This window comes from Capsicum annuum, chromosome 8 (assembly GCF_002878395.1).
Source record: "Capsicum annuum cultivar UCD-10X-F1 chromosome 8, UCD10Xv1.1, whole genome shotgun sequence".
Classification (NCBI taxonomy): domain Eukaryota; kingdom Viridiplantae; phylum Streptophyta; class Magnoliopsida; order Solanales; family Solanaceae; genus Capsicum; species Capsicum annuum.
In genome coordinates this window covers 166,256,003-166,328,091 of record NC_061118.1, presented here as the reverse complement: position 1 = coordinate 166,328,091, position 72,089 = coordinate 166,256,003, and the positions used below count along the sequence as shown (strand labels likewise).

The 72,089-nt window shown below is 34.0% G+C and overlaps 1 protein-coding gene, 4 long non-coding RNA genes and 1 pseudogene across 9 annotated transcripts; 2 read left to right on the top strand and 4 right to left on the bottom strand.

Moving 5' to 3' along the window:
• Window positions 1-4,813: 4,813 nt before the first annotated feature.
• LOC124886478 lies at window positions 4,814-6,737 on the top strand. Its single transcript, XR_007043755.1, has 2 exons — window positions 4,814-5,635; window positions 5,936-6,737. It is a non-coding gene; the product is annotated as an uncharacterized LOC124886478 (long non-coding RNA).
• Window positions 6,738-7,108: 371 nt separating this feature from the next.
• On the bottom strand, window positions 7,109-20,064 carry LOC107879503 (annotated as a pseudogene).
• A 20,952-nt stretch (window positions 20,065-41,016) lies between these two features.
• On the bottom strand, window positions 41,017-44,242 carry LOC107879502 (transcription factor bHLH95-like). The gene is made up of 3 exons (XM_016726535.2): window positions 43,856-44,242; window positions 42,178-42,654; window positions 41,017-41,124 (listed from the first exon to the last, which is right to left on the bottom strand). Exons 1-3 carry the CDS (start codon window positions 44,237-44,239, stop codon window positions 41,017-41,019), a joined length of 969 nt encoding a protein of 322 aa, XP_016582021.2. The 5' UTR covers window positions 44,240-44,242.
• A 2,855-nt stretch (window positions 44,243-47,097) lies between these two features.
• On the bottom strand, window positions 47,098-51,129 carry LOC107840260. 4 transcript variants are annotated; one of them, XR_001665215.2, is made up of 5 exons: window positions 50,546-51,129; window positions 50,244-50,446; window positions 49,379-49,496; window positions 48,903-49,012; window positions 47,098-47,647 (listed from the first exon to the last, which is right to left on the bottom strand). It is a non-coding gene; the product is annotated as an uncharacterized LOC107840260 (long non-coding RNA). The 4 variants fall into 4 exon arrangements; XR_001665211.2 differs by having other exon boundaries at window positions 50,220-50,446; window positions 50,546-51,127; XR_001665212.2 differs by having other exon boundaries at window positions 49,379-49,491; window positions 50,220-50,446; window positions 50,546-51,124.
• An 8,885-nt stretch (window positions 51,130-60,014) lies between these two features.
• LOC124886477 lies at window positions 60,015-63,766 on the top strand. The gene is made up of 2 exons (XR_007043754.1): window positions 60,015-60,511; window positions 61,579-63,766. It is a non-coding gene; the product is annotated as an uncharacterized LOC124886477 (long non-coding RNA).
• Window positions 63,767-65,501: 1,735 nt separating this feature from the next.
• On the bottom strand, window positions 65,502-68,994 carry LOC124886476. 2 transcript variants are annotated; one of them, XR_007043752.1, is made up of 2 exons: window positions 67,448-68,994; window positions 65,502-66,995 (listed from the first exon to the last, which is right to left on the bottom strand). It is a non-coding gene; the product is annotated as an uncharacterized LOC124886476 (long non-coding RNA). The 2 variants fall into 2 exon arrangements; XR_007043753.1 differs by having other exon boundaries at window positions 65,502-66,875.
• Between the last annotated feature and the right edge of the window lie 3,095 nt (window positions 68,995-72,089).

Here is a 72,089-nt window from a genome sequence, read left to right as displayed (position 1 = left end):
CATTCGAGTTAACTCGCCCCATTTCGAAAACCCAACATACCTCATCGTTTCTTTCTGATTTTTAAGCGATACCGTCGGAAATAAGTGAACAGTAGTAGCACCATCAATATTTTTTTTTAAAATCGATTCTAAACAATTTAACGCTGGTGCTGTATTTGGATTTGGGTTTTGTTTATCTTGGTGGGTTCGTTGTGGTCTGTCTTGGGTCACAGTTTTCTCGATACCAAGCTGAGATTTGCTCATTGGCCTTCGTGGGTTTTGTTTTGGGATCGGGTTTTGAAGATTGTCGTGTTGGAGTTGGTTCGTAGTTGAGTTGTGGTATTCTTCAAGGCTGATTCGGGGTTCTTCATCACGCAGATTCATCTTTTTGATTGACTGATATTTAAAAAAAACTCATCATTGAGGTCCATTTCTACTCCTTTCCTCTTTTTATTTCATTATTGATGGAATATGGTGCATTGGATGGAATCTCGTGTGTTGTTTGATCTTGATTGGTGATGAATTGCTAGTTTGATATTGACTTGTTTCTTAATTTTAGTTGAAAAGTGATTGTGGATTGTTGAAATGGAAATCGTGAATTGTGAAAATTAGTGTTGAGAAGAGAATTTGGGGTGGAATTGCGAGATTGATAAAAAAGGTAAATTTGGTTTAATTTTGGTTCGTTGTTGTTTTGCTTAATTCGGAATCAAGTTTGTGAATTCTATAGTATCATGATAGGTCACATTGGATAGGCAAAATATTTAGGTTCGGGTAGACAAAATTTAGGAGTGGTGTATTAATTGAATGCGTTGAATGTTTGTTGATCTGTGCATGTTTTCATGGGTTCATCTTCCTTTTGTCTTTAAAATGCCGAAGTTTGAGAAGTATGATGGACATGACAATCCTGTTGCACACTTGATACGTTATTGCAACCAACTAAGGGGTGTTGGGGAGAAGGAAGAACTACTCATGGCTTATTTTGGGGAGAGTCTTTCAGGCCTAGCTTCGGAATGGTTTGTTGACCAAGACATTGACAAATGGATTAGTTGGGATGACTTATCTAATGAATTTGTACAACAATTTCAATACAAAGTGGAGTTGATCCCTGACGAAAAATCCCTAAATAGTATAAAAAAGAAGAATACTGAGAGTTTCAAGGAGTATGCGAACAAACTGCTAGAGTAAAACCGCCAATGGAAAAAAGCAAAATAGTGGAGGTGTTTATTAAAGCGCAGGATGGAACATATTATCAACACTTGTTACCTGCATTGGGCAAGTCATTTATTGAGGTCCTTAAAATGGGGGAGATGATAGAAGAGGGAATCAAGATGCGTAGCATTGTGAGTTTTGCAACATTGAAAGTGACAACTCAAGCAATTCAAAAGGGTTCAGGAAGTATTGGGGAGACAAAGAATGAGGAAGTTGCATCCTCTATTGTAGTTGGACAGCGGGCACGGTCAAGAAGACTCAATTATCGTCACTCTCAGGCTCAAACCCAAGTTCATGCCCAAGCTCCACATAATCACTCCCAAAATCCATTATATTATGCTCCTCCACCTCTATATCCAGTATATAACGCACAACCACATGTTCAACCCCCATCTTACCCACAGTGGAACACACTAACTCTTCAGAGTAGTCCTCTAACTCCACAAACATACCAAAACCCTCCTAAGCTTAATTTTTGATCCAAGCCAAACGATGAAATGAGGTAGAAGTTGAGATATAGTTTCACACCAATTGAAAAGTCGTATGCCAGTTTATTTCAGAGATTGGTACAATGGGGTATGATCAGTCCCCTCCTTGGGTGCACTCTTATTTCAGAGATTGGTACAATAGAAAAAGAGGTGATACACATGCTTGGGGTAAGTTAGTGTTGTAAAACATGTCATAAGTGATGTTGATCGTGCACTTTCACATTGCATGCTATGTACTAGTATTTTCAAGGATTGATATGATGAAGACATTTTATTCTGCTATCCAAATATTGCGTCATCCTTTGTTTACCCCATTTGAGCCTTAGTGTTATTTTCTTTCATACCCCTCTTTTGAAATCAAGATAAAGCCAGCAAAGCTCAAAAGAAAAGTATCGAGCAAGAGAATAGAGTCAGAAAGTTTCAAAAAAAAAGGGAAAGAGAGAAAAATGTATCCATGAAGGAAGAAAAGAGTGTCAAGAAATTAGAGTCAAAAAAATCACACAGAAAAAAAAAGTAAAAAAAAAAGAAAAACAACTCAGAATCAAGCAAAAAAAGAATAAGCTGACAGAACTATACATGACCTGATTCTCCTCGCTCGAGGGTGAGATACGTAGGCTGCCCTACTCAGGGCTCGGTCTAACCAAATAAAAAATTTAGAATTGCCCAGTCAAAAGAAACTAGGGCATGAGTTATTCCTCCTTGTTTGAGTCAATTCCAAAAGTTGTAAGTCCTACACCACTTCAAGTGTCATTTAGGCCTTATGCCATCCCTTCTTTCTAACCTTATCCAAAATTTAAGTTACAACCAAAGAAAGACTTTCAGATCAATCTTTAAGAATGTTAAGGCTAAGTATGTAATGGATATGATGATGCATTGTGGGTACTACTTGTCTTCCTCAGCATAAGAAATTAGGAGAGAAATAAAAATGAAAGAGTCTTATTGGTGAAAAGCCTCACGGGCACCGTAAGGTGATGGAAAGTTAAGAGAAATAAAAATGAGAGGGTCTTATTGGTGAAAACCCTCACGGGAGCCATAAGGCAATAGTGAGCTGAGAGAAAGAAACAGGTTTGTTGGTGAAAACCCTTCAAGACGCCACTAGCCGAATGAGGTTTCCGAATGAATTTGGCCTAAGGAAGCAACTCAATTTCAAGTCCATTAACTCAACAACAATTTGTAGAAGTTTGGATGGAAAGATCAGGCAGCTTAATCCAAAATGCATGACATAATCATTAGAGTTGACTATCTTTTCTAGATAAATTTTCATTTCTTTGTTTCAAATTGGGACATCCATTGTATTTTCTTTCTTCTCTTTATTTTTATTTTATTTTCTTGAGTCAGTTAATCAAATAAAAATTCATTGTCATTTTTTCTCTTGTCTTTGAGTCAAGTCCGTATAAAAAATAAGTGAGAAAGGATTTCAAAATTGGCTACCAGCTTCTTTAATTACACAAAGCTAGACAATATCCAGCACATGAAAGAGACATGATTGTGAGCCAAAAAAGGACATGCAGAAAGTTTTATCAACAGAAAAGTCTAGGAACCCATGGAAATACCAAATTGCAAAGGGGTTATCTGAGAAACATGGCAAAGAGGAAATACTGTGTTTGTTTCAGAGTCACTCTTAATAACCTGAGTTTGGGTCAATGACGCAGCAAGTCAATGATCCATGCTAATGGTTGGAAGCAAGGTTATATGTGATGAGGGAAAGAGTGATCGCCGCGAAAGATAAAGCCACAAACCAGTCACCGTGTTTTAAACTCACAAGTTTTCTTTGATGAAACAGGAAATATATTACCTTCAAAGCAGGGACTTCAGAGCATAAACATCAAGGACTGCAATGCTTCACTTTTATAAATGCAGGAAGCAATATTGTTGCACAAGTTTGATAATAAAATCATGGTAAAAATTCATCATCCCATATCCCTCGGAGATACACTTGTCCAGGGATTTCAGTTTTCATTTGCTAGGTGATACACTTCTTAAATTGAATTTTTCACCCCTAGGAGACGTACCTTATAGTTGAGTCATTCCCCTTGACTCTTAGAAGATGTACCTAGTTGATAATAAAATCATGGTAAAAATTTATAATCCCATATCCCTCGGAGACATACTTGTCCAGGGATTTCAGTTTTCATTTGCTAGGTGATACACTTCTTAAATTAAACCTTCACTCCTAGGAGACATACCTTCTAGTCGAGTCATTCCCCTTGACTCTTAGAAGACATACCCTTTAGTCGAGTCATTCCCCCTTGATTCCTATAATACGTACCTTTTAGTCGAGCCATCCCCCTTGATTCTTATAAGATGTACCTTTTAGTCGAGTCACCTCCCTTGATTCCTATAAGATGTACCTTTTAGTCAAGTTATTTCCCTTGATTCCTATAAGACGTACCTTTTAGTCGAGTCATCTCCCTTGATTCCTATAAGACGTACCTTTTAGTCAAGTTATTTCCCTTGATTCCTATAAGACGTACCTTTTAGTTGAGTCATCCCCCTTGATTCCTATAAGACGTACCTTTTAGTCGAGTCATTCTCCTTGATTCGTACAAGACGTACCTTTTAGTCGAGTTATTCCCTTTGATTCCTATAAGATGTACCATTTAGTTGAGTCATTCCCTTGATTCCTATAAGACGTACCTTTTAGTTGAGTCATTCCTTTTGATTCCTATAAGACGTACCTTTTAGTCGAATCATTCCAATTAACTCATAGAAAATGCATTTCTTTGTTTGGGATAATTTTCTTTTTAGTTTTGATATGATTTCAGGAGACCTCCTGAAGAACATGGAGAATAAATGAAAATTCAAGCAACATGGTGAAGAAGTTGAAGGTCAAGAAACAAGATGAAGAAACTGAAAGTCAATAGATTGAAAAAATAGCAAGTCAGGAGCCTGCCTGGAAAATAGGGTGATGAAGTTGAAAATCAAGCAGCAAGTTGAAGAAATTGCAAGTCAGGAGCCTGCTTGAAGAATAGGGTGATGAAACTCAAGTCAAGAGTCCAACAGAAGCTGTATAGATAGGATTTTTGTAATTTCATTTATGTTTTAACTTGTAATTTTTCATTTTGATGTAATGACAGAGCCGCGAACCGGAACCTCGACAGCGACCTCACTCGACTCTCCAACTTGGTATAGTTCCTCTCCTTCTAACCATTTGAGATACCTGTGATTTAAATCTATCATAACTTGGGTAGGTAGGATGTCAAAGACCCGGTTGCCCTTCTTCCTTCTATTTCTTTCTTTGAATAATGGTCGGGTCAAAATTTGGTCTTGTTGTCTGCTTTTTTTTATTTGAAAACACTTTGTGTTTACACCCAAAAAGGGGCATGATGTAGACACCTAATTTTGTCCCTCCCAAAACCCAATTTATCCATTTTTTACCTCTTGTTATTATATACCCTCATCCGTATGATTATATCCCACAAAAATACAAAAAATAACAACCCTTAACAAAATCTCTAACAAATTAAATCCCTAACCTTATCCTAACAAACTTTATCCTAACAAATCTTATTCTCAACACCCCTACCCTCTCCCACGTAACCATACCCCCTCCTTCTATATTTTTTTACACGGTGTTAGCTTGGATAAAAAGAAAAATCTCTCACACCAAAAGAGATATATACACACATACAGGCCCCATCACTAAGGGGACACCACCAACGTCATCTTCTCCACATTATACCATCACAGCAAGACACTCCATTCTTCCACTCACGAAAAAAGGAAAACACCATCATCATCTTCCATTTCTTCTGGCTCACGGATACACTCACTAACCTCAAGATATCTGGGGATACATACACTGATATAGGGAATCGAGGAGTGAGGTGACCGGAGAAAATAAAGATAGGAGTGGGAGAGATCGATTGAGAGAGAAATTGAGAAAATGGGGAGAGTGAGAGAGAGAACTGGTCGGAGAGTGAGAAAACCAGAGAGAAAGGGATTCTCAAGTTTTCCTGGTGAGATTCTCACCGAAATAAGCGCAGTCATTTTAGTTAACTCACCCCATGCCGAAAACCCAACATACCTTATCGTTTCTTTCTGATTTTCAGGCGATACCGTCATAAATAAGTGAACAGTAGTAGCACCATCAATATTTTTTTTTAAATCGATTCTAAACAATTTAACGCTTGTGATGTATTTAGATTTGGGTTTTGTTTATCTCGGTGGGTTCGTCGTGGTCTGTCTTGGGTCACAGTTTTCTCGATACCAAGATGAGATTTGCTCACTGGCCTTCGTGGGTTTTGTTTTGGGATCAGGTTTCGAAGATTGTCGTGTTGGAGTTGGTTCATAGTCGAGTTATGGTATTCTTCGAGGCTGAATCGGGGCTCTTCGTCACGCGGAGTCGTCTTCTTGATTGACTGATATTTGAAATAAAATCATCATTGAGGTCCATTTCTACTCCTTTCCTCTTTTTATTTCATTATTGATGGAATATGGTGCATTGGATGGAATCTCGTGTGTTGTTTGATCTTGATTGGTGATGAATTGCTACTTTGATATTGACTTTTTGCCTAATTTTCGTTGAAAAGTGATTGTGGATTGTTGAAATAGAAATCATGAATTGTGAAAATTTAGTGTTGAGAAGAGAATTTGGGGTGGAATTGTGAAACTGATAAAAAGGGTAAATTTGGTTTAATTTTGGTTTGTTGTTGTTTTGCTTAATTCGGAATAAAGTTTGTGAATTCTATAGTATCATGATAGGTCGCATTGGATAGGCAAAATGTTTAGGTTCGGGTAGGCAAAATTTAGGAGTGGTGTGTTGATTGAACGCGTTGAATGTTTAAATGAGTGTTTGGAATGTTTGTGAAATGGTTTGTCTTTCTCGCATTTGGAGCTGGGCAATGCTCGAGACACATTGTATTTATTCACCGGGGAATGTACCGACGTATTATGTTGGCGGAAGACGTTTTGATGAAGGCCCGAGGCATCGGGTAAGCATTGGAGCATAGTTTAGGATTAGTCTAGAATAGGATTTATATTTTTGTATTCTTCTATCCTTGGGATTGTATAATTCGGACTGGATATTATTTTAGTTTTGAATTTTGTTTGATTTGTTTACTTGGTTGTTTCGTTTGTTTTGTGTGGTTTATACATTTTGTAGTGTCAAATTAGCCGATATGCTCCATCAAGCGATCGTGGTCGAACCACGGGATCGAGGGGTGCCTAACACCTTTCCCTCGGTCAACAGAATTCCTTAGCCGAAATCTCTGTTCGCAAACCAATTTAAAGAATCAAATCGTTTTGAAAAGGATTTTCCAAAGGTGACTTGGCACACTGGATTATGTCAAGTGGTGACTCTGAACAGAAATGTAAATAATCCTTTTTCGAAACAAATGTTCATCTTTTGTCACCTAATAATAAAAACTCTTTCAAACCTTAAATGAATTTTTTTTGGGAGTTGAAAAAAGGGGTGTGACAGGGTTTACCCTTTATATAAATTCATCTGCAGCTTGCTTGTACATGTCTTCCACTGATAATGCTCCATAGATCAACTGCTCTAAGCCACTTGCACCTCTTGCCTGAATATACATCAACATGTTTTCAGAATGAAGCAACAACATTGGTAATAATAATATATTCAGTAAAGTTTTACAAGTGCGTCTGAAGAGGGTGATGCAGTAAAGTTTTACAAGTGCGTCTGAAGAGGGTGATGTATATACAACCTAATAATTATTTTGTTAAAAGTAAAGAGATTGATTTTTATAAACACTACGCTCAAGAAAAACAACCTAAATTATTTCTAACATAATCTGTATATGACTAAACTATATTGTGGTATATGCGACAAACAGAGAGAATTAGGTGCATGAGATGAGGTATTTCTAGAAAAAAATTTCAACTATATATTAAAATGTGTTGTATTTTTTGGAGAAGTTAAAAAGGAAAGAGTATCATAATAAATTAAATGATTAGTAAAAACTCTTGTGGGTGTCGCATTTCATGTGTTTCAATTTATGTATTTTAGTATCTATTAAAAAAGAAAAGGAATAATAATCTTTCTAGGCAGTAAGATTTTCATTCAAAAACGTTAATTTCATCTAGTCCTAATTAATAATTAATAAATCTAAGAGGAATGACATAGCAGGTTTAACACCACTAGATCCAAGGAATACTTTGTTATGGTACACCCCATAATTTCATACTCCAAAATTCAAAAGTTTCTCTGCAAAGACACGTAAATGAACCGAAGACTACTTATTTATTCTGCTAACTAAAAACCCTAATTCACAATCTTCAAAGTGACCAACATAGATTTGTAAATTGAGCACGTATTAATACGTAAGAATTAAATGAATTTCTGAATACCAATAAAAAGACAGCCCGATGCATTAAAAGAGATAATTTCTTGACCAAAAATAAATGAAAATTAAAAGAGAAAGGACTTACATGGGTTTGGATCATGAACAGATTTCTGAATTGATCAGATGAAACGTTAGCAGATACAATGTCAATCTTATTTTTCTCGAGAACATGACAAATAAAGGTAAAAAGCCCAGGCTTCTTAGGACAACACACACTAATATGTGCCTCTTCTCCACAAACATTTAGCACAACATTATGTGAACTCCATGTCACAAAATCTATTGAAACATTAGTGTTTAAAAGGGGAATGCCAGTCACATTGTTGGTGTTCTTTGGTGTTATAGCAGCTGAGTTACAAGCAGATCCTTTGTCAGCCAAAAATTGTTCCCAGCTAGTGTAAACACTCAACTTATGTGGAGTCATTATGGGATTATTCATTGTGGACAGCTTTGCTATCCCACGTTGAATCCTTTCTAGCTTTTGTTCTTTAAGATTGTTAACAGTATTTTGATGTATCTCACAGCTTCATCAACAATTGAGGATTTGTCAGCCTGCATATATACATAAAAAAAAAATAAAAAAATTACCGGCATATACATAAAAGAAAATGAATTCAATTTCTACATACTGGCGATATAAATTGATTTTGGATTTTATTAATATATACTTACAATAATGTAAGAAATCTACACTATCAGGTCATTTTTATCATGATTTGCAAGTTATGAATCTCAAAGGCGAAGGTCGAATAGAAAGGTTGAATCAGGCAAAACTCTGATATATGACTTTGATTTCAAGCCATGTATATATTAGCTAAAAGGTATTCATTTGATAATATACAAATTACTCAAAAAGACTACATTTTTGAATCCACAATTTTCGAAGAGTGATCATAAGAAATTGCCAAAAAGAACCAAACAAAGTAAAGAAGTAAATTTAAAATCATTTTACAAGTTTCAATTTGATCTAAAGTTCTTTTTATGTTCAATTTTTGAATAAGTATTGGACGAGTTGATTAGGATTATTTATTATGATTGTGAAAGACAATAGAAAGAAAAATAAGGAAAAAAATTAAGATAATCATAAATTTTTTAGTTTCTTTTGCTCGATCGATAGGATATTGAATAAAAAAAGGTATGTCATTGAAGGGGAAAAAATTACCTTAGGTTGAAGATGAGGAAGCAAAGTTTGAAGATTCTCAAACATGTTTCGCATCCTCTTCCTTCTTTCTCTTTCCGTCCATATGTGTAGCACATGACTTGATTCTCTACCTCCATCTTCATCTACACCAGACTTTGGTTCACCCTTTCATTACCGCCCTTCTTTTTGTTGGATGAACATCTTTTTTTGCCACCAAGACTCACTTTGCCTACCTCTTTAACAGTTGTTAGTGGCTGACAAGTATCAAACCTATTCTAATCTGGCAACTTGTCACCCATAAATTTTACTCCGCCTCTAACTAGTTGGCCATTGTCGGAGTTCAAAAATGACCACACTTCATTATTTCCCATATCAAACAATCATTCTCGTTGCCTTCATTCATCCCTTTTTCTTTCTCCAGATAGTATGATAGTCTATCCTAAGTTACGTCTTTATATAGAGGTTTTTCTCCGAGGAGGGATAGTGTAAAAAGGAGAAATAAGGGGATTGAATAGGATATGAATATTAAATATGAAGAAAATATAGAGAAGGTGGAAAAAAAGAGATATAAAAAATATGTTTCACTTAGTAATGTAAGTAATAAAACAAAATACAATTATAAGCCAAAATGTCATTACTGGCTTCAAACAAAAAACGGTAGGTAAAACACTTTTGTTACAAATTTTGTTCTCACTCAATTGGGTCCTAGTTCACACTTAGCTCTATTAAAATTAATTAATTAATTTATTATTCTACTTACCAATATTAAAGTACAAAAATTTAATCAATATATTTGGTCAAATAATCAAGATTTTCTTCTCATCTATACTAACGGTCTAAGTTTTTTTTTCAAAAAAAAAAACTTTTAAAATTTATCTATATAAATATAATGACTATAACAACTAAAAATATTAGTTCTTAGTGTAGACACCTAATTTTGTCCATCCCAAAATTGAATTTTATTCATTTTTAGCTCACACTTTACTACGCACCCTCACCCGTATGATAATCTCTCCACAAAATATCAAAAAAATAACCTCTAACTAATTTTATCTTATCCTAACAACCTATCCAATCAAAATAAACCACTTCACCCCCACTCACGTGACACCCCTCCCTTTTTTCCTCACATTTCTTGATCACAAAGGAAAAGAAAAAGGGGACCCATTTTTTGGATCATCATCTTCATCAGACTGACCATATATTCACATCACAACAACACATACCCACATACAATTCCCACAAACAGATAACCAATACCTCACAAAGGGAACCAGGGATCCTCCTCCATTCGAGAACCATACGCACACACTCTACACAAAGAGATCTTTACAAAAATAAAATACAGAGAAGGGAGCTATCAGAAGGGGGGAACGGATTTCCATTTTTTAGAGGGGGATTCACCATCTTCCATTGACACAAAAATATACACACACGTGAGAGATACAGTGAAATAACAAGATAAAGAAGCAAAAATGGCGTGAGAAAAAAAAGAGAGAATATCGAATTTTCGGCTACTGTCCCAGCAACGCCTTCGCCGAAAATGCGTCAAACTCATCGAATTTGTCCAAAATCACTGAAAAAGAGGTCGTTGGTCGGTGTCTGACTTCGAATCCACTAGCACCACTAAGATCTGCGTCAAATTGGTTCATTAGCCGACCTTTTTCTATGCATCTAGCCAAAAAAATATTTTCTCGGTCATATTCTCTTCTATTTCATTGAAATATAGTTAAACGGGTGAAGTTCCAAAGGCAGGTCTCATTCATTTTTTTTTGGAATCATATTAGTGTTATGTCAGTCTGTTGAGAGTGTATTTCGGTGATTTTTGGGTGGATTTAGGTGAAACTTGTGTATGAAATTTTGGTTTTGTTCATATTTATTATTTTGGGTATTCATCTGGTTCATTGCAAACTTTGGTCGAATCGGAATTCGAGCTATCGCGCGACTAGTTTGTTTTCTCTACGGATTGGGAGAATCGAATTTGGGGTTATCGCGTTTTGGACTATTTTTCAACTGATTTGGAATGCTGAGATTTTGTTAGACTTCTCCGAGGTTCTGGAACGTTTCTTATTCTCTTCTTAAGTCAAGCGAAAGTTCTTAAGGTCCAATTCGATCTTTTGTCCTTTTAATCTTCACATAATTATGGATGATTTGTGTGTTTGGTATGCTTGAATCTTCATTGTGGTTTTTTTGTTTGTTGGGATGTGGATGTAAAATTTGATTGGTGGGTTGCATATCGAATTGATTTAATTAGGCTGAGATAGATGGGGCAGAATTGAGAAATTAAGAAAAAATGATTAATTTTGATTTATTGTTGTCTAATTCAGAATAAGCATGAATCTTGTTGAATTGAATAGGCGAAGTTTAGGTTCGGATAGGCAAATTTAAGAATGATGTTTGGCTGAATATGTGGAATGTTGAATGTGTTGAATGTTTTCTAGTTTATCGTATGAAATTGGCATGGTATTCATTTGTCGGGAATGCCCCAAAGGAATTGTATTTATTCACCGTGGAATGCCCCAAAGTATCATGTACTTGAAGATGGCGCACAATCAAGGCCCGGAACGTCGGGTGGAGTAAATCCATGGAGCGTAGTTTAGGATTAGTTTAGAATAGAGTAGGTTTACATTTCCGCACTTTTTCTATTTCGGATTGTATAATCGGACTGGACAGTAAACTTTGAATTTTTTTTGTTTTGTTCGATTCATTATTTTGCATGTTTTGTGCGGTTTATACGTTCTTAGTGTCAAATTAGCCGATACGCTCTACCAAGCGACCGTGGTTGAACCACGGGATCGAGGGGTGCCTAACACCTTCCCCTCGGTCAACAGAATTCTTTAGTCGGAATCTCTGTTCGCAAACTAGTTTAAAGAGTCAAAAATCATTTTGAAAAGGATTTCCAAAGTTGACTTGGCACACCGGATTATGCCAAGTGGCGACTCTAATTTTTATTGTTAAAGGTCCTTTTCGGAACAATCTTCATTTTGTCACTTAATAATTAAAACCCTTTCGAACCTACAATGATTTTTTTTGGTTGTAAAAAAGGAGGTGTGACAGCTCTGGCGACTCTGCTGGGGATTTTTCAGAATTCGGGCTTATTTTTGGAGTTGTATTGACTTAGTTTGACATTATGGGTGTATAAACATTGTTTGTGTTATCGTTTATTGTTTATTTTATCATTGTTGAGTGCTACGTGTTTACAGTTTTTCTCTTGTGTGTTTCCGCTTTATATTTGACATCATGTGCATAGATGCAACAAGTCCCAGAGTGAACGTCATGCGCACGAACTCTAGTTGAGTCATCTTTATTTTAGGAGGGGGAGCCATTGGATGAATGGAGTAGGTGGAAAGAAAAGCAGTCACTATCGACCATATGCTCTCCTGAACGGTCTTGTTAGTAAACCCCAACGTACGTTAGCCTTTAGATCATGCTTATGTGCATCATATTGAGACCTAGCGGGGTCCACTTGGTTCTTTATAGGATACTCTCCTCTAAACCATCCCTACGTGCTAATTGTTGTATTTCTTAGGGTAATAGGGTTATTTGACGGACTGATTTGGAAAAAACATGTGCTAGAATTAATGAAAGTTGTGTTAGGCATGAAAGAAAAAAAAAAGGGGAAAAGAGAAAAGGTGAATCAAAAAAGAGTTTCGTAGTTTTTAGGTTCTTTATGACTTTTGTTTTCTACAATTCAAAAATTTAAAAAAAAAAGATTTTTTTTTTTACTTTTTGCACTCATTTTTCAAAAAAATCAAAAAACATCAAAAAGATTTTCCTTTTGTTTCATTTAGCAAGCATTCACAATTCGAAAACTCCGAAAAGTTTTTTTTAGGAGCTTTTTATAAAAGAAAAATTCAAAAAAAGGTGGTAGAAGTTTTGTACATTTCATATAACGAAAATACCAAAAAGATTTTCTTTTATAGCTGTTGGTGTCATTTTTTATGTGAAGTGTCAAATGGAAAACTCGAAAAAAAAAAGATTTTGTTATGTTGTTTATCGTGTGTCTTTGGGCGTTTCTCAAGTTAGGGTGCAATCTGTTTTTTAATCATTAATTATCCAATCTGGATGAACTACGCACCCCTGATTCTCCTCTCTCGAGAGTGAGATACATAGGCAGCCTATTGTGGGTTCGGGGATCTTATTTTAAAAAAATTCAAAATATTTTCTTCAGTAATCATAGATTTTATTTTGTACAGGAATTTGAAAAATTCAAAAGATTTTCTTCACTCTTCATTTAGAGTAGGTGTCTCATGTACATCTTTAAAAGAAAACAACAAAAAAAAATATTTTCCTTTAATAGGTTCAAGTTTCATTTTCATATGAAATTCAAAATCGAAAATCCAAAAATATTTTCTTCGGTAATCATAGATTTCATTTTGTACAGGAATTTGAAACATTCAAAAAGATTCTCTTCACTATTCATCTAGAGTAGGTGTCATATACGTCTCTAAAAGAAAAATACAAAAAGGTTTTTCTTTAATAGTTTCAAGCTTCATTTTCCTATGAAATTCAAAATCGAAAACCCCAAAAGATTTTTCTTTGGTAATCATAGGTTTCATTTTGTATAGGGAGTTTAAACCTGAAAAATGCAAAAAGATTTTCGTCAATTCTTTTGACAAATTGTTATTTTCTTTTTTTCTTAAGGTTTCAAGAAAAAAAAAAAAGAAAGGAAAAAGAATCAATTGGCCATTTTGGCAAGACTTCGTGAACTATGCACACCTGATTCTCCCCTTTTGGGGATGAGATACGTAGGCACCCTTCTTGGGTTCGGTGATCTTTTAAAAAAAAAAGAAGGAAAAAGAGGTTTTGAAAAAGTGTTGAACTCTAACACATTTGTTGTTTTTTGTTGAGTCAGTTTAAGGTGGTTGGTTTGTGGCATTCTGGCTGGTCCTTCACATCATACCAAATCCAAAGGGTTAGTTGTGTCCAACAAAGATATAGAGAGTGACATCATGGATCAAAGAAAGAATCAAGAAAATGAAAGTTTGAAGCAAGAGATTAAGAGGCTAAGATAACAAATGACAGGAATGCATCGAGCTTGGGCCAGTGGGTTACCTCCTCCTTCATTCCCTGCTATTGATCCTACAAATACCTCGAGTTTTCCACTAAAATCTCAAAGTCAATTTTCTACTGTTGTTGATGCACCGCAACATGACTCAGAATTCATTCTAAGCCAAAAGCATCTCAACACTTCCACCACTTTTCCTCTAGCTCCTCAGCATAAGCCTACTACATTCACAACACCACATGTCGTCTGTGATCTTGCTGCTCAATCCTCTACTAGGACTTTCACACTGGCTCGTCCTACGATTGTGCGTCCCCATGCTTCTAGTAAACCTATATTCAATACTCTTAGTGATCATTGTTATACTCCTGAGCCTACTTTTAAGTTAACTGGACCACCAAAATTTCTTAACAAGAAGTCCAGTGTGCCAGAAAAGTCGGAGAAAATGGTTGAAAAAATAAAGAGTGTAGTAAATGCTATGAAAAATTCTCTAGGACCTGCGGGTAAAGAAGATGTTTCATACAAAGACTGGGGCATGCCTTCAAGTGCTAACCTTCCTCCAATCTTTGAGATGTAAAAATTTGAGGAGCAAGATAGGCATGAGGAATCCGTGAAACATTTGGGATAATATTGCAATCAATTAAGGGAACCTGGAGGGAAAAAGAATGAGAAAGATGCATCTTCTATTGTAGTTGGACGGCAAGCACGGTCAAGAAGACCCCGTTGTCGTCACTCTCAGGTTCAAACCCAAGTTCATTCCCAAGCTCCACATAATCACTCCCAAAATTTATTATACTCTGCTCCTCCACCTCCATATCCAGTATATAACACACAACCACATGTTCAACCCCCAGCTTACCCATAGTGGAATATACCAACTCCTCAGAGTCGTCCTCTAACTCCATAAACATACCAAAACCTTTCTAAGCCTGATTTTCTATCCAAGCTAAATGAAGAAATAAGGCAGAAGTCGAGAGATAGCTTCACACCAATTAGAGAGTCGTATGCTAATTTATTTCAGAGATTGGTACAATGGGGAATGATCACTTCTCTCCTTGGGTGCACTCTTAATCGGCGTTCAAGAAATTTTGATCCTAATGTACGATGTGCGTATCATTCTGATGCTTAGGGTCATAATATTGAAGATTGTCGAGATTTGAAAAGAGAAATTAAAAAAATGATAGAAGATGGACTAATTATGGTGCAGAACATTGACAATGAAGGAAGCTTTAGTCATGCTCATATGCAAACCAGTGGCTAAGTTGTCAGGCTGAGCAATTGAAAAGTCACCCCCTCTCCCTACTAGAAAGAGGTCTGGTAGTTTGCTTTGTCTTCTTTTCTATTTTTTGAATTATTTTAGGGTTGTAGTTAGTGATCCATCTTGTTTTGTCCCTTTGTCATTTGTGTTCAAACCCTTCTATCTTTTATTTCAACTAAATGAAGTGTCCCTTTCCCTTTGTGTTTTAAATATGTGTTGTTTGTTTGTTTTCTTTATATAGTACACTTTATGTTGATTCTAGTGATATGATATGCCTACGAAGTCTTCAGCCAGATCTTAAAATCCAATTTAACCATGAAACATTGGATCAGAGGGATAAAGTTAGGAGAAACATCTGAGAAAATAGTAGAGTGCTGAGATATTTGCTGATAAGTTGAAGCCTATTCTGAAAATTAAGGCAATTATTTTGAGAATCACAAGAATAACTTAGTCATCAATTGAAAAACACATCTTAATTAGGTCAAACAGTGTCTGCTGATCCTATCAAGAGGAACAGATTGAAAATCAACTCCACGAAAGCATAAGTCATTTAATGTGAAGGATGTACAACAAATATAGAGTTGTGTGTTTGACAGGTATAGAAAAGAGGTGACACACATGCTCAGGGCAAGTTGGTATTGCAAAACATGTCATAAGTGATGTTGATCATGCACTTTCACATTGCATGCTAGTACTAGTATTTTCAAGGATTGATATGATGAAGGCATTTTATTCTGCTATCCAAAAATTATGTCATCATTTGTTTACCCCATTTGATCCTTCATATTATTTTCTTTCATACCCCTCTTTTAGAATCAAGATAGAGTCAGCAAAGCTCAAAAGAAAAGTGTCAAGCAAAACAATAAGAGTCAGAAAAATTTCAAAAAAAAAAAAAGAAAATATGTCCAAAAAGAAAGTAAAGAGAAGAGTGTCAAGAAAAATAGAGTCAAAAAGTTTCAAAGAGAAAAAAAAGTCAATAAAAGAGAAAAGAAGAAGTCTAAATTAAGTAAAAGAACAAGTTGTCAGAACTACGCGTGACCTGATTCTCCTCTTTCGGGGGTGAGATACGTAGGCTGCCCTACCTGGGGCTCGGTCTGACCAAATAAATAATTTAGAGTTACCCAGTCAGAAGAAACTGGGGAATGAGTTAATCCTCATTGTTTGAGTCGATTCCAAAAGTTGTAAGTCCTATTCCACTTTAAGTGTCATTTGAGCTCCATGTCATCATTTCTTTCTAACCTTATCCAAAAGCTAAGTTACAACCAAAGAAAGACCTTCAGATCAATCTTTGAGAATGTTAAGGCTAAGCATGCAATCAATGTGATGATGTATTTTGGGAACTACTTATCTTCCTCAGCATAAGGAATCAAGAGAGGAATAAAAATGAGAGTCTTATAGGTGAAAACTTTCACGGGCATCGTAAAGCGATGGTAAGTTAGAGAAATAAAAATAAGAGTCTTATTGGTGAAAACCCTCACAGGCACCATAAAATGACTGTGAGTTGAGAGAAATGAAAATAAGAGAGTTTCATTGGTGAAAGAACCTCACAGGCACCATAAGGCAATGGTGAACTGAGGAGAAAAAATGAGAGAGGCTTGTTGGCGAAAACCCTTTAGGGCACCACTAGCCGAATGAGGTCTTAACTGCAATTGACCTAAGGAAACAACTCAGTTTCAAGGTCATTAACTCAACAACAACTGGTAGAAAGTTTGAATGGAAAGATCAGACAACTTAATCCGAAATGCATGGCATAACCATTAGTGTTGACTATCATTTCTAGATAAATTTTTCATTTTTTGTTTCAAATGGGGACATTCATTGTCTTTTCTTTCTTTTCTTTATCTTTACTTTATTTTCTTGAGTCAATTATTCAAATAGAAAATCATTGTCATTTTTTTTTCTTGTCGTTGAGTCAAGTCCATGTCAAAATGAGAGAAAAAATTTCAAAACTGGCTACCAGCTTCTTCAATTGGACAAAGCAAGACAAAAGGCCAGCACATGAAAGAGACATGATTGTGAGCCGAAAAAAAGGGCATGCAGAAAGTTTTTTCAACAGACAAGTCGTGGAACTCATGAAAATACCAAGGTTTAAAGGGTTTATTCATGAAGCATGGAAAAGCAGAGATGCTAAGTTTATTTCAAAGTCACTCTTAATAATCTGAGTTTGAGTCAATGACGCGATAAAGGGGTAAGTGCTAGCAATCTGAAACAAAATGAAGTGAATGAACACTGGAGCAGGTGTCGGGATAGCCAAGTTCTACAAGCCACCACTAAGTTTTTAACTAACAAATTTTCTTTGTTGAAACAAGGGAAAATTCATTTCACTTAATTCAAAGACCATTGGAAAAGTACATCTGTGGGACTTTACTTTCTGTTTAAGACCCTCTTGAAAAATGAAACCTTACTTTCTGTTCAGGACCCTCCGAAAAAATGAGAATTTACTTTATGTTCAGGACCCTCCTGAAAAATAGGATTTTACTTTCTGTTCAGGACCCGCCTGAAAAATGGGAATTTATTTTCTGTTTAGGACCCTCCTGAAAAATGGAAATTTACTTTGTGTTCAGGACCCTCTTGGAAAATGGGATTTTACTTTCTGTTCAGGACCCTCCTGAAAAATATGATTTTATTTTTCTGTTCAGGACCCTCCTAAAAAATGAAATTTTACTTTTTGATCAAGACCCTCCTGAAAAATGAGATTTTACTTTCTGTTCAGGACCCTCCTGAAAAATGAGATTTTATTTTTCTATGCAGGACCCTCATAAAAAATGGAATTTTACTTTCTATTCAGGACCCTCCTGGAAAATGAGAATTTACTTTATGATCAGGACCCTCCTAGAAAATAAAAATTTACATTATGTTCAGGACCCTCCTGGAAAATGGAAATTTACTTTATGTTCAGGACCCTCCTGGAAAATAGGAATTTATTTTATGATCAGGACCCTCCTGGAAAATGAGAATTTACATTATGTTCAGATCCTCCTAGAAAATGGGAATTTACTTTATGTTCAGGACCCTCCTAGAAAATGGGAATTTTTCTTTCTATTCAAGACCCTCCTGGAAAATGAGAATTTACTTTATGTTCAGGACCCCCCTGGAAAATGGGAATTTAATTTATGTTCAGGACATTCCTGGAAAATGAGAATTTACTTTATGTTCAGGACCCTCCTAGAAAATAGGACATTACTTTCAACAAAAAATAAATGAATGAAATCTTTTTTTATCATAATCTTTGCTTGGGATAATTTTATTTTAGCTTTGATTTTGGTTTCAGGAGCCCGCCTGAAGAATAGGGTGATAAAATTGAAAGTCAGGAGCCTGTCTGAAGAACAGGGTGATGAAATTACAAGTCAGTAGCCCGCCTGAAGAACAGGGTGAAGAAATTAAAAGTCAAGCAACAAGGTGAAGGGATTAAAAGTCAAGTAACAAGGTTAAGATAATGAAAGTCAAGCAACAACGTCAAGAAGTTGAAAGTCAAACAAAAAGTTGAAGAAATTGATAGTCAAACAACAAGTTGAAGAAATATCAGTCAGGAGCCCGCCTGAAGAATAGGGTGATGAAACTTAAGTCAGGAGTCCAACAGAAGCTGTATAGATAGTATTTTGTAATTTCATTTATGTTTTAACTTGTAATTTTTATTTTGATGTAATGATAGAGCTGCGGATCGGAACCTCGACAGAACCTCACTCGACTTTCCAACTCAGTATTGTCCCTCTCTTTCAAATCTTTTGAAATAACCGTCACTTGATTCCTCCATAACTTGGGTGGGTAGGATGTCCTAAGTCAGAACTCAGTTGTTCTTCTTCTTTCTGTTTCTTCCTTTGAATAATGGTCGGGACAAAATTCTATCTTGTTGTCTACTTCTTTATCTGAAAACACTTTGTGTGTACATTCAAAGGAGGCATGATGTAGATACCTAATTTTGTCCCTTCCAAAATTAAATTTTATTCATTTTTAGCTCACACTTTACTACGCACCCTCACCCATGTGATAATCCCTCCACAAAATAACAAAACAATAACCTCTAACTAATTTTATCTTATCCTAACAACCTACCCAATCAAAATAAACCACCTTACCCCCACTCACGTGACACCCCCTTTTTCATCACATTTCTTGATCACAAAGGAAAAGAAAAAGGGGACCCATTTTTTGGATCATCATCTTCATCAGACTGACCATATATTAACATCACAACAAAACATACCCACATACAATTCCCACAAACAGATAACCAATACCTCACAAATGGAACCAGGGATCCTCCTCCATTTGAGAACCATACACACACACTCTACACAGAGAGATCTTTACAAAAATAAAATACAGAAAAGGGAGCTATCAAAAGAGGGGACGAATTTCCATTTTTTAGAGGGGGATTCACCATCTTCCATTGACACAAAAATACACACACATGCGACAGATATAGTGAAATAACAAGATAAAGAAGCAAAAATGGTGTGAGAAAAAAAAAGAGAATCTCGGACTTTCAGCTACTGTTCTAGCAACGCCTTCATCAAAAATGCATCAAACTCACCGAATCTGTCCAAAATCACCGAAAAAGAGGTCGTTGGTCGGCGTCTGACTTCGAATTCGCTAGCGCCACCAAGATCTATGTCAAATTGGTCTGTTAGCCGACCTTTTTCTGATGCGTCTGGCTGAAAAAACATCTTCTCAGTCATCTTCTGTTCTGTTTCGTTGAAATATTGTTAAACGGGTAAAATTTTGAAGGCAGGTCTCATTCATTTTTTTTGGAATCATATTAGTGTTATGTCAGTCTGTTGGGAGTGTATTCTGGCGATTTTTGGGTGGATTTAGGTGAAACTTGTGTACGGGATTTCGGTTTTGTTCATATTTATTGTTTTGGGTATTCATCTGGTTCATTGCAAATTTTGGTCGAATCAGAATTTGAGCTATCGTGTGAATGGTTTATTTTCTCTACGGATTGGGAGAATTGAATTTGGGGTTATCGCGTTTTGGACTATTTTTCAACATATTTGGAGAGTTGAGATTTCGTTAGTCTTCTCTGAGGTCCCGGAATGGTTCTTATTCTCTTCTTAAGTCATGAAAAAGCTCTTGAGGTACAATTCTATCTTTTCTTCTTTTAATCTTCACGTAATTATGGATGATTTGTATGTTTGGTATGCTTGAATCTTTATTGTGGTTTGTTTGTTTGTTGGGATGTGGATGTAAAATTTGATTGGTGGGTTGCATGTCGAATTGATTTAATCAGGTTGAGATAGATGGGGCAGTATTGAGAAATTAAGAAAAAATGAGCGAATTTAGATTAATTTTGATTTATTGTTGTCTAATTCAGAATAAGCATGAATCTTGTTAAATTGAATAGGTGAAGTTTAGGTTCGGATAGGCAAATTTAAGAATGATATTTGGCTGAATATGTGGAATGTTAAATGTGTTGAATGTTTTCTAGTTTATCGTATGAAATTGGCATTGTATTCATTTTCAGGGAATGCCCCGAAGGAATTGTATTTATTCACCGGGGAATCCCCAAAGTCTCATGTACTTGAAGACGGCGCACGATCAAGGCCCGGAACGTCGGGTGGAGTAAAGCCATGGAGCGTAATTTAGGATTAGTTTAGAATAGAGTAGGTTTACATTTCCGCACTTTTTCTATTTCGGATTGTATAATTGGACCGGACATTAAACTTTGAATTGTTTTGTTTTGTTTGATTGATTGTTTTGCATTTTTTGTGTGGTTTATACGTTCTTAGTGTCAAATTAGCCGATACGCTCTACCAAGCGACCGTGGTCAAACCATGGGATCGAGGGGTGTCTAAAAATTTCCCCTCAGTCAACAGAATTCCTTAGTCGGAATCTCTGTTCGCAAACCAGTTTTAAAGAGTCAAAAATTATTTTGAAAAAGATTTCCAAAGGTAACTTGACACATCGGATAATGCCAAGTGGCAACTCTGATTTTTATTGTTAAAGGTCCTTTTCGGAACAATCTTCATTTTGTCACTTAATAATTAAAACCCTTTCGAACCTAAAATGTGTTATGATATATATCAATTATAGTGAATATCTATCAAGATCTATTTGATGTCTATCAGGATTTGATGTATTTGTCTTTTAGTGTGACACTAGGGCAAATTTCCCCCATAAATAGAAGGATTTCCTTCATTGTAAATCATCCCTCAAGAGAAGAAATAACAATTACTCTCTCTATTCTCTCTACTCTTCTTCTTTATCCTTGCATGTTTTATAACACGTTATCAGCACGAGACTCTACCGTCTCAAATTTGAAGGCTAAGGCTAAGGTATTATTTTTTTATTTCTTCCTTTTTCCTTATGGCTAACAATCTTACGAAATGTGAGTTCGTTGCCCTTCAAAGTTCGGGCAAGAACTATATTTCATGGGTGTTGGATGCTGAAATCCACCTAGATGCTATGGATCTTGGAGATGCCATAAAGAATGAAAATACAGCATCTAGTCAAAACCGTGCTAAGGCTATGATTTTCTTACGTCATCATCTTGACGAAGTCCTGAAAATTGAGTACCTTACTACTAAGGATCCACTTGTATTGTGGAACAGCCAAAAAGAAAGGTTTGACCACTTAAAGATGGTCATTCTCCCGAAAGCACGATATGAGTGGATGCATCTAAGATTTCAAGACTACAAGTCTGTTCATGAATACAATTCTACCATGTTCAGAATTTCTTCTCAATTGAAACTTTGTGGAGAGACGGTCAATGATATGATATGATGAAAAAGACGCTCTCCACTTTTTATGCCTCAAATGTGCTCTTACAGCAACAATATCGAGAAAAAGGTTTCCAGAAGTATACTGAACTGAGTTCTCATCTTCTAGTGGCTAAATAAAATAATGATTTGTTGATGAAAAATCACGAGAATCGACTAACTGGATCTGCACCATTCCCTGAGGTGAATGATGTTCACGTTCACTATGCTAGGCGTGGAAAAGGTCGCGACCCTGATCGTGGACATGGTTGTGGTCGTGGTCGTGATGACCAAAAAAGAAACCCTATTCCGGGTGTTAATAATTCATCAAACAAAAAGAGAAAAAATGAGAAATGTGAAGCAGTTACTTGTTTTTGATGTGGCGGAAAAGGACATTATTCATGTGATTGTCGTGCTCTCAAGCACTTGGTTGATCTTTATCAACCATCACTAAAGAAGAAAGAGAGAAATCCCGAGGCTAAATTTCTCTCTAAAAATAATGTTGACATCACCTGTTTGGATGTAGCAGACTTTTTCGAGCATCCTGAAGGAAAGATTGATCACTTGATTGGTAATGGTTCCGTAAACATGAAAGAATGAATGATTTTTAATTTTGTTTTATTTTTATTGATAATAGTTAGTGAATAAAGAATCATGTAAAAGTAGTTGTTTGCATGAGTATTAGTTTTTGATTAATATTGATTAGTTCAATTATGTTATTGTAGTTTATTATTGATTGAATTGAATTTTAATTTTAGCATTATTTATTAAAAAAAAAGACGATAGTACAGAGGTTTACTTTTTGCATGAAAACAATACGTGGAGTGCTTGATTTGCATTCTTTACAATGCAAAATTATCATTCTTTACAATGTTGTACAAACAATATGATTAAGATTGCATTTTGTAATGTATTCTTTATATTAACATTCTTTAATATAATAATATTCTCATATGATTATGTAATATAATAATATTTTTATATTCTCATTTCGTAATACGATTACAATTGCATCTCGTACTAATTGGATATATTTCTTTTTAATTATTTAGTTAAAGTGTGATTAATATTTTTTTTATATTATAAGTTTTCACTTTGTACAAAGATTTAATATATATTTTATTTGGTGCATGTTATTTTATTTAAAGATATGGATAATTGTCAAGAAGATATTTGTTGGATTGATTCTGGCACTACACATACGATATTCAAAGATAAGAAATATTTCTCTCATCTAAACATGGACAAGATTAATTTTACTACAATTTCTGGTAGTGCTGATTTGATTAAAGGCTTCGGAAAAGCCATTATAATCTTTCCCAAGAGAACTGAACTCATCATAAATAATGCTATATTCTCTCCCAAGTCTCGGAGAAACTTGATGAGTTTTAAAGATATCCGTGAAAATAGTTATCATATCAAGACATTTAATGAGATGAATCTTGAATATCTTGGTATCACTAAAAATGTCTCTGGGCAGACATGTGTTCTTGAAAAGTTCCCTGCTTTATCTTCTAGCCTGTATTGGACAAAGATTTATGAAATTGAGGCACATTCCATAGTAAACTGAAAGTTTACTCATTCCAATACTTTCGTACTTTAGCATGATCGTCTGGGACATCCACGATCAATAATGATGAGACGAATAATAAAAAATTCAAATGGGCATCCATTAAAGAACTTGAAGGTTCTTTCGAATGGTGAATTTTCATGTAATGCTTGTTATCAAGGCAAGTTGATTATGAGACCATCGCCAACAAAAGTTGGGATTGAGTCCCTCGTGTTCTTGGAACGCATACATGGGGACATTTGTGGACCAATTCACCTATCAAGTGGGTCGTTTAGATACTTCATAGTCCTAATAGATGTTTCTTCTAGATGGTCTCATGTGTGCCTTTTGTCATCTCGCAACTTGGCATTTGCAAAATTATTGGCACAAATAATATGATTACGAGCACAATTTCCTAATAATCAAATCAAGTCTATTCGCCTTCATAATGCTGCAGAATTTTCATCCCAAGCATTTAATGACTATTACTTATTGATCGGGATAAGAGTAGAACATCATGTACCCCATGTCCATACTCAAAATTGCCTTTCTGAATTATTAATTAAACATCTGCAGTTGATAGCAAGACCATTACTAATGAAAACTAAGTTGCCCACTTCTGTTTGGGGTCATGCAATTTTGCATGCTGCAATACTTATTCGTCTTAGACCGACAAATTATCATAAATTTTCTCTATTGCAATTGGTTCTGGGTCAAGAGCCTAATATATCTCATCTAAGAATTTTTGGGTGCGATGTTTATGTACTAATAGCACTACCAAGCCGCACCAAGATGGGACCCCAAAGAAGGTTAGGAATTTATGTTGGGTTTGAATCACCCTCTATTATTCGCTATCTTGAACCATTAACGGGAGATATGTTCACTGCTCGATTTACAGATTGTCGGTTTGATGAGATACTTTTTCAAAATTAGGGGGAGAATATAGTGACATCAAAATAGAAATTTTGTGAAAAAATTAATCACTATCTCATCTTGATCCACGTGCTTCTATTTGTGAGCAAGAAGTACAAAAGATTATTCATCTGCAGAGAATTGCAATTCAAATGCCGTACGCATTTACAGATTTGAAAAGGATCACTAAATCACATATTCCTGCAGAGAATGTCCCAATTCGAATTGATGTCCCTAAAGGACCATTCACTAGTGTCATAGCTAATGAATCTAAAGCACGCTTAAAGCGTGGTAAACCATTAGGTTCTAAGGATCAAAATCCTAGAAAAAGAAAAATAAATGGTCAAGATGACACTACGAAAGATCCACATACGGAATTTCAAGATTTGAGCAATGTTTTTATCCCTAAAGGAATCAATGAGCCTGAGACTCGAGAAAATGAGGAACTATCCATAAATTCAAGTGATGTTGAAACTACTCTGAATCGATCTGAAATAGTAGTGGATCAAGTCTTTGCATATAATGTTTCAACGAAAATCATGCAAGATAGAGAGGATCCTGAACCTCAATCTGTCACAGAATGTCGATAAAGAAATGATTGGCCAAAATGGCAAGAAGCAATTCAATATGAATTGAATTCGCTCGCCAAACGTGAAGTTTTTGGACCCATAGCTCAAACACCTAATGGTGTTAGCCTGTTGGCTATAAATGGGTCTTTGTGCGAAAAAGAAATAAAAAAAATAAAATACAAAGATATAAGCACGCCTTATTGCACAAGGATTTTCACAACGGCCTGGTGTCGATTATGATGAGACATATCCACCAGTTATGGATGCAATAACATTGTGTTATCTTATTAGTTTCACTATCCATGAGAAACTTGAAATGCATTTGATGGATGTGGTAACAGCCTATCTATATGGATCAATTGATAATGAGATATACATGAAAATTCTCGAAGGATTTAAAATGCCGAAAAGATATAGTTCAAAGCCTCAGAAAATGTATTCCATTAGATTGCAAAGATCATTGTATGGTTTGAAGTAATCTAGACGCATGTGGTATAACCGTCTTAGTGAATATTTATCTAAAGAAGGCTATACGAATGATGAAATTTGCCCATGTGTTTTCATAAAGAAAATAACGTCGGAGTTTGTTATACTTGCTGTCTATGTTGATGACATAAACCTTATTGGAACGCCAATAGAGCTTCAAAAGGCAATTAAGATTATAGCTATTCATGAAGCAAGCCGAGAGTGTGTGTGGTTGAGGTCTATAATACATCTCATTCGAAAAAAATGTGGCTTGAAATGTGACAAAGTACCCACAATTTTATATGAAGATAATGCAGCATGCATAGCACAACTGAAAGGTGGATTCATAAAAAGAGATAGAACAAAGCACATTTCGCCAAAGCTCTTTTATACACATGAGCTCCAAAAGAATGGTGATATTGACGTACAACACATTCGTTCAAGTGACAATATGGCTGATTTATTCACCAAGTCTCTTCCAACTGCAACTTTCAAGAAGATGGTGCACAAGATCGGAATGCAAAGGTTCAAGGCTGTTCTTATTAGGTGGAGCTAATATGCACTGTACTCTTTTTCCCTTACGAGGTTTTGTCCCACTGGATTTTCCTTGTAAGATTTTTAATGAGGCAGCCTATATGTGTATTGTTAGACATTCAAGGGGGAGTGTTATGATATCTATCAATTATAGTGAATGTCTATCAAGATCTATCAAGATCTATTTTATGTCTATCAGGATTTGATGTATTTGTCTTTTAGTATGAAACTAGGGTAAATTTCTCATATAAATAGAAGGGTTTTCTTCATTGTAAATCATCCCTCAAAAGAAGAAATAACAATTACTCTCTCTATTCTCTCTACTCTTCTTCTTTATTCTTTCTTGTTTTATAACAAAATGATTCTTTTTGGTTGTAAAAAAAGAGGTACGACACTTAGTTTATCTAAATTAACACTACTTCTATCCCATCTGTAACTGTTTAATATCTATGAATCTATTTTCTATTACAAAAATAAAAAAAGGTAAGAGGTTATCTGATTGATGTTAATTTTCAATAGCTGACTTCATCTATGAAAATAAATAAAAATAACTTGCTTTTTTATAAAATTATTTTCTATCGAAAACATCCTAGATTTATTATACTATTTTTTACTCATTCATTCAAGTTAATTATACTAGAATTAATAATTAAACAAATGTTTTTTCGTGAATAAAAGTTTTTATCATGCAATTTATGTTTCATATAAAAAGAAAAAGATTATCATTTTATTTCATCTTTTGGTTAGGATGTTACAAAGCCTTTAATCATGACTTTCTCTTTGTTAGCCGGAAAAAATGGAATTAGTTACGATATTCATTACTAATATTCCACTAAAGAGTTTTGTAGTTTACAATTTTTTTATAATTCATTTTTAAATAGTATTACTGATGAATTTTTATTATTTACTGTAAAAATTGTCTATCGCTAATTTTTTTTTCATTCTTGAAATGATGCCAACTAGGGGCATGTAAATTAAGCCGAGTTAATAAATGGACTGATTAAGTTATCTGGGACCAAAATTCAGGTCATAACTCCATCCATCAATTTGGACTAATATTAATGACTATATATATTATATCAAAAATATATTTTAAAAAAAATATTCTCATGGCTCAGTTTATACTGTATATTAGCATTATTTCAAAATAGATTAAATTAAATAAATTAAAATGAATTAAATTAATAAAAAATAGATCATTAAACCATTCAAACCTAGATAATTTAAGTTAATTTTATGGATAATTTTTACAATCCCAAAATAAACATCTCTCTATACTTGTCTATTTTGTTATAGACAGGTAGGATCATTATGTGTAAGGCTTCTTTGGGCATAATGTATTGCTATCTTGTGAATAATGCTGATTGTTTCATTATTAGCAACACATAAACACGAGCATTACGTATTAAGATAATCATTTCAAATTCTACACTTGTCAAAAGATTTGATCAAGCCATTTTGATATTTGGGTGGATTGAGTGTAAGATATGAATTTAGCTTTATTTTGTTTGTGGTGTTCATATATATATATATATATATAGTCGTGGTGTTGTATTTGTAGTTTTTTTTTTCATGAAATTCTATTGGTAAATATCGTTTCGGGTATATCACTTGTAATATTATTATTGTTTCGGGTATATCACTTGTAATATTATTTTGTCGTATATAGATTTTTTTGTACTACCATCTGTTGTTATGTTACTCTCTACTGTCTTCTGTGTCTCTATTGCATTTTTTTCTAGATGATATTTTGTCTTGAGCGAATGATTTATTAGAAACAATCTCTCTACTTCAACTTTGAGGTAGTGGTACAGACTGTGTAAACGCTCTCCCTTCCCTTGATCCCATTTTATGAGAATATACTGAATATGTTGTTGTTTTCGCTATTGTGATGTTCATATTTACATTGTATAAAAATTAATTTATTTTTACTATATTATATTTTTTATGACAAATTTAACTAAGTGATTTTATAAGAAAAAAATTTAATTGAACAATATTATTGATATGATATAGTATTAAATAATTTTTCATTGTTGAATGACTTCCTGTAATATTTGATCTTATTTTTATCACCACTATGTTACAATTTAAGTACATATGTAAAAACATGCGTGCGGGGAGGGGGGGGGGGGGTTCTGAGAAATGAAATTGATTTTGCATGAGCATATCAATTAATTACTTTCTTTTTTTCTTTTTTCATTTACCAATTACTTCCTGAAAAAAATAGTACTGTAGAAACATGCAAGAAAGCTGTGAGAAGACGTTGCTTATATTTAATTAGTAGTTTATAATACGTGCATTGCACGTATATATCGTGTTAATCATTATAATTATATATAAAAAATTAATTATTAAAATATAACAATTGATATTAAAATAAAGGTTATATTTATTTAAACAATATAAAAATATCAGTGGTGTATAATTAGTTTTAAAGTTCTAAATATCAATAATTTTTTTTAATAATTCATATGTAAGGTACAGTTTAATAAACCAGCTCACTTTGCTCCTCAATCTCCTTCGAAATTTCCTTGTAACTCGACAAAAAAGTCACCGTAGACGTTCTGTGTTCTCACTACCTTTATTCAGAACCTCCACACTCTTCCTTCCTCTCCATCTGTTCCCTTCTCCTTAAGTTTTCTCATCTTTCGATAAGCTTTATTGACATAGTTTTCGATACAAGCCAAATGATCATCATAGTTTTCAATGACATCATGCAAGACCAACACAAGAAAAACCCAATTGTAGTTACATTGAGAGCACGGAAACACGCATGGGGGACCCATTTTAGTGTTTTTCCTTATCAATACGGGTTGTGGGTTGCAGGATAAAAAGTTATTCTGATATGCAATTTGAAAGATGTAAGGAAAAAAAATTAAAAATCATTGTTAAAAGGATAATAATACGATATTTTTGCCACTAACAAATATAATTTTTTTAAAAAGATAAATGTCAATCATATTAACGGGTTTTAGATGCCCTCCCGTGTGAATCTTTGTCGGACAGTTTATTGTACTCCCTCCTTCACTTTATTATCATATTTTGCTTCACGTGAGTCAAACTATTTTTGAACGTTTTAAGATGTATTTTTCATCATATTAATTTGAGAATAATTGCATCTTATGACATTTGTCGTATAGTTTTTGATCTTCTAAATTTTAAATTTTAAATTTTAAATTAATCTACTTTAATTTAGCTTTAAAGTTTAATCAAACTGACTTTCGTAAGTGAAGTGTGAAAAATAAAAATAAAAAAAAATAATATTTATTATTGCACAAAAATTCAATATAATTAATGTTTTACTAAAAAAATCTACTGAAATTTCACTAGGTTAATTTCTATAGGTGCCTTGCACATATTATTTACTTAAAATATATGAAAATCTTACTATTACACTTGCAATGCACGTGTAGACTGTAGTTCATCTTAGTCACTACAAAATTGTCAATAACTAACTAAATTATAGAAATAAATAGTTTTCATATGTAAAAAGTTATTCCATGAATTTTTATTACTAGTTAAGTGTACAAGCTCAATATGTGTATATCATGTTAGTCAATTATAAATATATATAAAAGAATAAATTAGATATTTTGATTGTTATATATATATATATATATATATATATATATATATATATATATATTTACACACACTTTCAAAACAATGAAAGAAAAAAATTACAACAAAAAAAATACTCTTAAACAAACGTGGACGAAATTATTTTTTTGAATGTACAAAAATTTGCACATGTAAGAAAAAAAGGTGTGAAACTAAAATTTGGTCAAGTTCATGTAATACTATAACTCAATTCAAATAAGAAATGTCAGAGTGTTGAATTGATCAATAATATATAAAGGTATAGTGTTAGGTGAACCTACAATAGACACAAAGTAGAAAACTACCCCCGACATTCCTCCTCTATGATTCTTAAGTGATCTGTCAAACCATTGCATCAATTTGTTGAATTCATTAAGAATATGCACTAACATATAATCATTTTTTTTTTTCATTATTGTTGTATAATGATCCAATAATCTGTAATATTTTTTAAGTAAAATTATACTATCATGCTGATTTCTAAAATTCTAATACGCATAATATACGTTGAACTTTTGTAAAAAAAAAAAAAATCGATAGATATAATGGTAATAGACTAATTTTAATGAATATCTGATATTAAAATCTGATTTGTTCTACATATAGTATATGAATTAAAAAAAAAAAACAGTATACTCTCTCCGTCCAGTTTATGGGGTACATTTTGAATTTTAAGATTCAAACGATTAAACTTTACCTTTTCATAAAATTTCGTGAAAGTCCAATAAAAGATTTTACCTACCACTTGTATTAAACATAAAAAATACGAGATACTAGCATAACAGAAACTATAGTATGATTGCATTATCAGAACAATATGATTAAACATAATCTTTACAGAAAAACACGAGATAGTAGCATAACAGAAACTATACTATGATCGCATTATCAGAACAATATGATTAAACATAATCTTTACAATACAATCAAATTATAAAATTATATTCAAAATGCATACATTAGGAATCAAAAATAAATATAAATAAAACCTAGAACATGTATTTCAAAAAAATTGTGAAAAGGGATACATATATATAAATTGTATCATAGAATCCATTATAAATTAAAATACTACAATTAAGAATCGATTGCTAAAATAAAGAATCACATTCATATTAAAATAGGACAAAAAAAATAAAATAAGTAAAAGATCTTAATTTAAAAAGAAAAAAACTAACTAACTTTTGTTAGAATACAAAGAAATTAATAAAGTAAGTAAAGACTCCAACCAACAATCACCTCAAAGATTCCAACATTACCACAAACAATCAAGAATATTTAGTCAAAAGTATTACCACCAAATTCTACCACTATTAAACAAAAAGGATTTTGGCCACTCACAAAGCTACTAAGAAAAAATATAGAACATTATTATGAATTACCAAGTCAGGTGAACTTGGTGAAGGATCAGGATGTTCTTCAAGGTGATGTCTATGGTGGTATGATAAGGCTGAATACGGCCGATTCTTGAAGAAAAGGAAATAATAAAATAAGTAAAAGATCCCCTAACCCCCTAAAAAAAATGTAACTAAGTAATGCCTTGTTAAAATAGGTAAGAAAAATTAATTTACCTAAATTGAAGAATATTACATGAATTTTATTCCTAAATTAATTTTATTCCTAATAAATCCTACATTTAAAAGGATTCATAAATTAAATTAGTAAACCTAATAAAATTAAATAATAATTTAAAAAAAATAGTGAAAAGATAATTTTGTCTATTAAGGAGATTTTTAATGAAGGGTAAAAAGTTCAAATCACATTTCTAAAGATCTTCACACTTTTAATATATTATAGATATAGATATAGATATAGATATAGATATAGATATAGATTATAGATTATATAGATATAGATTATAGATTATATAGATATAGATTATAGATTATAGATTATAGATTATAGATTATAGATATAAGCATGATGCTTGGTTGTTTATAACTTTAAGAAATAATAATTGAACTTCTCTGTTTTTTTTCCTTATAAATTTATCACTTTTTATAACTTCTAATTTTTTGTACAAATAATTTAAGTACGTTTTTTGTATAAATAGTTAATGTATTTAAGCAAACGCTATGTCGAGACGAAAAATCGATAAAGTCATTTAATGACACTATTACTTCGAAAGATTTTTAAGAAAACTTTGAGTAATAATTTTTGTAGAATAATAATTCAAATAAAGAAAGAATTTGTGTTTCTACAAATAGAATCTTATTTAACATTAAATTTCTAAATATTAGGAATTCTTATATGATTTGATTAAGGAAAAAAACTAATAGTCACAATTTTATTTATAAATTTAAAAGTGCTAAAGTAAATGAATAAATTATATAGTGTACAACAACGACAACATAATGGGTATCAATTGTTTTATTCAATCGATTTGGACTACTAAATTTATTTGACTTGTTTCAAATCAAGTGTTTCTTCATTATTTCTTGGCAAGACTTACATGGCATCTTTGAACAACCATCAGGAATTTTCTTGAACTTATAATTTATGCATAATCGAGCTCAAACAGGGCAAACACCGGCATACTAGTTCATGATTGATGTGAGAAATGCCAATCTTTTCACAATACTTATATAGACTAGACGTATCTTTTGGCGTCGACCACATCAAAGTCCATTCTCTTGTCTCTTTATACCAACTGTAGAATTGTAGGAGTTCTTAGCTTATTCAATATTTTCGTCGCTTCCAACGACTATTGACAATGTCATTCTCAGTAAAGTTGGATAACACGTAGGCTGCAAAATTAGACATCTCACCAAAGCAAAAGTGTCCAGAAATAGCTAATTTCACAAATCTTTTCCAGCGAATTACATCCTGCATCGGAAGTATAACATATTTGCTCCTAGAAAACTTTTTTAGTTCTTGTGTTTGCTGCTATCTTCCTATTCTGTCTCAATTGTCTATCCGTTTCAGATTAGGGAGAGTCCCTTAGCATTAGCTTCCAACTCTTAAGATTGACCTCCTCAAATGCCAAATATGAATGTTTTCTGAATTTTATACAAAAATATTTACTTACGTTGAGTGTACTTTGGCTTACTGTTGGAACCTTGAAGTTTTGATGAATGACAATATGAATGAAACAAGTTGATATGAGTTAATTCAGTACAACTGAAAAGTTCAACTTACTGATCACATGGGGAATAGAACAAGTTGAATTTGATTCAAAAACTTGATGATAAGGGAAAACAATTTGAATTGAAAAAGGAGTCCTAAGTAAAGAAGGAGTTTCACTTCTGAGGATATCTTGAAAAGTCCTATGTGTAGAAGGAGAAAGATTCAGCAGATTGAAGATGTCTACGCAAGATAGGAAACATATAAATTGAAGGACTCTTTGTTAGATCAATGAAGTTTTTGATGACTGACACATGAATGAAACATGTTACTTGACCTGGTCCATGCATAGGAAGGCAGGTTTCAGGTTTTACTGATAGATGCAGACAAAGATTGCTGAAAGTCAGGAACGAATGAGCAAGCCTAATTCTGATCTACTCAAGCTACTGATCACGTGAGAAATTGAAGAAGTTGTGGCTGAGTAAAATACTTGAAGATAAGTTGATTTACAGAGTTGAAGTTTGACTGACTACAACACTAAGAAGACAAGAGTTGGAATTGAAGAAGGAGTCTCACTTGAAGTAGAACTCTATGTAATGAGAGTTTTGATTAAAGGAGGAGTTTAAAATAAAGAATGACTCTTTGGAGAGTTGTGCTTAAATAGAAAATGCATCATTCAGAGTAATTCACGCACTTACAAAGTAGAAAAGCACAATCTACAGATTGACTTGGCGAAGTGCTACTCAATTACTGGAGAAACACATTGAAGAACCTGATCCTAAGTATAGAATACAGCTAAGAGTTTTATCTTTGATTTTTAGAGTTGTTCATTGTGTTTGAGCTATTGATGTAATATTAGTTTCAGTGTGTTATAAGCTGAATTAGGAGATAGTTTTCGAGTTGGGGAAAACTCAGAGACTTTGGGAACGCATACCTTGGGAGGTGTGTGTATAGTTAGGAATTAGAGTTTATAATTCCTAGTTGTTGAGATATAGGGATCAGAGTTTACTATTCCTGTTTGTTGGTTACAAGAGTTTTGTAATCAGTCGTTGTTGAGGCTCAGAGTTATTTAGTGAAGTTGGGGTTAAATCCTGTAGAGGTGCAGGTCGTAGTTTTTTTACACCTTTTGAGTCGGGTGTTTTCCATATAAAAATCATTGTGTTCTTTACTTTCTGTTTTACTGCTTCCTTGGAACACGTCAGTGGAACACGTCAGGCAACCCGTTCCATCTATAAGTAACAGTTAGGCGAAAATAAGATAATCAGTAGGGCACGAACTCTAACATTAAATTCCAAGTCATTATTAAAATGCTAAATAACAAATAAAATATTAATTTTAATTTAATTTAATTAAATAATAAAAATTTATAATTGTAGAAAAATTTGAATAATCATGTTTTTATTTTTGCTCACAAATTAAACATAAATTCATTCCAAATAATTAAAATTCTTCTCCAACTAATTAAAATTTTTAACTATAAATTCATATATACAAACATAATAAATTTTTTTTTATTTTTAAATATGAATATCTTTAAAAAAATTCACAAAAAGTTTAATTTTTTCCAAGCGAAATTCACTATTTTTTTTCAATATTCACTATCAGTCACTTTCAATTGAAATTTAAAATTTAATCCCCAAAAAAAAAGTTTTCAAATTTAAATTTTTATTCAAAAAATTAAAAGAATTGAATTGAGGAAAAATTAAAATAAAAAATAAAAAGTGAAGGTAGGGGGGTGGGGTTGGAAGAGTGTTGGGGTGGGGTTTGGGGACTGAAAGGGGATGGGAGGGGTGTGGGGGCTGGGGGTGGGAAGAGGAGGGGCTGGTGAGGTGGGGGGTGGAGACAGGGTTAGGGTGGGGTGGAAGGGGCTGGGGGAGGGGTGGGATGAGACTGGGTAGGGTATGGGGGTGGGGACGGGCTGGGGTGGGGATGGGTGATACGGGACAAACAAGGGAACACAAAATTAGTCCAAAAATTGGAAGAAATCCGTGAACCCTTTTGGAGACCGAATCTCGGCTTCCTAAGAACACAATAACAAAAAGATAACAAGGTGTTTATTACACCAAATCAGTGGATAACAAGCTATATTAACAACATAAGATGATGGACAAGAATACACAAGATTCGGATTTAACAATAACAACAAGAACACAAGATTACAACACAAACACTAAACAAGATTACAAGAAGGTAAAATGATAGATAGATAGACCACATGAAGATATAATCTTAAGAACCCAATAATGGACACTCTTGGATCCCTAACACTACACACAACAATAAACCTATCTCTTACATAACACAAGATCGGATTCCACCTCTCTAGCATCAATGTTTCCAAGCAAGCAACAACAAACGAGAATCCACCCTATTGTTGTATCCTAGTTTCGATGGTCACTCTTTTCACTAGAGAGAGAGCTTGTTACAAGTCTTACAAGACTCCCAAATATCATCCAAAAACTAAACTAAAAACCCTACAATGTTTCTTTTATAGCTATTACAAAATATAAGTTAAAATGATCAAAAGGCCCTTCAGAGAGTGGGCACCTATCTAGTATAATTTATGGGCTGATTCGGGTGCATTTTGGGCCTCTTTTAAACTTCAATTGCACATGACAAGGATTGGGTCCAAAACTCACTCTCCTAAGTCCATATATGTGATTATTCCCGTATCATCCTCTCCATCTTGAGGAATTTGTCCACAAATTCACGGCTTCACCTCGTTCAATTGGTCACTTCAAAGGAAACCTACTCTAAAACAGCCCACAGAACATGAAGAGCCCAAGAGCTCAATAATAACAAGGGACGTATCAAAAAATGAGCAAAAAACAGCCCACAAGAAATGTACAAAAATAGTCCATAAGCTAGCCAAACCCGATAGCATAATGACTAAGTCTCGGATCCAACATCTTCATTTTGACCCTCGTCTTTCTCTCCCTCTTGAGATTGTCCTTCAATCTCATCCAATTCAAGTATCCTTCTATCATATAAACATCATCGTAGACTCCATATCCTTCATGTATCTCTCTACCATGTCCCTCTTCTTGGATATGTTGGTTTTTGAAAAGAAAAGTTTCGGTTGAAAGGCTCAATTTGGTAACGTGGAGCTTGGATGGGAGGAAATTTGCTTCCAAGTCCTCCTTGTTGGACTTGATCAACTTTTGGGGGAAGTGGTCTATCTTGTTCTCGGTTTTGAGGGCTATTTGGAGCTTGGCTTGTGGCATTATGTGGTGGTCTTGGAGGATTGGTCATTGGAAGTAAAGTTTCGGGAGTAAAAGCACGAGAGTTCCTTTAACTCTCCATTCGATCCAACCTCTCACTCATAGTTAACACATCCGAGTTAATTTTTTCAAGACCTGCATTTACCCTAGCAAGGTCTCGGGAAAAAGCATAAAGAAAGGCCAAAATGGTTTCCATTATGGCTAAGAAGTTACCTACAAAATAACAAACAAGTTAGTTGTACAAGAATGATCCTCACACCCCCTCTCTATTGTTTTGTCTCTCATTTTTTTTTCACTTTGATCTCACAAGTGTCGTAACCTTGCTTGTACTCCGTGAGGCAGTGAGAGGCGGACCAAGTATTACAACGACTCAAAAGAATAAGACACACAAAGGAACGTATACACGAAGGATGGTTTCAAAACTAACTTGCAATCTAAAACTAGATTGTAAGTTAGTAATGGAACCAACAAACAAAAACTAAAGAAACAACACAATGAAACTAGAAGATCAAAGTTTGAGCTTAAAATTTTTGTGTGAACAGTAACTTGGGTGATGTGGCAGCATACCATTGGTCACGGCCCCACCATTAGTCACTAGTTGAAGTTTACAAACTTTAGTTACTATGTAATGAAAACAATTGGTTTTGGAGGGAAAGTATATGTCTTAAATCTCCTTTAAGTCTAATCTTCAAAAGAAAATACTTGACTTTGTACAATTCCCACAAAATAAGGTCCCTTGAAACAAGAAAAGTGGTTGGAAAGTAGATGTCAAGTCAAGAAAGTGATGGCTCAAGTCTTCTCACAAACAACTTTACAACTTGTAGGTTCACCTTTTTGAATCTATGTTACACTTTTGGTTGTCTTAAGTTGTAAGATGAGATGAAGAACAAGATGTACACCACAACACCCTTCAAGAACACATCAACAATTTCCACCCCACGGCAAACATCAACACACATCACGCCCAATTTTAGTGTCAACACACGGACAAGGCTCTTTTTGGTGTTGTATTTCGGTTTTAGCAAGGGTGAGGGTTGTGATGAATTTCAAGAACTCAATAACAACTTTATCGAGAGAAACAACAACACCAACAACATCCAACCAAGAATATAACAACAATTCCACACGTCCAAGAACAACAACTTCAACACACAGCCATGGTCTTGTTCACAACAACATCAATTTTTTTAAAGCTCAAATCTAGATCGACTCAAAGTGTTAATGGACAAGAATACTAACACTTGAAACAACAGCACAAGCAAAATAAATCCTATAACTAGACACACAATATTCGGCAAAGATACAACAACAACAAGTTCAACTTCTCGTCTAAGATCTCAAGCTCAAGAACACGTCTTTCTTTCCTTTTTTTTTATTTTCTTAGCAAGAAAGCCCAAGATTGGTATTGTAAGAACAAAACCAAAGATGGCTTTGATACCAAATGATACGGGACAAACAAGGGAACACCAAAATTAGTCCAAAAAATAGTCCATAAAATGGAAGAAATCCGTGAACCCTTTTGGAGACCAAGTCTCGGCTTCCTAAGAACACAATAACAAGAAAATAACAAGGTGTTTATTACACCAAATCAACGGACAACAAGCTAGATTAACAACATAAGATGATGAACAAGAAGACACAAGATTCGGATTTAACAATAACAACAAGAACACAAGATTACAACACAAACACTAAACAAGATTACAAGAAGGTAAAATGATAGATAGATAGACCACATGAAGGTATAATCTTAAAAACCCAAGAATGGACACTCTTGGACCCTTAACACTAAACACAACAATAAACCTATCTCTTACGTGACACAAGATCGAATTTCACCTCTCTAGCATTAACGTTTCCAAGCAAGCAACAACAAACGAGAATCGACCCTATTGTTGTATCCTAGTTTCGGTGGTCACTCTTCTCACTAGAGAGAGAGCTTGTTACAAGTCTTACAAGACTCCCAAATATCATCCAAAAACTAAACTAAAAACCCTACAATGATCCTTTTATAGCTATTACAAAATATAAGTTAAAATGATCAAAAGGCCCTTCAAAGAGTGGGCACCCATCTAGTGTAATTTATAGACTGATTTGGGTGCATTTTGGGCCTCTTTTACACTTCAATTGCACATAACAAGACTTGGGTCCAACACGCACTCTCCTAAGTCCATATTTGTGATTATTCCCGTATCAGTGAGGAAGGGCTGGACGAGTGTTGGGGTGGGGTGGGGATGGGAATAGGTGGGGTATGGGGATGGGGACGGGCTGGGGTGGGGTGGGAAATTTTTTTTTTTAATTTTTAAAAATATTTTTAAATTATTTTTAAATTTTTAAAAATATTTTTAAATTTTTCAAAATATTTTTAAATTTAAAAAGATGGAGGGAAAAAAGGACCTTTTTTTAATTTTAATATTATTTTTATTTTATTATTATTATTTTAATATAAAATTGGCCAAAAATTGACCCCCACTCGCACCCCCAGGCGAGTGGCTACACTCTCTTTGTCCTAATCACCATTTCAAAGTCCCATGGGCAAGGTAAACGGTCAAAGGGTGCAAAATATTTCTTTTTAATGGGTTCAAGGGTCCAGATGACAAACATGTAAGTAGAAGTGTCCAACTTACAAAACCGACATAGTACAGGGGTCCAGAAGGTCATTTTTCCTTTTTAAAATTGAGGTGTTTGGCCAAGCATTTGAGACAAAATAAGTTCTTTTAGAGAGTTCATCCTGATTAGCCTCTCGTTTCAATATTTATCTAATTATGATAATTAATAAGTATTAGCTATAGAGATAAATATTTAACTATATAGAGTTATAAATTAGAGATAAATATTTACATTTTATTTTGATGATCTAGCGAAAGGACCTTTCTACCCAAGGTAAGGGATAACACTGGACACGTTGTTTTGGTTCTAAATATTTGGATTATAATTCTAACGATTTAAGAAATTCGTGCTAAAATTTACATTGAAATTAGGTGAATTGGACCTACTTATTACAGACTTCAATGTTTTTTTATGGACAGAATAATTTTGTTATCTACTCAAAGCTGCATAGAAAGCCATAAACTTGAAAATGCCCAAAAGGTTACTTATTGGGCTTCATCATACATGGAATGGAACGGATAGTTGTTCTAATACTGTTGCAGCCCATATAGGATACTGTTGAGATTGAAAATTCCGATACTGTTGGGCCATGGCCCTATCTAAATTACTTAAAAAAGTTTAAATTGACAAAAAACAATTACTCTATTCTTCAAATTTCAATACTCAAATTCACTCTAAAAAAGCTAAAATTTGAAAACATAAATTTCATCTATCATAAAGAACAAATCTTAATCATCATGCATGATTGAAACATGTGTTAAAATAAGCTAAAGTTTTAGTTATGTATGCTGGTAGCAGAAGCAAAAGCGGAAGAAGTTAAAATAGAGCATGCGCTTTTACCTAAAAGCCGAGTATTCATGAGAAACAAAACATAGAATATGTACTAGATAAATTGAGCAACCAAAATAGGACGACCCATGGAATTTTATTCGTCCCTCTCTTCATGTGAAATGCTATTTTTCCCATATGCATTCTAAAGTATAAGGTGAGTCTAATGTGACAGTTTATGAATTTTGCGGTCCCACACACTAATTTCTATTGGTGTCCATAGTCGATCGGCCGTTCTATTTCAAGAAAGACTCAACTTTAAAAGCGTATGAGCTTTTGCCTCATACGACTCCTCAAGAGAGGGAGGCAGTTCTAGCTCAAGCTTGTGGGATTGAAGTTGTTGTACATGTCCTCATAAGAAAAGAGTGAAAAAACTATGCTATCATCTTTTGGTCTTTGACATAAAGAAAAAAATTACCTCCTAGTTAATGAAACAACAAAGACATGGATGACTTATTCATGTAAATCAATAAAAATATGAGAAAAGAAATAGAAAAAACAAAAATTAAAGTCAACTTCTATTATTGAATTTTCTCAAAGCGTTGATAAATTTGTTGAATTTCTGGGGAAAAAAAATCATTATGCTATATTTTAGTTAAAGAACAACTCAGAGATGAATTTCGCAACAAGATCGAAATATTAGGCATCTTGAGACAATTTTATTAAGAGACCTTAAATTTTAAGAATAATCATAATTCCAAAGATAAAATTACAAAAAATGTTAGGTTATAGAGTTAGAGTTATAGAATTTGATTCTTGAAATTTATAACCCAGCGATAGAATACAATTTCATCATTTTAATTTATCTATTGCAATAAGTGAGAATTTAGGAAGAATGTTAAAAAATGTAATCAGATTTTTCTCTTATATAAAGAGAATGTGCTTTTTTAAACGATAAAATTTTCATTTTTAAGGAATATTACCATAGAATTACTTTCAAAAAAAATAGGGCCTTAAAAATTTGGGGCCTCAAGATATTGCTTTTAATGACTTTGTCATTGACTGACATTGGTGGGTGTATGAGTTGTCATAAGGTTGGGGTTGTTCAGGGTAGGAGGAGATAATGAACTTAAAATGTAATTTATAAAATTTGTTTTTCATGCCCTCGTTAAAAAATATATATTTTTAAGAAACTTGTATTCATATAGACAAATAAAACATGAAGAACTAATTAGAAAATATTTTCCTCCATACCAAACATAACCATAGAGCAAACATATAAACAACTGCAAAAACCAAGATTTGCTATATATAAATATCATTGGAAGAAAATCAAAGGAACCAAAATCCATAGTTTTCACTCCTCCAATCTAGTTCATAATGAACTTCCTAAGTAAACATGATTGCCTCTACGGCGACAGACACACATCCTACACCGGATGAACTAGCTATGAAAATAAATATGCGGGCCTTTACGGCAACAGACATGTTCATCCTCCATAATGAACTATGAAAACAAAATAGAATTGTCTCTACAACGACAATGTTCATCCTCTACGAATGAACTACTAAAGCAAATATGATGACCCTCACGGTCTCTTCTAGCAAAGTTGGATTTAACTGATGAAACAAACATGGATCATTTGGGGTTTATCCCTGACATTATTTCATGTGCAGCTTGCTTGTACATGTCTTCCACTGATAAAGCTCCAGAGATTAACTGCTCTAAGCCACTTGCACCTCTTGCCTGAACATTCATCAACATGTTTTCAGTAAAGTTTTAAAAGTGGGTATGAAGAGGATGGTGTGTATACAACCTTATATTTATTTTGTTCAAAGTAAAGAGACTGTTTTTTTTATAAACAATCAGTTCAAGTAAGGCAACCTAAATTATTTCTAATATAATCTCGGACTAAACTATACTGTGGTTTATGAAACAAATAGAGAGAATTTTGGGTGAGACTAGGTGCATGAGAGGAGGCATCTCTAGAAAAAGAATTTTCAAATATACATTAAAATGTGTTGTATTTTTTGGATAAGTTAAAAAGAAAAAGTATCATAATAAATTAAATGATTAGTAAAAACTCTTGTGTGAGTAGCATTTCATGTGTTTAATTTATGTGTTATAGTATCTATTTAGAAGGGGAGTCTTGGAGTAACTGGTAAAGTTGATGTCATGTGATCAGGAGGCCACAGGTTCAAGCCTTGGAAACAGCCTCTGGCAGAAATACAAGGTAAGGCTACATACAATACACCCTTGTGGTGGGGCCCTTTCCCAGACACCGTACATAGCGATAATTTTAGTGCACCGGGTTTCCCTTTTTTAGTATCTATTTAAAAAAGAAAAGGAATATTGATCTTTCTATGAAGTAAATTTTTCATTCCAAAACATTTCATCTAGTCCTAGTTAATAATTAATACCTCTTAGAGGAATTACATAGTATGTTTAACACCACTAGATTCAACGGAAACTTTTTTTATGGTACACCCCTTAATTTCATACTTCAAAATTCAAAAGTTTCTCCTAAAGACACGTAAAATGAACCAAAGAGTACTATTTTATTTTTATTTTTTTTAACTAAAAACCCTAATTCACAATCTTCAAAATGACCAACACAGATTTGTAAATTGAGCACATATTAATACATAAGAATTAAATGGATCTCTAAATATCAACAAAGGGACAGTTCTGCATTAAAACTCCCGCTATACAGGAGTCAGGGAAAGGGCAAGAACAATAATTTCACATTAAAGAAATAATTTCCCTATAAAAAAAATAATTAAAGGAGAAAGGACTTACATGGGTTTGGATCATGAACAGATTTCTGAATTGATCAGATGAAACGTCAGCATGCACAATGTCAATCTTATTTTTCTCGAGAACATGACAAATGAAGGTAAAAAGTCCAGGCTTCTTAGGACAACACACACTAATATGTGCCTCTTCTCCACAAACATTTAGCACAACATTATCTGAACTCCATGTCTCAAAATCAGTTGGAACATTAGTGTTCAAAAGGGGAATGCCAGTCACATTGTTGTTGTTCTTTGGTGTTATAGCAGCTGAGTTACTAGCAGATCCTTTATCAGCCAAAAATTGTTCCCAGCTAGTTCCAACACGTAACTTCTGTGGAGTCATTACGGGATTGTTCATTATGGACAGCCTAGCTATGCCAAGTTGAATCCTTTCTAGCTTTTGTTCTTTAAGATTGTCAACAGTGTTCTCCAACATTTTGATGTACCTTACAGTTTCATCAACAATTGAGGACTTGTCCGCCTGCATATATACACACACAAAAATAAGAAAAATAAGAAATTACTTGCATATATATATATATACGTACAAAAATAAATGAACTCAATTTCTACATACTTACGATATAAAATTGATTTTAAGTTTTATTAATATATACTGACAATAATGTAAGAAATTTACACTATCGGCCATTTTTATCATGTTTTGCAAGCTATGAATCTCAAAGGCGAAGCTAGAATAGAAAGGTGGAATTAGGTAAAACTCGATATATGACTTTGATTTCGAGCCATGTGTATATTGGCTAAAAGGGATCATTTGATAATATACAAATTACTTAAAAAGATTAGAATTTAGAATCCATAATTTTCAAATCATGTGTGGCATCAGACCAATTTATCCCTCTTATAAAAGTTATTGTATATGCTATTTAGTGATCTTAAAAGTTACAAAAATATACAATATACATAGAAAATCATAATTAGTAGCAATATATATGAAAAATAAGCAAGTTATCGCTAATAACAAGTTAAAATATGCTATTATTATATAGCTATGTGCGAAAAAACCGGAAGTTCTATATTGTTTTTTTCTTTCTCTTTTTTGGTGCATCATATCATTCCATTTTGGAATTAACATGTACATACAAATTAATAGTAAGAATGTGTATGTCCCCAAGTGAATTGATTCCGATTGAGTCGAGGATTTATTAAAAATAATCCCTCTGCTCCATAAAGGTAGAGACAAGATTTGTGTATCCTTCTTAGACTCCATTTGTTATATAAAAATTAAATCATATTTGTTCTTTGGTGTTGGATCTATACCATAAGAAAAAAATCAAGCTACATGATTCTATGTGAAACTTAATTTTCTTCCTACAAAGATTTTCCAAAAATTTACTCGATTTAGAAAGGTTGGAGCAATCAAAATATCACAAATTCAAAGAGACATCATACAAATTGCCAAAGAGAACCAAACAAAGTAAAAAAGTAAATTTTTAAATCATTTTACAAGTTTCTATTTGATCTAAAGATTTTTTTCATGTTCATTTTTCGAATAATTATTGGACAAGTTGATTAGAATTATTTATTAAGATTGTGGAAGACAATAAAAATAAAAACAAGGGAAAAAAAAATTAAGATGATCATAAATTGTTTAGTTTCTTTTACTTGATCGATAGGATATTGGATAAAAAAAGATATGTCATTGAAGGGGAGAAAATTACCTTAGGTTGAAGATGAGGAAGCAAAGTTTGAAGCTCCTCAAACATGTTTCGCATCCTCTTTCTTCTTTCTCTTTCCGTCCTTATGTGCAGCTCATGACTTGATTCTCTACCTCCATCTCCATCCGCCCCTGACTTTGGTTCACAACTTTCATTAGTACCCTTCTTTTCATTGGATCGACATTTTTTTTTGCCATCAAGACTCGCTTCACCTACCTCTTTAACAGTTGTCAGTGCCTGACAAGTATTAGACCTATTCGGATCTGGCAACTTGTCACCCACAAATTCTACACTGCTCCCATCTAGTTGGCCATTGTCGGAGTTCAAAAATGACCACACTTCATCATTTTCCCATATCAAAAAATCATTCTCGCCGCCTTCATTCATCTTTTTTCTTTTGTTCAGATGGTATGATAGTCGACCCTAAGTTATGTCTTTATATAGAGGTTTTTTTTCGGAGGGGGGATAGTGTAAAAAGGAGAAATAAGGGGATTGAATAGGATATAAATATTAAATATAAAGAAATATAGAGAAGGGTGGCAAAAAAGGGATAAAAAGATGATTCACTTAGTAATGAAGTAATAAAACAAAATACAATCATAAGCCAAAATGCCGTTACTGGCTTCAAAACAAAAAACGGTAGCTAAAACACTTTTGTTACAAATTTTGTTCTCATTCAGTTGGGTCCCAGCTCTCACTTAGCTCTACTAAAATTAATTAATTAAGTTGTTATTCTAACTATCAATATTAGATTACAAAAATTTAATTAAGATATTTGGTCAAATAATCAAGATATTCTTCTCATCTATACTAACGGCCTAAGTTCTTCTTAAAAAAAAAAAACTTTTAAAATTGATCGTATATAAATATAATGACTATAACAAATACAAATATTAGTTGTTAGTTTATTTAAATTAACACTACTTCTATCCCATCTATAACCGTTTAATATTTATAAATCTATTTCCTATTACAAAAATAAAAAAGGTAAGAGGTTATCTGAGTAACGTTAATGAGATTTCATTAATAGATGACTTCATCTAAGTAAAAATAACTTGCTTTTTAATAAAATTATTTTCTATCGAAAACATTCTAGATTTATTAGACTATTTTTTACTCATCCATTCAAGTTAATCATAATAGAATTGGCTAATTAATTTGTTATTCTACTTACCAATATTAGATTACAAAAATTTAACAAGATATTTGGTCAAATAATCAAGATATTCTTTTCATCTATACTAACTCCTAAGTTCTTTTTTTAAAAAAAAAAAAAAAAAAACTTTCAAAACTGATCGCATATAAATATAATGACTATAACAAATACAAATATTAGTTCTTACTTTTTCTAAGTTAATACTACTTCTATCCCATCTGTAACCATTTAATATCTATATATTTATTTCCTATTACCAAAAAAAAAAAAGGTAAGAGGTTATTGATGTGAAATGAAATTGATTTTGCATGAGAATACCAATTACTTTCTTTTTCTTCTTTTTTCATATACCAATATACTTACTGAAAAAATGACAGTGTAGAAACATGCATGAAAGTTGTGAGGTCACCTTGCTTTTATTTAATTATATGAACAATTGATATTCTAAAATATTTAATACCATCTCACTAATAACGTTGATTAGGACAACTTCTCGTCGTATACTTAAATTCATTTTTGTACTAATATTTTTCAACCCAATAATAATAATACATACCATAATAATTTCAAATTTGTGACACCAGAGACTATATGACGAAATTGACAATTAGGCAAATTTGTTGTTTTATTTTAAAAAATAAATATTTCTAAAATTATTTGAAGTTTGCTACACTTTTATGCAGAAGTTATATTTTGATAAATATATCAAACTTAGAAGTGTAAAGATCAACTTTTTTTCTTTTGCACCATCTTTATTTTTCGATTTGTGTGTGTCATCACTTTCATGAAGCAGCCATGCTAATCTTCCTTGTCTAGTATCAATTTTATCGGATGTTCCTGGGGGACTTTTCACTATCTTCATCTTAAGAAAGTTGGCATCAAAATTATAGGTCTATATATTAATTGAGTTTCAACATTTTTTCTTGAAATTTTAGCACAAATATGCTGAAATTTATCTTTTAAAATTTACCAGATCGAACTTCATAATAATATGGTAGAATTCACATATAGGGAGTCTTTTAGTTGTAGTATACCGTGTTGAAATCGACATAATAAACTATAAAATTTTCTTAAAAGAGCTTTACGTGCATGAGTTTCAAAATTTAGGGCATTCAGCACCTAAAAAATATTTATTCAAAAGCTTCAAAGTATTATTAATAATATTAATTTAGTAATTAAGTTACACTTCTGATAATTTTTTTTAAAGAATTATATCATGTCAACATAATTCACATAAAATAAAACAAATAAAGTTATTAATTTAATTCTCTATATAATTACTTGAAATGACAATAATCAAAAAAAAAAAAAATCAATGCTAAGATCAGCTAAAACAGGACCACAAAAGATATATGTACTAAATAACTTAGAAGTCACATAACAATTGCTTGCCAAATAAATTAAATTCTACAAACATGTAGGACATATCACTACCAGAAATTAGATCTATAGTGATGGTTGCAAAATCGTTGCGATAGACACATAAACTGTTATCATAGATCTATCGTAATGATTCTGCAAGCGTCCCATAGGTGGGCGTTGCGATAGGTCTATGACAACAGTTTCTGCGACGGTTGTGTAAACCATCGCCATAGGTAGAGCTATGGTGACGGTTTCTGACAACCGTCGCCATAGATAGACCTGTTGCGATGGTTATTTTTTGACTTATTGAGACGCCTATTTTCATCTATTGCAACGGTTATGAACCGTTGCAATAGATGTTATTGCAATGGTTACTAACCATTGCAATAACAGCTATTGTAACACTTATATTATTCTGTTGCAACGCTTTTTGACTACCTATTACAACTATTTCATTACTTATTGAAATGCCTATTTTCATCTATTGCAACGATTACGAACCGTTACAATAGATTCTATTGCAACAACATTAAATCGTTGCAATAGCATCTATTGCGACGCTTTTGTTATTCTGTTGCAATTCTTTTTGACTACCTATTGCAATGGTTTATTGATCTATTGCAATAATTATTGTCACATGTTATTAAATTGAAACGATTTATATAAATAGTCACTCGTATTAATGTAAATTTTTATTTACATACATAATAAATTATAACACAATATCTACACATTACAAAACAAAATCATTCATTAATAATCTTATAATTCAAGTTGAACTTTAATACATGGTTAAAATCTCACTATCAGACTTAATCCTCAGAATGGACTGGTGTACAGTCTAATCACTATTTCTCACCGACTCATAAAAGAGGATTGTTGGTCGCTCCATATATCAGCTTTAATAGCAAAATTTAGCAAAAAGATAGCAGCCAGAAGAATCTCCCTTGTTCTATAATCATCACATTCTTAACATATTAACATAAAATGGTAAGTATCCCCACCTGTTCTCCATATTTTTCTCCAAACATTGCAATTGCCCCAGCTCCTTTTGCATCAGTTAAAGACATGACTTTTGTTTCCAAAATCATGCCATCACCGATCCATTGGTTGATCAAACCTTCAATTTCTACGAGTTCCTTGTCTAGAAGAGGTCGATGGAAGTTGAAGTCAAATCTAAGACGATCAAAAGCACCCATTGATCCTGCTTGAGATGTTTCCTGACCAATTACTCTTTTGAGTGCTGATTGAAGTAAATGAGAAGCTGTATGGTGAACCTGAAAAGAAGCACAGCATAAGAATAAATAAACTTATTAGACCAAAAATTTTCTGGAGATAAATGGCTAAGATCAATAAAAATTGAAATGTAATAGCGAGGCTAAAGCAAATGATTCAGGAATCCATGCTACTACAGAATCTTATATCAATAGTTTCTTCTTTCATCAATATGATGCATATCCATTCATTTTCTATAATATTTTCTGGAGACAAATGGCTAAGATCAACAAAAATTGAAATGCAATAGTGAGGCTAAAAAGCAAATGATTCAGGAATCCATGCAACTACAGAATCTCATATCAATAGTTTCTTATTTCATAAATATGATGCATATCCATTGTTATCTCCACTGGAAATCCATGAGTGTCACACAATATGAATGCATCCTTGCCCGACAAACAAGGTGCAGTCCCAGTTCCCTGAGCGTTTAATAATGCATCAGCCAGCATCTATTCAAGAAGTTTTCTCCCCTTTCTAGGGTCAAGAAAAAACTATATTGGTGCTTAGTTCAATCACTTTTTTGGCAAGAATTGGCAAAAATGCTCCTTGAAGATCACCCATTCCATCTCCCTTTACACCAAGTAACCTGCCTGTTCTAACAACCCTTCTAATGAGGCGACGTACCACATATCCCCTTCTAATATTTGATGGGTTGACACCATCAGATATCAGATCAACAACTGCACGTATATGATTTCCAATTATCTGGATTGATCAGAATTAGAAGGCTTTCAACATATTGGAAGGTAAATCAGTTCAAAAACAAAAGACTTGTACAAATATTACGATTTTTCAGTTGCAACGTACTTTAAATGGGAAACAATTGCCTTGAAGTCTACATCCATACATAACACTCAATGTAAGTTTTAGATTTCTCCAAAAACAAAGAGTTAATGATCAACACCGCACTTGAACTGTCGACACTGCACCTGAACTATCTACTCTAAGTAAGATAAACACATTTTTTTTCCTTCACATTTCATCACAAGGAGAGAAGTATGATACCTTTTCACCAGCAGCAAGAAGAAAAACAGAAAGATTGAAGGCATAGCCCACACAGTTGGTGCCAACGGACTTTCAGACTTTACATTGTGTTGTAGATGGCTATGGTTGGAGTTAGCTATAATTAGGAGTAACTTTACGCAAATAACAAGAAGAGAGAAAACAGTCTGAACACAAATTTATAAGAAAAAGAGGTGTTTCTAATTACAAAGAAAAGCTTTAACAACAAAGTAAATTTGGTAAAGAACTCACATCACCACCAGGGCCATTGATATACAGGTAGATACTCTTGGAATCATCAATAGTGTCAAGGTACAGCGTTGTTGCCAATATCTGGTAGCTAAATTCTTCATTTATCTCTTCTACAATGAAAATAACATATTTACGGTACTGCATCCGAGAATTCGGTGATATTTCCCCAGATCAAAACTATAAAGTATTATCCAATTAGTCAAAGAAGAAATAAAGGTACGTTTGAACAGGAAGTGATCAAGAGAACACTGTAAAGTGCTCTAGATCGCAAGTTATCAATATTAGCTTCAATGGACTAAGAAGTCAGTCCAATCCAACTAGTGGTTCAGCCAATGAATATGCTGGCTACGACCACTAATAAGAAGAGAATGGTCCTACACCTTGACATTTTAAATTACTGCTAACACGAATAAAATTCTTTATCCAGATATCAAATACTCTGATAGTTTAACTAAAATTGAAGATATGTTACTTACAAGAGCATTTCACAAATCAACCCGTTGCCATGTTCCCTTAATTGGATTTCTATAGGGAACCTTTGGTGTCCCAATGGGCATCATGGAAACTCGTGAACGTGTTGCTTTACCGTCTTTCCTTCAGCAATCATGAATTATGAGTTAGCTTACAAACACAAGCAGCAATCAAATGAAACTTGATAAAAAAAATAGTACAAACATTATATCCAAAGGAGAATTGAACGTGTTGAACATAAACTCATAAGTCATAAAACTCATGTAAGGAAGAGATCAGAGAAGTATTAAGAAGTTGGGGACGACAAGATGAGTGTAAGGTGATTTACGTATCATATTTGGAAGTGAAAACAGTTTAGAAGATAAGTTGGGAACTTGAACTTCTAGGGGAGTCAAGCAGGAATTTAATGAAGATAATCTGGCAAACAAATCCAACAAGTATAGTTGGACAACAACGGTTAGGCCATTCAGTTAGCATCAACGGAATAAGTTGCAAACTTCTGTTCTTTCAAGATGATCCCTATAGCCATACCAACAGTACGGCCATTCCTTGACACCATAATACAACAATCAGTTAATCATGCAGGGAAAGCACTTTGTCAATCAAACAAGAAATGCTCAAAATTACAGGATGGGAGCTGGAATAGATAAGTAAGACATGTTTATCCTATTACTCCTAGCTACAAGTTATGTCAAAGGGTAGTCTCATTCTTTAGCCCATTACTTGCAGACTAATGTTACCAGTTCAGTACATTAGCCAAGAAGCTAAATTCAACACTAAAGAATATCCCCACATTTGATCTGAATGACGTAACGAAACAATGTCAACCATGAGGTGATTCCTCACCTTTTATATAACAGAAAATCATACCACGTGATATGGATATAATCTGAAATGGCAAAGGTCAGCCTAATGCACTAAAGCTCCTGTTACGCATTGGGTCTGGGAAGGGCCAAAGGGTCTATTGTACGCAGCCTTTCCATGCATTTCTACAACAGGCTACTTTCACGGCTTGAAACTGTGACCTCCTGGCCACACATATCGTCAGACATATCATCTCTGAGAAGTAATACCTGAACACACATATCGTCAGACATACATAATCACTGTGAAAACAATCAACGAGCTGTTTGAAGATAAAACATACTAAAGAGACACGTTAAGACAATTACCAAACACTGAAAAGGGGGTTTTGCCGATACATAATTACCAAAAGTCGGCGAATCAAAACCTGCTCCATCAAATCCCTAGACAACCTTAATTGTTTACCCTTGCTTAAAATCTCCGCCGCCGTCATCTCCAAATGCACAATACGTGTATCATTTTCCATTGAACCAACTAGCGCTACAAGTAAATTTTTTTATAGAATAATATCCTCGATCTCCACCGGCATTTTCTGTGGTTAACCCACCAAAATGCAATTAGTCCTAATTGCAAATTGAGGTACAAATCGAGAGAGAAATGATTTGAGAGATTGAGCAAATCTTGAGAGACAAGAAATGTTTTGAGAGAGCAAATTGACAGAGAATAGGTTTGAGAGTGGAAGGGTTTTCTTAAAATTGCTTAGAGCGGACTTTTGAAATTTTAGAAAGGAAATTAATAAAACCATTGCAATAGATATATTTTTACCCAATAATTTTTTTTGCAACGGTTACAGGCCATTTATCGCAATACTTTTGCAACCATCGCTAAAAATTTCATTGCGATAGACCTAATTTCTGATAGTGTATGCGAGACATTGTTTATCCTTAGAACTATTTAAATTTGGTCAAATTTATTCCTCTTTACGTTTTTAGGTTGAAATGCTCTCGCCTTCATATTTGAAATGTTTAATTTTATCCTTATTCTTTTAATTATTTGGTTTTTGGGTGTGGGAAGGCGAAGGAGTATTAATATGAAAACTATAATAAGATAAGCAAATAAATAGTATAAACGCTATCCATAAAAAAATAGATATCATCTACCTTTTATAACTCTAAGAACGATATGATTTTTTTTTTAAAAAAAAAAAATGTCAATTTCAATTATATTAGATTTTACCGTGCAATTTAAGATACTTTTTCTTGTTACAAAGTAGTAGCTTATTTTTCGAAAGCATTTTGCATTCAATATATTGCACAATTTACTATGTATTAAGGTTGTACTGACTTAGCTAATTAATGTTTTTTTTTAATTATTATTCCTATTAATTTAGATGTGCTAGATGATATAGGGGAAGAGGTTCTCCAGTTATCAATCCTTGACGCTTAGGAGGATTATAAGATACTCCCTCCGTCTCATTTTATTCGTTTTAAATTTTTTAATCTAGTGTCTTATTTTACTTGTCTTTTTTTACTTTTCAAGACAAGATAATTTTTTTTCTTCATATTTTACCCTTTGTATTAAATACTTTTTCTTTAAATTAAATTGTAAATATCATTTAATAGCGATAATATGGTAAACTAGCCATGTTATTTATTATTTTTCTTAATAGTTGTGTCATCCCAATTTGGGACGAGTAAAATGGAACGAAGGGAGTATTATTTAGGAGTGGCACTGTTGGGATTGAAATTTATGTTTTTCAAAGATTAGTGATTGAATTGCATTAAAAATATGTTGAATAGTTTCTGTATTGTTTGCAAATTGGGCACGTGCCATCAATGTTAATCTCGATATACTTTAAATAAGCTTTACTAGGAATCATGTCATGAAAGCATTGCCAAAAGAGATATTTAATCTTATTTGAATACACTACAAGAAAATGCATAAGCTACGAAATCTAAGCTACAAAATTAAAAATCGTAGCTATTACCAAGTTACAACCACAAAAAATAAATTTCGTAGCTATCTACAAATTCACTGAATTTCATAGCCACAAAAATTAAATTGATAAAGCTAAATCTTCGATTTTTCTATAATTGCTAAAGATCGTGGCTATAATTATCTAAATAGCTACAATTATATAGCTACAATGAAATTTTGTAGCTAACTATAAATTTTTGTCACGCAATGAAAGTATCTATAACAATAGTAATTTTTTAGCCATTATTAATAATTTGAAACAAACTATTATAGTTAAATTAAAAGTTTTGCTTCACTTGTAAAAATTGTGGCAATAATCAAACAAAATAGCCACAAATTTTTTGTTATAATAAATTTTCATAGCTAATTATTAATTTTTTTCACGAATTAAAATTTATTGTAGTAACAGTAACCTTTTAACCACGTGAATAAAATATTTGTAGCAAAAAATTATCCCACCAACTTTCTTTACACGTTTAACCACATGATACCGGGCTGGTCTACCCTACCCTTCACGTCACCCCTGCCCCCACTAACTTTCTTTACACGTTTATGCCAATTCTATATATACAAAGGAGCAAAGGAAAAGAATGGAAACGCGGGGCCCACATAATTATCCCATTAGTTTTCCTTCTTGGATAATCAATACATATACCTACGCACATGGAAAAAGAACCTGGACAGAAGAACAAAAAACAAGGGGGCCCATTAGGAACTTTCAAGGAAATACTCCATCTACACAGTACACAGATATCATATATATACACCATTGTTTCTTTTCCTTCGGGGGAGACCTGGAGACACCATCCTCTTCACTCAAAATATCGGCACACACATACGCCCAATCGCTCGCACACACACACGCAATCCTCTCCCTTCATAGCTCACTCAAAATCGCACACTAATCCGCACATACCCAAAAAAAATAAAGCCGATTGAGAGAGAGGGTGACGAATAGAGAGAGATATAGTTATTTTGGTTTCGGGTTTGTTGCTGGATTTCGACATTTTCCGTTAGCTTATTCCCTTCACAGCTCACCGGAGCTTAGATTCGGACTGGTTTTGAGCTCTCAGTTAGACTTCGGAGACGTTAGTTATCATTTGCTCGTCATTCGTCTTCCGATATCGTGCCTTTGAAGGTTTTTGATACCGGGCTGGTCTATTTTTCTGTTGCTATTTTGCTATGGTTTCATCGGTCTTCGCTACTGATTTGAAGATTAGAATCTCGTTCGTCTCAAATCGTTAATCGTGATCAGTTTTTTGGTCTTCAATCTTTGATACCGAATCTGGGATTATCGCATTTTGGATTATTTCTCGACTGATTTGGAGAGTCGAGATTTCGTTGGTATTCTTCGAGGTTCTTGGACGGCTCTTATTTCTCTTATTAAATCAATCGACATCGCCTGAGGTCCAATTCTAACTTTTCTCTTTTTGATTTTCTCGTGATTACAAATGATTTGTATGCTTAAATGTTTGAGTCCTTGTTTGGGTATGTGTTCAATATTGATTTCGGATTTGAAGAAGTAACTTGATTGTCAAATTAGTTGTTTGGGGTCTAGATTGAAAATTAATAATCGAATAAGTCGAAGGTTGTTTATTTTGATTCATTATTGAATATTGTTGAATTGGATAGCATCATGATTAGGCCATCTAATGAATAGGTTAAAGTAAGTTCGGGTAGGCAAATATTTAGGAATAAGTGTTTGCTCGTTGAATTATTGAATGCTTGAAATGCGTGTTGAATGGTTTGGTTTTATTGCTTTTGGATTGAATGTATCATTTAGCCGGGGAATGCCCCGAGACACATTGTATTTATTCACCGGGGAATGCCTCGACGTACTATGTTGGCGGAAGACGTTCGTGATGAAGGCCCGAGGCATCGGGTAGCTTGGGAGCGTAGTTAGGATTAGTATAGGTTAGATAAGATTTATTTTTCGCATTTTATTTATTTTGGGTATGTATAATCGGACTGAACACTATACTTTGATTCATTTTGTTTGGTTTGTTTGTTTGCTTTACGTGCTTCCTTGTGATTTGTACATTCGTAGTGTCAAAATTAGCCGATACGATCCACCAAGCGTCCGTGGTCGAACCACGGGATCGAGGGGTGTCTAACACCTTCCCCTTGGTCAACAAAAATTCCTTAGTCAGAATCTCTGTTCGCGGATCAGTTCTATAGAGTCCAAATCATTTTGAAAAGGGATATCCATGGGTAACTTGGCACACCCGATTTATGCCAAGTGGCGAATCTGAGTTTTGAATATAAAAGATCCTTTTCAAAAAAAAAATTTCATCTTTTGTCACTTTGATAATAAAACCCTTTTGAACCTAAAATGAATCTTTTCCGGAGTTGAAAAAAAAGGGGTGTGACAGCTCTGGCGACTCTGCTGGGGAATCATTTTTCAAAATTCGAGCTTATTTTTTGGAGTTGTATTGGCTTAGTTTGGCATTAGGGGTGTATAGACATTGTTTGTGTTATCGTTTGTGTTTATTTTATCATTGTTGAGTGCCTACGTGCTCTTTGTTACAGTTTTTCCTTATGTGTTACTGCTTTTATATCTGGCATCATTTGCATAATCCGAATCAATTCTTTCTGCAATAAGTCTTGGAGTGCCGTCGTGTACACGAACTCTAGTTGACTCACCTTTATTTTAGGAGGGGGAGCCGTCGGACGTATGGAGTGGGTAGAAAGTTGTCGCAGCCACTATCGACCATACGCTTTCCGAACAGCCTTGTTAGTAAATCCAGCGTAGGTCATCCTTTAGGTCATGCTTATGTGCATTATATTGAGACCTAGCGAGGCCCACTTGGTCCTTTGTAGGAGACTCACCTCTAAAGCATCCCTACATGCTAAATGTTGCATCTTTGAGGGTGATGTGGTCATTTGACGGACTAATTCGGGAAAAACATGTGTTAGAAGTAAGGTGTGTTTGAAAAAAGAAAAGAAAAGAAATGAGTCAAAAGGGGTTTCTTTTAGTATTCTTTATGGCTTTAGTTTTTCACAATTCAAAAATTCAAAAAGATTTTTTTACCTTTCGCACTCATTTTCTCAAAAAACAAAATTTCAAAAAGATTTTCCCTTTATCTCCCTTAGCACGCATTCATAATTCACAAATTCCAAAAAAAGATTTTCTTTAGAAGTGTCAAAAATGGTAGTAGTTGTGACCATTTCATAAAAAAAAAAATGCCAAAAAGATTTTTCTTTCATAGTTGTTAGTGTCAGTCTTACGTGAATTGTCTAAATGAAAACTCGAAAAGATTTTATTTACATTGTTCATCGTCTGTCTTTGGTCGTGTCTCTTAAGTCAGGTTCAGTTTATTATTTAATCCTCAATTGTCCAATCTGGATGAACAGCACCCCTGATTTTCCTCTTTCGGGAGTGAGATACGTAGGCAGCCTATTATAGGTTCAGAGACCTTATTTAAAAAAAGAAATCCAAAAAAAAAAAAATTTCTTCACTCTTTAGTTAGAATAGGTGTTTCATACATGTCTTAAAAAGAAAAATACAAAAAAAAAATCTCATTGATAGCCGTAGGTTTTATTTTTGGTTGATCTTACTTTAAAAAATTCAAAAAGATTTTTCTTCACTCTTCATTTAGAGTAGGTGTCACATATATCTTAAAAGAAAACCACAAAAAGATTTTCTTTTAATAGGTTCGAGTTTTATTTTTGCATAAAATTCAAATCTGAAAACCCAAAAAGATTTTTTTGGTAATCATAGAATTTCACTTCGTAGAGGGGTGTTTAAACCTGAAAAATATAAAAAGATTTTCGTCAATTCTTGTGACAAATTGTTATTTTCTTTTCTTCCTAAAGTTTCAAGAAAAAGAAAAAGAGAAAGAGTTTAATTTGGCCATTTTTGGCAAAACTTCATGAACTACGCACATCTGATTCTCCTCTTTCGGGGGTGAGATACGTAGGCACCCTTTTCGGGTTAGGTGACCTTTTCAAAATGAAAAAAAAAAAGAAGTTTTCGAAAAAGTGTTGAATTCTAACACATTGGTTATCTCTTGTTCAGTTAGCTTAAGGTGGTTGGTTTGTGGTACTTTGGCTGGCCCTCCATATTGCACCAAGTCCAAGAGAAAGTTATGGCTAACAAAGATACCGAGTTAGTTGTCACTAATCAGATAGGGAGTTCGGGAAATGAGAATTTAGGAGCTAATGAAGAGATTCAAAAATTAAGACCGCAAATAATAGAAATGCATCGAGCTTGGGCTAATGGGTTGCCGCCTCCTCCAGTTCCCACTGATAATCTGGAATGTCTTTCTAGCTTGCTTCCTGTGTCACATACACAATTTCCTATTTTTGTTGATATGCCATAACATGCATCAGGATCGACTCCAGGGAAACAATATCTAACCACTTTCGATGTTCATTTCCTCACTCCCCAATCCAAGACTACCACATACTCGGCTTCACCTAATGTTCATAATTTTGCGGCGCCGCCACCACCTGAAGCTCCTACTTTTGATGTTCCTCCACAAGTTGTGCCTTACTACTCCACAAGAGAGCCTGCATTGAATATTACTGGTGATCAGCGTTACACTCCTGAGTCTACATTCAAGTTAACTGGTCTTTATGGTGACACTCACCCACCTGAATTCCCTTCTAACACTGAGAAGCCTTTTATGATAGAAGAACAAGAGGAAATAATCAGAAAATTGAGAAGTTTGGAACTGGCTATGAAGAATTCGCAAGGACTTGGGGATTACAAAAGTGTCTCATATAAGGACTTATGCATGTTTCCAGGTGTCAAGCTTCCTCCTGGCTTTAAAATGCCAAAGTTAGAGAAATATGACGGACATGGGGATCCGGTGTCACATTTAAGGCGCTATTGTAACCAATTAAGGGGCGTTGGAGGGAAGGAAAAACTACTCATGGCTTATTTTGGGGAGAGTCTTTCAGGCCTAGCTTCGGAATGGTTTGTTGACCAAGACATTAACAAGTGGATTAGTTGGGATGACCTAGCTAATGAATTTGTGCAACAATTTCAATACAATGTGGAGTTGATCCCTGACAAAAAATCCCTAATTAGTATAAAAAAAAAGAATACTGAGAGTTTCAGGGAGTATGCGATCAGATGGCGTGAACAAGCTGCTAGGGTGAAACCGCCAATGAATGAAAGTAAGATAGTGAAGGTATTTATTCAAGCGCAGGATGAAACATATTATCAACACTTGTTACCTGCATTAGGCAAGTCGTTCATTAAAGTCCTTAAAATAGGGGAGATGATAGAAGAGGGAATTAAGACTGGTCGCATTATGAGTTTTGCAATATTGAAAGCGACTACTCAAGCAATTCAAAAGAGTTCAGGAAGTGTTGGGGAGAAAAAGAATGAGGAAGATTAATCTGCTATTGTAGTTGGATAGCAGGATAGGTCAAGAAGACCCCGTCGTCGTCACTCTCAGGATCAAACCCAAGTTCATGCCCATGCTCCACATAATCACTCCCAAAATTCATTATACTCTGCTCCTCCACCCCCGTATCAAGTTTATAACGCACAACCATATGTTCACCCCCCATGTTACCCATAATGGAACACACCAACTCCTCAGAGTCGTCCTCTAACTCCATAAATATACCAAAGCCCTTCTAAGACTAATTTTCGATCCAAGCCAAACGATGAAATGAGGCAGAAGTCAAGAAATAGCTTCACACCAATTGGAGTCGTATGCCAGTTTATTTTAGAGATTGGTACAATGGGGCATGATCACTCCTCTCCTTGGGTGCACTCTTAATCGGAGTTCCAAAAATTTTGATCTGAATGTACGATGTGCGTATCATTCTGATGCTCAGGGTCATAGTATTGAAGATTGTCGACATCTGAAAAGAGATATTAAAAAGATGATTCAAGATGGATTAATTATGGTGCAGAACATTGACAGTGAGAGAAACTCTAGTCATGCTGATATGCAAACTAGTGGCTAAGATGTCAGGCTGAGCAATTGAGAAGTCACCCTTCTCCTTACTAGGGAGAGGTTTGATAGTTTGTTTTGTTTTATTTTTTGTTATCCGAATTATTTCAGGGTTGTAGTTCGGGATCTATCTTGTTTTGTCCTTTTGTCGTTTATGTTGAAACCCTTCTATCTTTTGTTTCAACTAAATGAAGTGTCCTATTTTCCTTTGTGTTTTAAATATGTTTTATTTGTTTGTTTTCTTTACATAGTACATTTTATGTTGACTTTAATGATATGACATGCTAGAAAAATATTTCAGTCAGATCTTAAAATCCGGTTTAAGCATGAGTATTGAATCAAGGGGTTAAAGTTAGAAAAAAAAGAGTGTCTGAGAAAATAGTAGAGTGCTGAAACATTTGGTGACAAGTTCAAGACTTCTTTGAAAATTAAGGCCATTTATTTTGAGAATCAAAAGAATAACTTGGTCATCAATTGAAAGACATGTCTCAATTAGGTCAAACAGTGTCTGGGTGATCCTATCAAGAAGAGCAGAAAGAAAATCAACTCCACGAAAGCATGAGTCATTCAAAGTGAGGGATGCACAACAAATGTGGAGTTGTACGTTTGAAAAGTATAGAAAAAGAGGTGACACACATGCTCGGGGAAAATTAGTGTTGTAAAACATGTCATAAGTGATGTTGATCGTGCACTTTCACATTGCATGCTATGTACTAGTATTTTCAAAGATTGATATCACGAAAGCATTTTATTCTGCTATCCAAACATTGTGTCATCCTTTGTTACCCTATTTGAGCCTTAGTGTTATTTTCTTTCATACCCCTCTTTGGGTATCAAGATAAAGCTAGCAAAGCTTAAAAGAAAAGTATCGAGCAAGAGAATAGAGTCAGAAAGTTTCAAAAAAGAAGAAGAGAAAAATGTGTCCACAAAGGAAGAAAAGAGTGTCAAGAAATTGGAGTCAGAAAAATCACAAAGAAAAAAGAGTACAAAAAAAAAGAACAAGTCAGAATCAAGCAAAAAAGAATAAGCTGTCAGAACTACGCATGACCTGATTCTCCTCTCTCGAGGGTGAGATACATAGGCTGCCTTACTCAGGGCTCGGTCCAACCAAATAACAATTTAGAATTTCCAGTCAAAAGAAACTGGGGCATGAGTTAATCCTCATTGTTTGAGTCGATTTCAAAAGTTATAAGTCCCACCTCACTACAAGTGTCGTTTTGGGCATCATGTCATCCTTTCTTTCTAACCTTGTCCAAAAGTCAAGTTACAACCAAAGAAAGACCTTCAGATCAATCTTTGAGAATGTTAAGGCTAAGCATGCAAAGGATATGATGATGCATTTGGGAATTACTTGTCTTCCTCAGCATAAGAAATGAAGAGAGAAATAAAAAGGAGAGAGTCTTATTGGTGAAAATCCTCACGGGCACCATAAGGCGATGCTAAGTTGAGAGAAATAAAAATGAGAGAGTCTTATTGGTGAAAACCCTCATGAACACCGTAAAATGACTGTGAGTTAATGGAAATGAAGATAAGAGAGTCTCATTAGTGGAAAACCCTTACAGACACCATAAGGTAATGGTGAGCTGAGGAAAAGAAAATGAGAGAAGCTTGTTGGCGAAAATCCTTCAAGGCTCCACTAGCCGAATGGGGTCTTAAATGCAGTTGACCTAAGGAAGCAACTCAGTTTCAAGGCCATTAACTCAACAACAATAGGTAGAAAATTTGGACGAAAAGATCAAGCTGCTTAATTCAAAATGCATGGTATAATCATTAGTGTTGAGTGTCATTTTTAGATGAATTTTTTGTTTCTTTGTTTCAAAAGGGAACATTTATTGTCTTTTCTTTCTTCTCTTTATTTTTATTTTATCTTTCTTGAGTCAGTTATCCAAACAAAAATTTTCATTCTTTTTTTCGTTTCTTGTCTTTGAGTCAAGTCCGTGTCAAAACAAGTGAGAAAAGATTTAAAAAATGGCTACCAGCTTTTTTAATTGCACAAAGCAAGACAAAAGATAGAACATGAAAGAGACATGATTATGAGCAAAAAAATGGCATGCAGAAAGTTTTGTCAAACAGAGAAGTCAGGAAACTCATGGAAATATCAAGGTTCAAAGGATCTATTTGAGAAGCATGGCAAAGTAGAGATACTGTGTTTGTTTTAGTCACTCTTAATAATCTAAGCTCGGGTCAATGATTCAGCAAGTCAATGATATATGCTAATGGTTAGAAGCAAGGTTAAATGTGAGGAGGGCAAGAGTGATCGTCGCGAAAGCTAAAACCACAAACCGGCTACCATGTTTTAAACTCACAAGTTTTCTTTGATGAAACAGGAAACATATTACCTTCAAAGCAGGGACTTCAGAGCATAAACATCAATGGTTGCAATGCTTCACTTTTACAAATGCAAAAAGCAATATTGCTGCACAGGTTTGATATAAAATCATGGTAAAAATTCATCATCCTATATCCCTCGAAGAAACACTTTCTTGTCTAGGAATTTCAGTTTTCATTTGCTAGGTGATACACTTCTTAAATTGAACCTTCACTCCTAGAAGACGTATCTTTTAGTCGAGTCATTCCCATTGATTCCTATAAGACGTACCTTTTAGTCGAGTCATATCCCTTTGATTCCTATAAGATGTACCTTTTAGTCGAGTTATCCCCTTTGATTTCTACAAGACGTACCTTTTAGTCGAGTCATTCCTATTGATTTCTATAAGACGTACCTTTTAGTCGAGTCATCCCCTTTGATTCCTATAAGACGTACCTTTTAGTCGAGTCATCCCCTTTGATTCCTATAAGATGTACCTTTTAGTTGAGTCATTCCCATTGATTCCTATAAGACGTACCTTTTAGTCGAATCATCTCTCTTTGATTCCTATAAGACGTACCTTTTAATCGAGTTATTCTCCTTAATTCCTATAATAATGTGACTTTCACAAAAGCCCTTTGATGATAAACTGGGGCAAAATTTAATTCTTATGTTTGGAACTTCACTTTTCAAAAAATGAAATCCTTCTTTATCATAATATTTGTTCAGGACCCTTATGAAAAATGAAATTTTACTTTATGTTCAGGACCCTCCTGAAAAATAGGATTCCACTTTCTGTTTAGGACCTTCCTGAAAAATGGGAATTTACTTTCTGTTCAGGACCCTCATGAAAAATGGGATTTTACTTTATGTTCAGGACCCTCTTGAAAAATGGAATTTCACTTTATGTTCAGGACCCTCCTGAAAAATGAGATTTCACTTTATGTCCAGGACCTTCCTGAAAAATGGGATTTTACTTTCTGTTCAGGACCCTCCTGAAAAATGGGATTTTACTTTCAATTCAGGACCCTCCTAAAAAATGGGACTTTACTTTCTGTTCAGGACCCTCCTGAAAAATGATATTTTACTTTCTGTTCTGGACCCTCTTGAAAAATGGGATTTTACTTTTTGGAAAATGAATTCTTTCTTTATCATAAAATTTGTTTAGATATTTTCGTTCTAGTTTTGATTTTGATTTCAGAAGCCCGCCTGAAGAACCAGGGTGATGAAATTGCAAGTCAGGAGTCCGCCTGAAGAACAGGGTGAGGAAGATGAAAGCCAAGCAACAAGGTAAAGAAATTAAAAGTCGAAAAATAGCAAGTCAGGAGCCCGCCCAAAGCATAGGGTGAATAAATGAAAAGTCAATCAACAAGGTGAAGAAGCTAAAAGTTAAACAACAAGGTGAAGAAATTGAAAGTCAACAAATGGAAAAATAACAAGTCAGGAGCCCACCTGAAGAACAGGGTGATGAAATGGGAAATTGAAGAAACTGCAAGTCAGGAACCCGCATGAAGAATAGGGTGATGAAATTGAAGTACAAAAAATGGCAAGTCAGAAGCCCACCTGAAGAGCAAGGCGAATAAATGAAAGTCGAGCAATGAAGTGAAGCAATGGAAAACCAAGCAACAAGTTGAAGAAATTGCAAGTCAGGGGCCCACCTGAAAAATAGTGTGATGAAGTAGCGAGTCAAGCGTCAAGGAAAGCTGCATAGATAGGAATTTTGTAATTTCATTTATATTTTAACTTGTAATTTTCATTTTAAGGTAATGACAGAGCCGCGGACCGGAACCTCGATGGAACCTCATTCGACTCTCCAACTTGATTTAGTCCATCTCCGTCCAATCCTTTGAGATATCGATCACTTGATTCCCTCATAACTTGGGTGGGTAGAATGTCCATCAAGACTAGGTTGCCCTTCTTCCTTCTGTTTCCTTCCTCGAATAATGATCAGGAAAAAATTCTGTTTCGTTGTCTACTTATTTGAATGAAAACACTTGGTGTTTACATTCAAAGGAGGCATGATGAAGACACGTAATTTTATCCCGTTAATAATATTTCTTACTCCAATATCACATAATTTAACCCCTTTTTTATAATTTTTTCCCAAGAAAATAAATAACCACCTCATCTTTTAATTATTTATGTATTTATTTTTTTGTTTTGTTTTATTCAAATAACAAGTCATAACAAACTTTGTCTCATTCTAATATTCCAACAATCCACCCAATAAAAAATGGACACCTAACCCCTAGTCCTCCCATTAAAAAAAAAATCAACACCACCACCCCTAACCTCACCTACCCTACCCTACCCATCACGTGACCCCTCCCCCTACCTACTTTCTTTACACGTTTATTCCAATTCTATATATACAAAGGAGCAAAGGAAAAGCAAAGAATGGAAACGCGGAGCCCACATAATTATTCCATTAGTTTTCCTTCTTGGATTGTCAATACATACACCTATATGCATATGAAAAATGAACCTGGACAGAAGGACAAAAAACAAGGGGGGCCCATTAGGAACTTTCCAGGAAATACTCCATTCACACAGTACACAGATATCATATGTATACACCATTGTTTCTTTTCCTTCGGGGGAGACCTGGAGACACCATCCTCTTCACTCAAAATATCGGCACACACATACGCCCAATCGCACACACACACACGCAATCCTCGCCCTTCACAGCTCACTCAAAATCGCACACTAATCCGCACATACCCAAAAAAATGAAGCCGATTGAGAGAGAGGGTGACGAATAGAGAGAAATATAGTTATTTTGGTTTCGGGTTTGTTGCCGGATTTCGACATTTTCCGTTAGCTTATTCCCTTCACAGCTCACCGGAGCTTAGATTTGGACTGATTTTGAGCTCTCAGTTAGACTTCGGAGATGTTAGTTCTCGTTTGCTCGTCATTCGTCTTCCGATATCGTGCATTTGAAGGTTTTTCATACCGGGCCGGTCTGTTTTTCTGTTGCTATTTTGTTGTGGTTTCATCGGTCTTCGCTACTGATTTGAAGATTAGAATCTCGTTCATCTCGAATCGTTAATCGCGATCAGTTTTTTGGTCTTCAATCTTCGATACCGAATCTGGGATTATCGCATTTTGGATTATTTCTCGACTGATTTGGAGAGTCGAGATTTCGTTGGTATTCTTCGAGGTTCTTGAATGGGCTCTTATTTCTCTTATTAAATCAATCGAAAGCTCCCGAGGTCCAATTCTAACTTTTCTCTTTTTGATTTTCTCGTAATTACGAATGATTTAAACTTTTCTCTTTTTGATTTTCTCGTAATTACGAATGATTTGTATGCTTAAATGTTTGAATCCTTGTTTGGGTATGTGTTCAATATTGATTTCGGATTTGAAGAAATAACTTGATTGTCAAATTAGTTGTTTGGGGTCTAGATTGAAAATTAATAATCGAATAAGTCGAAGGTTGTTTATTTTGATTCATTATTGAATATTGTTGAATTGGATAGCATCATGATTAGGCCATCTAATGAATAGGTTAAAGTAAGTTCGGGTAGGCAAATATTTAGGAATAAGTGTTTGCTCGTTGAATTATTGAATGCTTGAAATGCGTGTTGAATGGTTTGGTTTTATTGCTTTTGAATTGAATGTATCATTTAGTCGGGGAATGCCCCGAGACACATTGTATTTATTCACCGGGGAATGCCTCGACGTACTATGTTGGCGGAAGACGTTCGTGATGAAGGCCCGAGGCATCGGGTAACTTGGGAGCGTAGTTAGGATTAGTATAGGTTAGATAGGATTTATTTTTCGCATTTTATTTATTTTGGGTATGTATAATCGGACTGAACACTATACTTTGATTCATTTTGTTTGTTTGCTTTACGTGCTTCCTTGTGATTTGTACATTCGTAGTGTCAAAATTAGCCGATACGCTCCACCAAGCGACCGTGGTCAAACCACGGGATCGAGAGGTGTCTAACACCTTCCCCTCGGTCAACAAAATTCCTTAGTCGGAATCTCTGTTCGCGGATCAGTTCTATAGAGTCAAAATCGTTTTGAAAAGGGATATCCATGGGTGACTTGGCACACCCGATTTATGCCAAGTGACGACTTTGAGTTTAGAATATAAAAGGTCCTTTTCGAAATAAATTTTCATCTTTTGTCACTTTGATAATAAAACTCTTTTGAACATAAAATGAATCTTTTCCAGAGTTGAAAAAAAAAAGTGTGACAGACATGTACAAGCAAGCTGCGGATGAATTAATATCAGGGGTAAACCCTATCACACCCCTTTTTTCAACTCCCAAAAAAAAATTCATTTAAGGTTTGAAAGAGTTTTTATTATTAGGTGACAAAAGATGAACATTTGTTTCGAAAATGGATTATTTACATTTCTGTTCTGAGTCACCACTTGACATAACCCGGTGTGCCAAGTCACCTTTGGAAAATCTTTTTCAAAACGATTTGACTCTTCAAACTGGTTTGCGAACAGAGATTTCGGCTAAGAAATTCTATTGACCGAGGAAAAGGTGTTAGGCACCCCTCGATCCCGTGGTTCGACCACGGTCGCTTGGTGGAGCATAACGGCTAATTTGACACTACAAAATGTATAAAACACACGAAAAAAGCAAATAAACAAATCAAACAAAATTCAAAATCAAAATAATATCCATTCCGAATTATACAATCCCAAGGATAGAAGAATACAAAAATATAAATCCTATACTAGACTAATCCTAAACTATGCCTCGGGCCTTCATCAAAACGTCTTCCGCCAACATAATACATCGGGGCATTCCCTGGTGAATAAATACAATGTGTCTCGGGGCATTTCCCGGCTCCAAATGCGAGAAAGACAAACCATTTCTCAAACATTCAACGCATTCAATCAACACACCACTCCTAAATTTTGCCTACCCGAACCTAAACATTTTGCCTATCCAATGCGAACTATCATGATACTATAGAATTCACAAACTTGATTCCGAATTAAGCAAAATAACAACGAACCAACATTAAACCAAATTTACCCTTTTTATCAATCTCGCAATTCCACCCTAAATTCTCTTCTCAACACTAAATTTCCACAATTCACGATTTCTATTTCAACAATCCACAATCACTTTTCAATGAAAATTAAGCAACGAGTTAATATCAAAGTAGCAATTCATAACCAATCAAGATCAAACAACACACGAGATTCCATCCAATGCACCATATTCCATCAATAATGAAATAAAAAGAGGAAAGGAGTAGAAATGGACCTCAATGATGATTTTATTTCGAATATCAGTCAATCGAGAAGACGACTCTGTGTGATGAAGAACCTCGAGTCTGCCTCAAAAAATACCACAACTCGACTACGAACCAACTCCAATACGACAATCTTCAAAACCCGATCCCAAAACAAAACCCACGAAGGCCAGTGAGCCACTTATCCACTGAGGTGACTTAGCCTAGTAGGGAGAGGGGTGACTTCTCAATTACTCAGCCTGACAACTTAGCCACTGGTTTGTATATCAACATGACTAGAGCTTCCCTCACTGTCAATGTTCTGCACCATAATTGATTCATCTAGAATCATCTTTTCAATTTCTCTTTTCAAATCTCAACAATCTTCAATACTATGACCCTGAGCATCATAATGATACGCACATCGTACATTAGGATCAAAATTTCTTGAACGCTAATTAAGAGTGCACCCAAGGAGAGGAGTGATCATACCCTATTGTACTAATCTCTGAAATAAACTTCCATACGACTCTTCAATTGGTATGAAGCTATCTCTCGACTTCTTCCTTATTTCATCATTTGGCTTGGATAAATTAGGCTTAGGAGGGTTTTGGTATGTTTACGGAGTTAGAGAATGACTCTGAGGAGTTGGTGTGTTCCACTGTGGGTAAGATGGGGGTTGAACATGTGGTTATGCGTTATATACTGGATATAGAGGTGGAGGAGTAGAGTATAATAGATTTTGGGAATGATTATGTGGAGTTTGGACATGAACTTGGGTTTGAGCCTGAGAGTGACGACAATGGGGTCTTCTTGACCGTGCCCGCTGTCCGACTACAATAGAGGATGGAACTTCCTTATTCTTTGTCTCCCCAATACTTCCTGAACCCTTTTGAATTGCTTGAGTTGTCGCTTTCAATGTTGCAAAACTCACAATGCGACCCGTCTTAATTCCCTCTTCTATCATCTCCACCATTTTAAGGACCTCAATAAATGACTTGCCCAATGCAGGTAACAAGTGTTGATAATATGTTCCATTCTACGCTTGAATAAACTCCTCTACTATTTTTCTTTCTTTCATTGGCGGTTTTACTCTAGCAGCTTGTTCACACCATCTGATCGCATATTTCCTGAAACTCTCAGTATTCTTCTTTTTTATACTATTTAGGGATTTTTCGTCAGGAATCAACTCCACATTGTATTAAAATTGTTGCACAAATTCATTATCTAGGTCATCCAAACTAAACCACTTGTCAATGTCTTGGTCAACAAACCATTCCAAAGCTAGTCCTGAAAGATTCTCCCCGAAATAAGCCATGAGTAGTTCTTCCTTCCCCCAGCACCCCTTAGTTGGTAGCAATAACGTATCAAGTGTGCAATAGGATCACCATGTCCATCATACTTCTCAAACTTCGGCATGTTAAAGCCAAAAGGAAGATGAACCCAAGAAAACATGCACAGATCAACAAACATTCAACGCATTTAATCAACACACCACTCCTAAATTTTGCCTACCCGAACCGAAACATTTTGCCTATCCAATGCGACCTACCATGATACTATAGAATTCACAAACTTGATTCCGAATTAAGTAAAACAACAACAAACCAACATTAAACCATATTTACCCTTTTTATCAATCTCGCAATTCCACCCCAAATTCTCTTCTCAACACTAAATTTTCACAATTCACAATTTCTATTTAAACAATTCACAATCACTTATCAACGAAAATTAAGAAACAAGTCAATATCAAAGTAGCAATTCATCACCAATCAAGATCAAACAACACACGAGATTCCATCCAATGCACCATATTCCATCAATAATGAAATAAAAAGAGGAAAGAAGTAGAAATGAACCTCAATGATGATTTTATTTCAAATATCAATCAATCGAGAAGACGACTCCGTGTGACGAAGAACCCCAAATCAGCCTCGAAGAATACCACAACTCGACTACGAACCAACTCCAACACGACAATCTTCAAAACCCGATCCCAAAAAAAAACCCACAAAGGCCAGTGAGCAAATCTCAGCTTGGTATCGAGAAAACTGTGACCTAAGACAGAGCACGATGAACCCACCGAGATAAACAAAACCCAAATCCAAATACAACACCAGCGTTAAATTGTTTAGAATCGATTTAAAAAAGAAATGTTGATGGTGCTATTACTGTTCACTTCTTTCCGATGGTATCGCCTGAAACAAAAAGAAACGACAAGGTATGTTGGGTTTTCGGCACAGGGCAAGTTAACTCGAACGGGCCGGGAAAACTTGAGAATCCCTTTCTCTCTGGTTTTCTCACTCTCTGACCAGTTCTCTCTGTCAATCTCCTCGTTTTCTCAATTTCTCTCTCAATCGATCTCTCCCACTCCTATCTTTATTCTCTCCGGTCACCTCACTCCTCGATTTCCCTATATCAGTGTATGTGTCCCCAGATATCGTGAGGTTGGTGAGTGTATCCGTGAGCCAGAAGAAATGAAAGATAATGTTGGTGTTTTCCTTTTTTCGTGAGTGGAAGAATGAAGTGTCTTGTTGTGATGGTATAAGGTGGAGAAGATGATGTTTATGGTGTCCCCTTAGTGGTGGGGCCCGTATGTGTGTATATATCCCTCATGGTGTGAGAGATTTTTCTTTTTCTCCAAGCTAACACCGTGTAAAATAATATAAAAGGAGGAGGTATGGTCACGTGGGAGAGGGTAGGGGTGGTGATGATAAGATTTGTTAGGATAAAGTTTTTTACGATAAGGTTAGGGATTTAATTTGTTAGAGATTTTGTTAAGGGTTGTTATTTTTTGTATTTTTGTGGGATATAATCATACGGATGAGGGTATATAATAACAAGAGGTAAAAAATGGATAAATTGAGTTTTGGGAGGGACAAAATTTGGCGTCTACAAATCCCAAATGATCCATGTTTGTTTCATCAGCCAAAGCCAACTTAGTTAGAAGAAACCGTGAGGGTCATCATATTTGCTTTAATAGTTCATTCGTAGAGGATGAACATCTATCGTTGTAAAGATAATTCTATTTGATTTTCATAGTTCATTCGATGGAGGATGAACATGTCTGTTGCCGTAAAGGCCAGCATATTTATTTTCATAGCTAGTTCATCCGGTGTAGGATGTGTGTCTGTCGCAGGAGTGAAAACTATGGACTTTGGTTGATTTGATTTTCTATAGCAAAAATCTTAGTTTTGGCAGATGTTTATGAGTTTTCTCTATGGTTATGTTTGGTATGGATGAAAATGTTTTCTATTTTTTTTCATGTTTTGTTTCAAAATACTAATTGTCTCTATGAATATAGGTTCCTTGAAATATTTTTTTAATTTGGGCATAAAACAAGTTCGATAAATTACATTTTAAGTTCAATATCTTCTCCCATCCCGAACGACCCCAACCCTATGACAGCCCGTACACTCATCAATGCCGGCCAATGGTAAAGCCATTAAAAGTAATATCTTGAGGCCCCATAGTTTTAAGACCTATTTTTTTAAAATTAATAATAAAGTAATTTTCATGGTAATATTCCTTAAAACTAAAAATTTTACGGTTTAAAAAGGAACATTCTCTTTATCAAAGAGGAAAAGAGAATTTGTTTAGCCAATCTGATTACATTTTTTAACATTCTTTTCTGGTTCTCACATATTGCCACAGATATATTGAAATGATAAAATTTTATTCTATCATCGAGTTATAAATTTCAAGAATAAAATTCTATAATTCAAACTCTACAACCTAATATTTTTTATAATTTTATCTTGAAATTATGATTATTTTTAAAATTTAAGACCTCTTTATAATGTTTGTATCAAAGTGACTAATATTTCAATCTTGTTGCAAAATTCATCTTTAATTTGAGTTGGTATGTTATTAAACTATGGCATAGTGAAATTTTTTTAAAAAATTCAACAAGTTTATTAAAGATTTGAGAAAACACAACTATAGAACTCAACTTTTGATATTTGCTTTTTCTATTTGTTTTTTCATATTTTTATTGGTTTGCATGAATAAGTCATTCATGTCTTTGTTGTTCCATTAACTAGGAGATAATTCGTTATTACTTGTTTCTTTATGTCAAAGACCAGAAGATGCTAGCATAGTTTTTTCACTCTTTTCTTATGAGGCATGTACTACAACTTTAACCTCACAGGCCTGGGCTGGACTTGCCTCCCTTTCATAAGGAGTCGTACGAGGCGAAAACTCTACATACGATTCTAAGGTTTAGCCTTTCTAGAAATAAAATGATCAGATTATTATGGATACCTATAGAGATTAATGTATAAGATCGAAATCTACAAACTGATGCATTAGACTCACCTTTTACTTGAATACATACGGGGAAAATAACATTTCACATGAAGAGAGACAAATAAAATTTCATGAATTTTGATCTCCCAATTTATCTAGTACCCATTCTATGTTTTGTTTTTCATGAATACTTGACTTTTAGGTAAAAGTTCATGCTTTATTTTTTCTTTTTTTGCTTTTACTTTTTCAGTCACCATACATAACTAAAACTTTGGCTTATTTTAATATGATGATTGATATTTGTTCTTTATGATAGATGAAATTTTATATTTTCAAATTTTAGCTTTTCTGGAGTGAATTTGAGTGTTAAAATTTGAAGAATAGAATAATTATTTTTTGCCAATCCAAATTTTTAAAAGTAATTTAGATAGGGCCATGGCCCAACATTATCAAAATTGTCAATCTCAGCATTGTCCCGTTCGGGGAGCAACAGTATTAGAACAGTGATCCATTTTATTACATATAAATTAGTATGTGTTGTATGTGTACATTTTATAACTGCTAGGCTACTTTATCAGTCATATACATGATTGTCTTGTGTATTTATATATTCAGACCAGATCAATACATATGCGTCTTATGCATATACCAATAGATTATTTTATTTATCAGCTATATAAGTAGGAAATTTATGAATGTTTGAAATTGTTGTGCATATTTAAATATGATGTGAATTTATTTTTTTCAAGAACTGCATATAAATAAGCTAATTTAATTATGTCGGTATGTTATTTCACAGCATATATATATATATATATATATATTGTTGAAAGACTATTGTTTATTTTATTGCGTATACATAATGGTCTTATATATATGTACATTTCAGAATAGGTAAATTGAATTTTTTTAAATATGAGACATAAGTGTTTTACGTATATGTTTGTTGTAGAATTGCTAGGCTTTATTATTCTATTATTACTACATGATATGCTTTGTTAACCTGCTATATATCTGCTTTAGATTGATTAATTCTTGTGTGTAACATGATTATATATTCAAATTGATAAGTTCTTTAATGAGGACGGATGAAGTGTCAATCATTCCAATGTCAGATATGAAAGATTATCATGTACCTAACTTTGTAGACGAGGAAGAAGTATTACAACCTAAATATCGAAGACCACTTGAAAGGCTGAAGAAAGGGAGACATAAAAAATTAAGGGAAACAATGTCATCAAGCACATATAGTTGTGGAAAGTGTGGTTGTACGGGTCATAACAGGCGAACTTATAATTTCTTCCTAAAAAATAATTGAAATTTGTGCAGATACATAGAATTGTTCACTTGCATTACTTATAATTAGTTATGTATATTTAAATATGGTGTGAATTTATTTTAGCGTAGTTTCTACATTTACTAAATCTTATTTAGCGATGTTTCATGCAATGACTATAATAATAGTTTCTGATGTTTTATTAAATTAACTTATGAGATGCATTTTTTATAGTTTTCCATTGCTTAAACAAATGATTGATTGTTATCGCATATACAATGCTCAACAATCATACACTATATTCTATGCTAATTATGACATAATTAAGCTAAATAACTTTATTACATATTCATTTCAATAATAAATGTATAAATAATTATGTTATTATTATTGTTTTAGGATAACAATATATATAGTTGCATGTCATACTTATACTTAACTATGTTATGGTATGTGCTAAACTAAAACAAATAAGAAAAATGAATTTTAAAATAGACACACAATTATTTTTATGTATATGATGTGTACTAAAAAATTATACAATTTGTATGTCTTGCATATCAAATTTGTAGAACTAATACAGCCGTCAAATTAAGTACATAATACAGCCATATACTAAGTTATGTTTAATCTACATACATACATAATTTAGTTATGTATATGATATTGTCTAGGTTAAGCATATATATAACTTTTTGATGTCTAATAGTTCCTAGTCAATACCGTATACATAACATAGTTATGTATATTGTGTGTAGAATATATAACCAGACAAATATGTACAAAACAGAGTTAGATGCGTTATGAATTTATGAATACACATTTCAGACAATACATACGCATAACAGCGCTATGTATAATCCACCCATGTATGTAACTTAGTATATGCCAGGCACACCAAAGCATAATATGCATCATTGAATGTGATAATAATTAAAATATAAAATAATATATTATGATCACTTTGTACAACACAA

Coding starts and splice junctions, on each gene's coding strand:
- LOC107879502 (XM_016726535.2), bottom strand. CDS start 44,239: ATGAATGAAGGCGGCGAGAATGATTTTTTGATATGGGAAAATGATGAA. Junction 42,655..43,855: donor TTCCTCATCTTCAACCTAAG/GTAATTTTCTCC, acceptor GTATATATGCAG/GCGGACAAGTCCTCAATTGT. Junction 41,125..42,177: donor TGTTCATGATCCAAACCCAT/GTAAGTCCTTTC, acceptor ATGAATGTTCAG/GCAAGAGGTGCAAGTGGCTT.